At 38.6% G+C, this 60,948-nt stretch overlaps 3 protein-coding genes across 3 annotated transcripts; 1 reads left to right on the forward strand and 2 right to left on the reverse strand.

Moving 5' to 3' along the window:
* Positions 1–18,809: 18,809 nt before the first annotated feature.
* LOC134823666 (uncharacterized) lies at positions 18,810–22,866 on the reverse strand. Its single transcript, XM_063835200.1, has 2 exons — positions 19,032–22,866; positions 18,810–18,904 (listed from the first exon to the last, which is right to left on the reverse strand). Exons 1-2 carry the CDS (start codon positions 22,864–22,866, stop codon positions 18,810–18,812), a joined length of 3,930 nt encoding a protein of 1,309 aa, XP_063691270.1.
* A 2,110-nt stretch (positions 22,867–24,976) lies between these two features.
* Positions 24,977–55,503, forward strand: LOC134823667 (uncharacterized). Its single transcript, XM_063835201.1, has 14 exons — positions 24,977–25,328; positions 25,503–25,792; positions 25,946–26,023; positions 26,179–26,273; positions 26,489–26,670; positions 26,825–27,849; positions 29,273–29,421; positions 29,613–29,697; positions 29,929–30,032; positions 30,250–30,385; positions 53,915–54,027; positions 54,175–54,384; positions 54,767–54,917; positions 55,390–55,503. Exons 1-14 carry the CDS (start codon positions 24,977–24,979, stop codon positions 55,501–55,503), a joined length of 3,084 nt encoding a protein of 1,027 aa, XP_063691271.1.
* Positions 55,504–56,654: 1,151 nt separating this feature from the next.
* Positions 56,655–59,946, reverse strand: LOC134823055 (double-strand-break repair protein rad21 homolog A-like). The gene is made up of 4 exons (XM_063834404.1): positions 59,726–59,946; positions 59,360–59,564; positions 58,777–59,053; positions 56,655–58,636 (listed from the first exon to the last, which is right to left on the reverse strand). Exons 1-4 carry the CDS (start codon positions 59,892–59,894, stop codon positions 57,455–57,457), a joined length of 1,833 nt encoding a protein of 610 aa, XP_063690474.1. The 5' UTR covers positions 59,895–59,946; the 3' UTR covers positions 56,655–57,454.
* Between the last annotated feature and the right edge of the window lie 1,002 nt (positions 59,947–60,948).

The following is a 60,948-nucleotide window of genomic DNA, read 5'->3' on the forward strand; positions in this document are numbered from 1 at the left end:
CATGACCTCCCCTGGAAGTCCCTGTCTCTCTGTCGTTAACCTGGCGGGGTTGCACCAGGGGCGGTGGTAACAGAACTTCAAGACTCTCGGAGTCTGTTGTCGATATCTATGTTTAATATATATATATGGTATATAATTTGGGAGTCTCTCTCTCTCCAGCAGCAGGAGTTGAAGAGTGGGGACGCGTTGTGAAAGCCACCGTAAGAAGGGCTTACTGTCGACGTCGACCAATCAAAAGATTCACCAGATCATGACTGTAAATCACAAGCCTTCGACAAGGCTAGTAAATAAAAGGTAAATAAAAGGTAATGCTTTTGACGATGATAGAAAGTCAAAATTTTGAAACAGTTGCTAGGAGACCCGTTGCGGTTGCTATGGAGTATGGTGGGCAATGCAAATGGTTACGTAAAAACTTGAAAGAACACCTTTAAACCTTAGAAGTTAGAACTACCAATAACTTTTTACAGAGTGAAGTTTAGACAAATGGATAAAAAGTTATCCAAAAAGAACATCGGCCTCGCCATAATTCATATTTTTGTCGACAAAATATGTAAATGTAACGTACGCGCAGAGATTGAGATAGTGCTCACGAAATGTGCACTTTGTACAAATTTACTTCGAATCTAATTACGCGGGAATCCGCCCACGTGTGAGCCCCGCAACGGCCAACTGTACCTAAGGAATGTGTGTAGAATAAGATAGTGTATATAGATTGACATCCTATCGTAGTAATTAAGTAGTGACCTAATTGCGACCATCATGTGTACATCTTGTGATAACATAGTTTTTAGTTTTACTAAGAGATCAGATCGCAAATAACTTATCAATAAAATTCACTTACATGGTAGATTGCAGAGTGCAGACCAAGAACTAGAACATGAACTGCATGTACGAAGTCTTTTTTTTCCCATTATGGTCAGATATCATACCGATGAGTCAATTGAGGGGATACTTCGACAATATCTTCCTCTCAGTCTCCATTATGGATACCGAACTTTACCCCTTATTCTCGGCTCATTATTAAGTTATTACCGGGCCAAGAGTCAACACGTTACCTGAGTATTGAATTAAATAAGTGCATGATTGTACTGATTGTAATTCAAGTGATAACTTGTGATAACATATGCAAAAATTCAACCGTCTGCGACCTTGAAAATGCCATATATAAGTTAAATTAAATCGACACTTAAAGTCAAATAACTTGCCTGCATATACAGAGAATACTGATGTTGTCTTGTTACATCTTACACTTGATTAGTCCTTGCTATGGAAAATTATAATTAAAAGCAGCATTACTAATTGGGTTTAAAAATACCTAATTCAAAAACTGAACAAAAAACACTATAAATATAATGAGCGCTATAATCTGAGTAAAATAAACAGTCAACATTACGTGATGTCGGGAAAGGCACTGAAATATGTATGAGACACATTAGAAACACTTAATAACTGGTTTTCTAGCAGCGATGTGATGTATTATTGTTAACTGTCCTCTATTTTAGGGTTCTTTTATAACAGCTTTGATATTGGACACTTACGACACTGTTTAATAAAAGGTACAGATAGTAGAAGTGAAGGTTACATCAATGTGTCTTTAACAAAACTTCATAACTGGAGAAGGGAGCTGAACAGGGAATCTGGACACAGAACCAGTATGTCGATTAAGCTCTAGGTCATTGTGAGAGCTCGGAGCCACAGCTAACTAAAACTCTTGTAAAACTCTCATTTGCTAAAAGCAGCACGCCTATTTATATGCACTGGTCCAAATCCCGTGAGGGACTGTGTTATTACTTAAGTGGCTAGTTAGAGGTAGTTTGGGCAAGTTGCGGTTAACTCTGGTAAGAAGTGGTAGGATCTGGTAAGTTAGGGCAGGTTAAGACTATCCCCCCTAAAGCTTTTAGAAATAGCTGCTCACTGCTATTGTTACTACTGATCATGTGGTGCAATGTGTTATGATATTGTGTTAGCCCATATCAAGTTCTAGATTATTCTATAGAAGGTAAATCTATCAATAGTAAAATGCCAAAGCTAGCAACCCAACATAATAACCCCTCACATTCTGTCGGGCCTTTTACTGTGGCAATTCGTCCGGGTCCCGGGAGTTGTTAAACAATTTAAAAAATAGCTGGAATAGTGAATACTATATTTGGAATAGTCGTGGAGTGTACGGGGTAGATTTAAGCACCAACCAGAGTGTATGAAACTTAAAACTGGACATAATTTCAGATAACCGGATCGGAAAGGTCTGACCTTCTGTGAGTGTTGAACAGGCCACAGTGCAGGAAGTAGCCTCTAAAAAAATCACGTATTCAACGTCCCACTTGATGTTAAAAACTATAATCAAAATGATAATACAAACTGAGCTCTTTGTTTTAATATCAATGTTCGAGGGATATTAGAAGCTTAAATAGTAAAGGACAAAGGTACGATCAAATGTTATTTCTACACAAATGGTTTACTGTTATAATTAAGCAAATCATCGAGTAAACACAGAGTGTAAACAAATATATGAGACATAGTAGAAACACTTGATAACTGGTTTTCTAGCAGCGATGTGATGTATAATAACCCCTCACATTCTGTCGGGCCTATTATTATGGCAATTCGTCCGGGAGTGGTTAAACAATTTAAAGGGCAGGCAGGAGCCTCCACAAAAGTCACGTATTCAACTTCCCACTTGATGTTTAAATCTATAATACAAACAGAGCTCTTTGTTTTAATATCAATGTTCGAGGGATATTAGAAGCTTAAATAGTAAAGGTACGATCAAATGTTATTTCTACACATATTGGGGGGGGGGGGGCCAACCATATTAAAGTATATTAAAATGTAGGATTTTTCCCGATTTTGACCCGGGGATATACTTTAATATACTTTAATATACTTTAATATACTTTAATATATCCCTATCTCCTTGGAGGCCTACATCAAAAATTTTTGCCCAAAATAAGCTTGAAATGCAATCCTTAATCGATTCCAAAAAGTTCTTGAAAAAATATTGAAAACTGATGGAGTTATTTCAATTTTAATGAAGTTATTTTGGCTAGTATTCTGAACCGAGATATTATGTGCAATTTTCCCAATTTTGTTCATGGAGGTCTTTTTACTTAGTATCCACTATATCCAACAAACACTGAGTTACATCTTTCACATAGAGTTAGTCTCATTAAAATCCCTTACAAACAAGAGAGTAAACAGATCTGCGGCAGTGCGGGATAAGAATGGGACACTTATATCAGATCCCGAAGCTCAGTCACATCGCTGGGCCGAATATTTTGAAGAACTCTTGACGCCAGCAGCAGATGCGGTGGATTTCTCTCTATTGGATGAGGACGAAAAGGTACTTTCTTTTGAATATCTTAGTAATGATGATGAGCCACCGTCCTTGTTTGAAATTGAGGAAGCTATCAAGAAGTTGAAGAACTACAAAAGTGCTGGAATTGATGAAATTTCAAATGAGCAGTTAAAGTACGGTTCTCCTGGACTTCTGCCTTGGTTAAAAGATTTGTTTGAAACTGTATGGAAAAGTGAGGATATTCCTAGTGATTGGAGGAAAGGAATCATCACCATCATCCCAAAGAAAGGGGACCTCACATATTGCAACAACAACAGAGGGATAACTCTACGCTCCACCGTATCGAAGTTATTTCAAATCGTGTTGTTAAAAAGACTAAGTAATGGGCTTGAAAAGTTACTTAGAGAAAATCAGTGTGGTTTCAGGAGAAACCGTTCTTGTATAGATCAGCTATACTCCCTTCATTGTATAATACACAATTGTATAGAATTCAACGTCCCTTTGTATATAAACTTTATTGATTTTAAAGCTGCTTTTGATTCAATCAATCGTGACTTTATTTGGAAAGCTTTTGAACATTATGGTCTTCCAACAAAATACATCAATGTTTTCAAAGCGTTCTTTAGAGCAACTGAAAGTGCAGTTCGTGTCAATGGGGAATTGACAAGATGGTTTGATGTCGATTCGGGGACTGGACAAGGTGATGTGCAAGGGCCTCCCATTTTCAACCTTGTACTTAACTGGGGATTAGAACTTGCCGAGAAGTTTAAAAATATATCGCGTGGTTTTACTCTTCAGTACAGACAAAGTTCCAGACAACCGGAAAAATGTGTCATTGATTTGGACTATGCTGATGACATAGCAGGCATGGATGACACTGTCGAGGGACTGCAAGAAACAACGGACAATATTGCGAAATACTGTGGGCTTGGGGGTTTAAAGATGAACGCAAAGAAAACAGAGATCATGGTAATTGGGAAAGATACGTCGCAGCACCCACTCCCAGAGAATAGGACCATAGATATTACTGTCGATGGAAACTCTGCAAAGCAGGTCACTCAATTCACTTATTTGGGTGCCAAAATTACATCGGATGGCAAGATCGATAAAGAAATAAGTGTCAGGATTGGAAAAGCAACCGGAGCTTTTAACCAACTCAATAACATTTGGAAGAATAAGAACATAAGCATTAACAACAAAGTGCGAATCTACATCGCAGCTGTTCTTACCATTCTGACCTATGGAAGTGAGATATGGAACACGACTCAAGTGCAGACAAGAAGATTAGAGTCTTTCCATCAGTACTGCTTACGCAGAATCCTGAGAGTGAGGTGGTTCCATCGAGTAAGAAATGAAGATGTTTTAAGAAGGGCTTCAATAACTGCTCTTACTGACATAATAGCAACAAAACGGCTACGTTGGTTTGGACATGTCAGTAGAATGCCTGAAGATCGGTTACCTAACTATCTACTTGAATGGAAACCCAAGCATGGGAAACGATCAAGAGGCAGGCCTAGGAAGAGCTTAAATGATGTATTTATTGAAGATGCTGAGCAGAGATTGGATCGTAATGGACTCACGATTGATTGTATGAGAAGATTGGCTGCAGATCGAAAAGGATGGAGAAATATTACCCGCCGAAGTTGTATAATACAAAGTAATGACGCAGATGACGCAGACTAATCCTTTTGGATGGAGATCTCGCCATGTAACATGTATGTAACATTAAAAAATATTGAAATTTTATCGAATTTGGGCAAAAGCGAATTTGGACAAAAGCGTATGCCCAAATATGGGCATATTTTTTAAAGCTCATAGCTCAGCCAATTTTTGACCAATCTGGATGGAAATTCATGTACTAGTCCTAAAACAGGCTTATCTTGCGAATCTGAGTGAAAAATATAGTTCATCATGTAAATCTTAACGAAGAATATAAATCTTCGAATTGTAGGTATATTAAAGTATATTAAAATGTAGGATTTTTTCCGATTTTGACCCGGGGATATACTTTAATATACTTTAATATGGTTGGCCCCCCCCCCCCCCCCCCCCCCCCCCCCCCCCCATATTATGGCAATTCGTCCGGGAGTGGTTAAACAATTTAAAGGGCAGGCAGGAGCCTCCACAAAAGTCACGTATTCAACTTCCCACTTGATGTTTAAATCTACAATACAAACGTTCGAGGGATATTAGAAGCTTAAATAGTAAAGGTACGATCAAATGTTATTTCTACACATATGGTTTACTGTTATAATTAAGCAAATCGTCGAGTAAACACAGAGTGTAAACAAATATATGAGACATAGTAGAAACACTTAATAACTGGTTTCCAAGCAGCGATGTGATGTATAATAACCCCTCACATTCTGTGATCTGTCGGGCCTATTATTATGGCAATTCGTCCGGGAGTGGTTAAACAATTTAAAGGGCAGGCAGGAGCCTCCACAAAAGTCACGTATTCAACTTCCCACTTGATGTTTAAATCTATAATACAAACAGAGCTCTTTGTTTTAATATCAATGTTCGAGGGATATTAGAAGCTTAAATAGTAAAGGTACGATCAAATGTTATTTCTACACATATGGTTTACTGTTATAATTAAGCAAATCGTCGAGTAAACACAGAGTGTAAACAAATATATGAGACATAGTAGAAACACTTAATAACTGGTTTCCTAGCAGCGATGTGATGTATAATAACCCCTCACATTCTGTCGGGCCTATTATTATGGCAATTCGTCCGGGAGTGGTTAAACAATTTAAAGGGCAGGCAGGAGCCTCCACAAAAGTCACGTATTCAACTTCCCACTTGATGTTTAAATCTATATAATACAAACTGAGCTCTTTGTTTTAATATCAATGTTCGAGGGATATTAGAAGCTTAAATAGTAAAGGTACGATCAAATGTTATTTCTACACATATGGTTTACTGTTATAATTAAGCAAATCGTCGAGTAAACACAGAGTGTAAAAAATAAAAAGCATATGAGACATATTAGAAACACCTGTGATGTGATCGACAGCTTGTTAGTGTACGGCTAGCACGATCCTGTCCGCACCTAGTCAATCAGGGTATCGATAGATCAGATCTCAACGGATCACATCAGCATTAGAACAATAGGAGCAACGTCACGAGATTACCCGTAAGCTTGTGAAATACGAATGTGAACCGAAGTTACAATATGTAATCCGAAATTCGGACAGATGTCGCCAAAAACTACTCCTGTCCGACAGCGAAATCTGTCCGAAATCCCTAATTCGGCTGTCGGACAGATGTCGCTGCCGGACAAATTGTTGTTTTCTTGAGTCACAATTGTCGATTTTAGATTACTAAAACGTCTGACCTGTTGAACATATTGATATGATAAAACTGATAATAATTCTGGGATCAGGATAGGCATGAGCAGGTTGCAGTAAAGTTACGTCTACAGAAACCGAACACTGTGTTTTAATATTAAAGTTCAAAATATTATGTGCCTTTAAACTTATACACAAACAGGTCCGACCGGTATACCTTTCAATTAACTGATATGAAATGCTTAAACAAGACCAAATCCCCTAAAATATACATTCATTCAACGTGCATTAAATTTTACGGACGAAATGATCCCAGGGGGGACTCCCAACCCCTCGGCGGGTAGTTGATACACCCTTCACAAGCAAGAGCCACTTTGGTCTACTTGCTGTGAGGTGTCTCAGCTACATGGGTTGGGGGTCCCCCTTTTTTTTTAACGTGCATTAACTATACTAGTATACAGTGCAGATGGCTCTAAAAGCGAAAGCTATCCTATAATCCTACCTAAACAGCAGCAATCAAGGATCTAAATGACTAACGGTAGATCGAGTAGATAAACTAGAATAATTCAAGCTTAAAACCATTTCGAATAAAATAGTAATAGAGGTCGATCGAATTTAGAAATAAAGCTGGATCCAAATTAAAGCCACAAACATGTTCGACTCCGCAAGCATTTCGTATTGGCGACACACAAATATTTAGTACAAATACGGATGGCGCGCCGCTTTATTATGGAGGGAACTGAGTCAGCTCCCTTTTGGTTTGTTATTGTTTGCAAAACGGCTATGACCCCCTGTATCGTCTTCGACGATACAGGGGGAGCCGCGCACTTCGTGCGCGGCGGGTCATACAACGTATGACAAACAAGCAGCTTAATTAAATTATTACTATAACTAACATTTAACTTGTTGAATAATTTATGCTTCCAAACAGCATTTGATAAAAAGTTTAAAATTGATCAAAATTGAATTTTTAAAATGCTTTGCCATTCATTAACCACCGCTTTTCGTGCGAAAATGCAATATCACGTATAAGTAAAACAAAATTTTTTTAAGTAAAACAAAATTTAAATTTTATTGCCATTACAATGAATAATGATATCATAATAAATATAAGTAGACATCCGATAATAAACTTGTTACATCCAGTACAACCCAAGATGTCAGCCGACGCGACCTTCAAAAATTAAAGAATGCTAGCATGTTATGTTCATTGTTCATAGTTTTTCTAACGAGCATGCTTAGCACTTAGGCTGTACTACGGAAATAGCTTTAATTCTACGTCATATTAAAAACTTTACATCATTTTTGAGATACAAAAATAAATTTTAAAATAAATAACTCTTTTGCTGTTTAGGCGCGGCACCGCGCTTGACCCACATGCTATACAGTGTGTAGCAACACAGCGCTGAAAACAGAAGCTGAATGAGCTATAACATATAAGCGGTGCGTGCGCCGCGCCTAAACCTAAAACCATAAACTTTAAATATTGTCAAGATATTAAATTATAAAATTAAACATTTTCAATACATTTCGTATTAAAATTAATTCAATTTCAAATTTTTTAATAAATGCATATTGCAATTTTTATGTTTTTTTTGCTTCTTGACGGATGTTATTCGTCTAAATTTCTTCGAAGTAGCGCGCGCCGCTTTCTTCTCGAAAATTTGGCCCGAGTCAAGTGCTACGAAATAACGCGCGCCGGGCTGGTCCATTATCAATGGATAACTATGACTATCATAAAGGAACTGACACAAAATTGTCAATGAAAAGAAACCAATTTTTCAAATTCAAAATCACAATTCTGTTATTTATCACCAATTAATTTAACAAAAAGAGTTAAAAATTTTTTCAAGACACTAGATAAGACTACATTTTGAGATGTGAACATTAAATTGATGATAAAGATAAATACAATAAATTTGTGTTGACATACCACGGGCAATTGATTCACAATGTCAATTCTTCGCAGCTAGCTCGGTGAGGCTTGTCATACGTTGTATGACCCGCCGCGCACTCGTGCGCGGCACCCTGTATCGTAGAAACTCTACCACTATAGTGAAACGACTGTGGGGGTCACGAAGTGATACAAAGTGAGGCCCAGTGGTACCATGTACGGTGCATTTCGCCGATCTACTGAATTTTGTGTTTGCAAGAAGAATTATTTGTTGGAGGACTTCGCCGCTTCGACGCGCCGCGCAAACTAGCATTCTTGCTTCGTCGACGATCGTTGCTCTGCTTCGCAGAGCAACGATCTCGACGGATTGACATCGTCAATCAAAATTATTTGATGCGCGGATATATAGTGCATCGCGCTTATCATGTAACACGGGCACGAGCTATGATTGATTTATTTTTCAAAACTTATAAATATCTATATTCTATATTTAGGAAAAATTTAAGACAAAGTACAATGTAGATTTTAATTTTGAGTTATACTTGATTGACGATGTCACCCCTTCCAGATGCAACGATTATGTTGCAACGATCTCGATGCTGGATGCGGAGCAAAATGATAATCCCAAATTTGCACTGCACGTCGAAAACCTCCTAGAGTTAGCCCAAAAATTGTATTTTTGGCCAAATATGTAATAAAAGTTTGCAACTTTAACTTTGTAGATTTTTGTCCTCTGATCGGCTGAGATGTTATTTGTCCCTTGGAGCTTGGAATGTGTCAAGCGTGCGAGCATGAACTCACTGCGAAGACGTGATCACCTTTATTGTTTATGCTTTAGTAACAAACCCAGCCAATATGCAATAAGGTTTGCTGCATGGCTATATCCAGATTGATAAAATGGACGAACAGTAAACAGGTAGATGAATGCAAATTTGTTTGAATGGAGTCTAGAGAGTAAAAATTGAAGATCGAAGGTTTGAAGGTCGGAAGTCAAGAACCGAGAAACTAATAGTCGGAAGTCGGAAGTCGAGAACCGATAGCTGAGAACCGAAAGCACTAAGCAGAGGTGTATTTTTATAGGTTTATTTTGATGGAAAAAGTCATAAGAATGACATTTTAAAAGTCGATTTTGGAGGTGAAAATCAATTTTTAACGACCATATTAATAAAGTATATATAAAGTATCCTCTTCAAAAATTCTCTTCAAAAATTCTCTTCAAAAATCTCTTTTTATATTCTGATGATTTTCCGTTTATTAAAGCTTTCTTTGTATGTTATAGAAAGAATAGAACTTTGAGTACCTCCAACCTCAATCGTGTCTTGTGCCTGTTGTAGCGTGAGCGTAGAAATAAAACAAGCTGTTAACACGTAATCATAGAGGCTAGGGCATAGGGAAGAACAAATCGTTAATAACAAATTATGATAGCAATCAATGTTCAATATACAGGGTGAGTTGAAAATAGTGTGTGGAAAGTAAAAATCGATAATTTTTTTTATGAAGGAGCAAATTTTGAAAGGTGAATTGCTATCAGTTCATAAACTTTACTTATTTCATTCTTGCCTCTCATATGATTCTAACTCATAATTTGGTTGATTTTTGGCAGTTTTCCAAAAAATCTTAAATTCGTCCTAATGGGGTTTTCAAATTGTGTGCCCAGAAAATCGAGTCTAAAAATATATTTTCTCCTACATTTTTAAAGCAATCACCCTGAAACTTTCAGGATATGTTCTAGGGATCATTTAAAAGAGATGAGCCAGACATAATTTTGAGATAGGCCTTTTAAAAAATTTTATTCGATTTTGAAAATCGTGGACCTCAAAAAATCATCAAAAAACGAGGTCCAAGATTTTCAAAATCGAATAAAAATTTTTTAAAGGCCTATCTCAAAGTTCTGTATGGCTCATCTCTTCTAAATGATCTTTAGAACATATACTGAAAGTTTCAGGGTGATTGCTCAAAAAATGTAGGAGAAAATAGATTTTTAGACTCGATTTTCAGGGCACGCGATCAAAAATCGCTCGCGCAATACAATTACCACACACGCGCTGACCTTTGACCGGCAATAATTTCGGCTAGGAACGATATTTTTCCACGGCATCAAAAGCATCTGATAGATATTACTCCCCTCTATCAGAAACAACTAACTAAAAAGTCGATTTTGAGAAAATTTCCATGAAGACCCCCCTGCCCCATAATACAGTCAAGTCGGCTATAGACAATTGTCTTACACGTTATCAATATGTCCTAGCTAATAAAGGACGATGGGTTGAGCAAATTATTAATTATTAAGTATTTTAATTGTATTATTATAAAAAGTATATATTTTCATTACCAAAATATGCAAAAATTAAGTGGAAATTTCATTTGTCAAAAAAATTAGAGCCATTTACTTTCCACACACTATTTTCAACTCACCCTGTATATAACAATCTCCCTTCGGCAAGTTATAGCTAGTCGGCCGATACAACTAGCTGCGCTCGCGTTTAACACGAGGAGCTAGGCGCGCGCGCAAAATTGAGGTCAGGAGGACTGTCACTTTTTAGCGCTGACTAGCTTAACGTCGCCGCGCGTTCCATACCTGTGGAACAACTTTTGTGACCAAACTGGTCTTTAACTTTAACTGTCAGAAAACAGACATAAAAAATACTTTCTTCCCACAGGTCGGGACAAAATTAGCACCATTTTGCTTCTTAAACGTTAAAAACTTGTAACTTATATTTCCATAAAATTGGATTAGCCACGTTCTCTGTCGAATTATTAAAATACATAAGTTAAATCAGGAAATCTGTAAAATTTAAAATAATGAGTGACTCTAAAAATGTGATAAAAACAGCGGTTTGACAAATATTACAACATACGGGTTTACAATGATTTCAGTTCGTGATTACTCATTCTAACTCATGGTTTTCATTTTAGTGATAGCATCACTCTTAGCACTTCTGGTTGGTCTCAAACGCGGTTCAGGTAAGGGTGCACCACCTGTAGCTGTAGGTTTGGACAACTCAGACACCCGGACTTGCTTGTCGTTGGTTTTCAGGGGGGAAGCAACTTTCGGTTGAGGACGCTCAGTCACTTTAGACGGTGAGGTATCCCTGACTGGGGACGCTGGTTTCGCCACAGCCTCAAGTCTGTTGCCGTTCGGAACTCCTAGGTTTAGTGCATTTATTCTCCGTCTTTCCCTTGTTTCATGCAGCTTCTGGAACTTAATGTCAGAGCGAGCTATCTCTCTGGTTAACAGCGTTTTTTGCGGACTAGTGATTGCTTTTCGTTCCATCCTTATAACGGGGGTGTGTCGTGGTTTTATTGCGTCAGCGTGTTTCTTTACAATCCTGTCTCCGTGTTGGACCACGTAATTGTTCGAATTATCACCGAGTCTTTTGATTACTCTAGCTTGCTCCCAGTGGCTTTTGTCGTCCATTTTGGCGAAAATGAGCTGATTTTCCCGGAACTCTCGAGTTCTGGGGTGTTCGTTAATTGCAACTTGCAGTTTCTCAGATTGCAATTCCTGCTCCCTCATCCGATCGGTTGGTTTGATTTGGTGTAGTTTAGATCGCAGAGTTCTGTTGAACGCTAACACAGCTGGTGTTTGACCAGTAGACGAATGGGGTGTGTTGCGGTAAGTTAGCAGAAAATCGTTCAGATTCTTGCACACGTCCTTACTGTTGGAACCCTGTTCTTGGGTTAATTAAATAACAAATAATACTCAATTATTATAAATACAAATTAGATGAATAAAGAGGTTATACAAATCTTGTGTCAAAAGTAACCTTGTTACTCTACAATGTACTCTCTTAAATAGTGAATGATTGATATGGTGTGACTCAGTAACTCACACTACTCTGCTCTGACTAATAGTTAAAACACATTTCAATACTAAACTAAACAATGTCTTTTTTACTATTAGATTAAACTACTATTAAATTAAAACTACTACTCCTGATGATGATGTTCTTCTTACTATATGAGGGACTTCTGAATGATGAGGACTTCAAGTAAAACTGGAACTGATAACTATAAAACAAAAACCCTGGGGGAAAACTACCGTGAGTAAAGTGAAAGGTAATCCACGTGAAACTATAAAGCAAAGTGAAAGAGGAAGCGGGAACTCCTAGACTAAACTACTAAACTATAACTATAAACTACTTACCACTCTTTCCACGTCACAGAACACAGATAGTATCTGTCGACTGGAATCTGTGGGATCACTAAAACAACGTCACTCCTCTCCCTTCTGCTACGCTAGAGTCTGGAGTCGACAACGTCACTCCTCTCCCTTCTGCTACGCTAGAGTCTGGAGTCAACTAAACACTGGACACTCCTCTCTCTTCTGTTACTTCAACTAGAGTCTGGAGTCGAGCCTTGTCTGCCTTCTGGAGTCCCTTTACCCCAACACTGTATATACAATCACTGGAACTAAACCTTTGCTAAAGTGAGATACAGGGTTAGTAATATGTAAGTACAAAAACAAGCTACAAATAGAATTAAGATTCTAACACTTACTGGTTACAGACATCTTTTTCAGGGCGGATTTAAACGACTGAACAAGTCGTTCGCAGATTCCGTTTGATTTGGGAGAATACGTCGGAACAGTCACGTGCTTTATACCACAGGATTTCAGATATCCCTCAGTTTCATCCGACACGAACTGTGGTCCGTTATCCGTTACCAGACAGATTGGGATACCTGTACGAGAGAATATGGATCTAAAAGCACGTATTGTAGCACTAGGAAAACAAATTTTTAGGAAAACAAATTTAAATTTTGGTATTTATTAATAACAATCAAAACATATCATATCATAAAAATAAAGCCACGCGTTGGTTGACTGCCTCAGTAAGGTGAATAATTTAAGCTTGAAGGTGCCCTTCGCATTTACAGAACCTTATGCGGCAATCACATATTCATGAGGACCTGTGAGCGCCAAAATTAATTTAAAGTTTCTAAAAATCATACATCACTACGAGTTACTCATGCTTTTGGATTATAAGAGTGCGGATTGTCAGGTATTTCGTTCATTCATACTTAATCGGTTTAAAGCTGTATATTTAGAACTCACTATTGTTTAAACTACGAAAGCAGAACGTAGATAATGGACAATATACCAACGACAATACCAAGGACCCGAGTGCCGCATTGACTTTTCCGGATCCGTTTTTACCGAAGGCTTATCCACCAGTTACTCATGCTGCATGTATAGTCTGATAATATTTTGTCTTACCTCTAGCAAGCATTCTGTAAATTGAAGTGTCGTATTTATTATAGAAGAGCCAGCCAACCTCCGCATTATAATCTTTTGTGTGCCAAGTTCGTTTATAAAATCTAATCATATAATAAGATTGATCCAATAGTCTAAGATGAACGGTATATCATAGCTCATCATTATTAAAATCCGAATGGATGAATTAATCAAGTAATGTTCCCTTTCAACACAACTAAACAACAAACAAATGCTTGCTCACCAGTGGTGACGCAATCGTAGGGGCATGTAGTTGGTTCAGATAACTCTCACCCCGACGACAGCGTCGAGAAATTATCAAATTATGCATTTGCGCCATACTGGACACATTTTATATTTAATATTTTGTGGTTTGTAGAAATTAGTGTCATCTAAAGTATAGCTTAACTGGCGAGCAAGCATCGTCCCACTCGGCGGGGACGAAATTACCGAGTCCAATCACAGAAAGTTAACCAAAAGATAAAAACAAGAGCTCGGATATCAACAAAAATCACATGCTCCAGACGACGGGGGAAGAGAGGAAAAGAAGTAAGCTGCTGGGCTCAACAAATTTTGATAATTGTAAACAAATTTGTTCTTGTGCCCTATAATAATTTGGTATTGAGGTATGACCCTGTACTGTGCGTGATAGTGAAAATGAAAGTGAATGTGAATCTATAATGCGAACGAAATGAGTTGTGGCCAGACGATTCTTCAATTTCAAAATAATAAAGTCAAAGGACTCTGTTTTAAAATACAAGCTCATTCTTATCAAAGTTTAATTCTGTCCATTCTAATTCTTCGTACCTTGACTGTATCTTGAGTAGCTCACTCTTCAGTGTTACTTTAACTAAGTTCGTTGACTTAGTAAAGCTTATCAAACTGTCAATTTTTCGACAGTCGTTCCACATTTTTGTTGATTGATAAATGAAAGAGGAGGATGGGTTTGGGGTGATGAACTGGTCTGAACGTCTTTGTGATGGTGATCTGTGGAGTAAAGATAGGAGTGAGATTGGAGATTCTAATCTGACAATTTTGAACAGTTCTAATAGACATGTGTATTTGTACAGGTTGTGGACGGTAAGAAGGCCGTTCTTGTTAAACAACGGCTTTGTATGCTCTTTTTCAAAGAATTCCCTTCCTAGGATTTGTTCATCTATACAACGTGTTCTGGCACATGTTCTAAATTTATCTAGATATGCTTCAAGGTCACCAAATAGTATTCTGATACATTTTTTCTGAGTGATGAAGATAGGTTGAAGCATATTATTACTCGACCCACCCCATACCGATATTCCAAATCTTAGGTGTGACTCAAATAACGTGTGGTACAATTCTTTATGGTGTTTTTTCGGGATAACGTGTCGTATTCTACTGAGTCTTCCGATCTCACACCTAAGTTTCGAGTTGAGGGCTCTTATTTGAACATCCCATTTTAGCTTTTCGTCAATAATAACACCTAAAAACTTGGTCTCTTTAACTTGCTTTATTACCGTATTATTCAGAGTTAGTATATATTCTGATTCGTTATCTGCCTCATTATCAGTAGCTGTACGTGACGGATTGAAGTGAATGTAGCAGCATTTCTTTATATTTATATGTAATAGATTGCATTTCATGTACTGGTGTAACAAACGGAGAATTTCGTTTGCTCTTTCATACAGTTTTTTTCTACATTCATCTACTACGAATATGTTTGTGTCATCTGCAAATAGTATGAACTTGCCCAGATCAGTTGTTCTAAATAAGTCGTTAACATATATTATAAATAGCAAGGGTCCGAGACAAGAGCCTTGGGGAACTCCAAAGAGAACAGGCAGCTTGTCAGACTCTTCGCCCAGTACAGAGACATATTGATATCTATTAGAGAGATAACTAGCGATGAGTCTATTGGCGTTTCCACGTATTCCATAGTTGTCTAGTTTATTAAGTAGTTTTTCATGTGAGATCGTGTCAAACGCTTTAGATAGATCAATAAATATTCCAAGTACATGCAGTTTTTTGCTAAGACAGGATTCTATGTAATTCACTGAGGAGTTGAGGGCATGGCTTGCGGAGTGATTTTTTCTAAATCCGTACTGGTTCTCGTAAATCATTTTCTGGGACTGAAAGAAGCTATACAGTCTGTTGTAAATAATTTTTTCAAATATCTTACCAAAAACAGCTAAGGTTGATACTGGCCTATAGTTTTCCAGCAATTCCTCATTATCTTTCTTATAGATCGGACTGATTCTCCCAGTCTTTAAATCATCTGGAATACTCCATTCCTCATGCATTCACTGTATAATAAAGATAGTATAGGACAGATCACTTTAGACGATTCTTTAACTACATGTATTGGGATGTCGGATGACTTCCCATTCTTCAGTTCAGATATAATCATTCTAACCTCGTCAGCTGTACAGTCATTAATGAAAATACTGGACGTGTTTGCTCTAGGCAGGTAGTCATAAAAACTAGGAAGATTGTTAATAGTTAGTTCTCCAATTTCATTATATGCCCCGTTTAAATTAGACGCTAGAGAGACAAAATACTTATTAAATTCATTGGCTATTACTCTACGATTGGTTATCTTCTCATTGTTTATAGTAAACAGTGGTTTTATTTGCCGTTTCTGTTTGCCCCGTATTTGATTAATCAGTTCCCATGTCTTCTTACTATTACCGTTTGTGTCTGCAAATTTTCCCACGAAATACTTAGTTTGAACATCTTTGCGATCTTTTTTAACCATCCTTCTATAATCCTTATAAGTTTTGTAACTAGAACGTTTTTCACAACATTTCAAGCATTGACATGTTCCACCTTTATAATCGGTTTCACCGAGTTTACATTTTTTCTTTCTAACTTTAGCCCAATTGTCATAGAGTTGGTGCTGATGCTTGATTTTGGCTATAAGCCCAGGTGTGATCCATGGGTTATTTTGTGTAGTTCTTTTGGAAGACTTAGGGGTTGCCAACTTACACGTTTTATCGATACTACTTTTGAAAACATCATGAAATACCGTGAAGTTGTCAATTACTTTATTCTCTAATTCATGTTCCAAGTCCTTTACAAAAGAGGTAACATTAGACTTACAGTAGTCGTAATATTGTTTATATTTTAGGTTACTCTTAGTGGATCCCATACTCTTTTCAAATATTTGAAAGACTGGTGAGTGGTGGGATATACGATCAGTAAGTGTGCCTGAGGCTATTATACTCTCTACATCGTTAGTTATAATATTGTCAATACACGATGCTTTACAACCTGGCTTCTCATGAGTTGGCAGAGATATTAGGGGAAAAAATTCTCTACTGAACAGGACTTCCTCATAACGTTTTACAATCGCATTATCCTTATTATGTAGATCAATGTTGAAATCACCTGCCAGGTAACTGCATTTCGGCAAATTATCGAGAATTGCTGAGAGTTCTAATAATGCAACATTTACATCACCACTTGGAGGGCGATACACTACACCAACAGTGACCGGAGTATTCTTGCTGCTTATCGTAACAAATAGAGTTTCTAGGTTTTCAGATATATGGGACAAATTGCCATTTACTGTAGCACTGAGGGTATCACATACATAAAGAGCGACTCCAGTGCCTTTTCTTTTATCTTGCAAAGTGTTTTGGTAGAAACTATTGTATCCAGTCAGTTGGTAAAGGTCACTTAATTCGGGGCCTTCATTTGTTTCTGCTAAAGCAATGATCGAAAATTTCATATATCTCTGTAGTTCTATTGCCAGAGTATCAAAGTTAGATTTATTACCATCGATATTTTGAAATAATAATGATGAGTACTCGTTCATTTGGTTGCAAAATGTTTTATTAAATTCTTTAACACTATATGGGTTACAGTTATTGAGTAATCGGTTGATGTTTACAAGTGTTTCATCAATGTCAGTACTATTATTTTCAGAGTCAGTATCTTCATATATAAACGGATTGTAACGAGTACTTGCTAAGTGTACACAGTTAGGGCAGTAAAAATCTTCATATATTTTGTTTGTACTGGATTTAGTATAGCATTTATGGTGCATAGCACAGTCACACCTACAACATTCAGCAATGAATTATTCCCTTTTTTACCACCTTACCATTCTGATTGATTTTGCACATGACTGACATGTTTTAACTGGAGAAGGGGTTCCCACAGTGGTAGTTTTATAAACCACTTTTAATTTATTGACCTATTATACTTAGTGGTAGTTTTATAGACCACATTTAATTTATTAACTTATCATACTTAGTATTTTTTTTTTGGTGACTGTATCACCCAGTTTTAACATTTGATAATTGTACAGTTTATTGACGACACATTGACTGAATGTTATTTTATATTCTAATTTATATTCTAGATATTTTATTTATTTTACAACAGACGACAACTTCCTGTTTTTTCTTCTATATTAGTTACTCATATCTCTTGTACAGACTTTTTTACAAGGACATTGACAAATGATACTCACATTAGGCATTCATTATTGCATCTAAATTATTTCACTTGCATTAGGCTTAGAAATTTATTCTCTGGTCAACAGATTTCAAATGTTTAATTAATTTGTAGTATGACAGTAAGGTATATAAGAAGTTATTTAATTTTGCTTGGGCTATTATATTGACTAGGTATTGAGGTTTAATGATGATATGGAATTTGAATTCTATATAAATTTACACTATGTGGTTGGGGCATTTTGCATAGTAAATATGGTTACTACTCATATATATCATATTATTTGATTGGTATTCGATTTCTGATTATTTCTCTAGGAATATGATTATTATATCTCAATTTGGCTTTAGGTAGGGTGCCCCGCTAAAAGAACTGGATTCTTCCAGGAAGCATCCCGTGCACAGAGCTTGGTCTACATATATATTAAATTATTAACCATTCATTCTGTATGTGCACGAAAATTTATTTCAATCAATGAATTGGCCAATGGAAATGAATTTTGTACAGACAGGGCATACCTCTTTGGTCAATTTATTCATGGGTACGGTACGTAACCTTCCCCATGTTGAGTCGCAGCAGCAGCAGGAGAGGAACCACCCATCGTCTGGGAGTATAAGCGATTGTCAACTTTATCCGATCTCTTCTTCCTTCTATCAGTCCCTCCATTCATCCTTAAAAGTATTGTATTACGTATAAGAACCCCCAGTTTGGCTGTACCACTCCAATTGAGGTGTAAATAGTCCGGTCTCTGGTTTCGTCCAATGTTCCTAGAGAATTGCTGGCTTAGGAGCCCAGCCTCATCACAGAACATGTCAAAACCAGGTACCAAAGTCACACCAAAGTTGGAATGGAGCAGCTCCTTAAAAATTAATTCATTATAATGTGCAACTTTACGATTTAGCTCAACGAGTTTGGTTGGCAGCAGCGGACACACAAATATATTCGCTTTGGGGTTAAGCGCTTGGATCATTTCTACTTTCTGAACAAATGGTTTAAAAACATTGTTCTTTATATCAGCGGTATTTTTGATCTCAGGTTTCCTGATATCATTTATACCACACATCAAGAGAACATTCCTGTATCCACATGAAACTGTAGGATTTATATCCCCCACTACCGGAGCAAAATACTGTTTTCCGGGGAGCCACTGCCCAAATGATTTTTTGGGGTCCAGCCCGAATTTGAGACCACCAGTATGCGAGTCTCCGATGATGCATGTAGAGTTCCTGTTTCTAAAGCTAACTGAACGAAAAGTTGTATTTGTGTTCATTTGAACAACTTCAGGCCACTTGCTGTAAGAGTCTACTAATAATAGCCACATGCTGCCCAGGAATGGGCACGCAAAGTCAGCGTGTACTCTTTGGAAAGGTGCACTGGTTTTAGCCCAGGGGTGGTCAACGACTTTAGTCATGTTCTTACCATACTTGGCGCATGTCTCACACGTCCGAGCAGTATCCTCGATTTGTGTGTCAAGACGTGGCCAGTAAACGTAAGATCTGGCCAAGGATTTCATACCTGTTACTCCAATGTGAGTGGCGTGCAGAATATCCATTACAGTGCTTCTCAGTTTAGCGGGAATCACGACACGGGCTCCCCAAGTTAAACACCCAAGTTCATGGCTCAACTCGTCTCTTCTAGTCCAGAAAGCTTTGAGATCACCGTCACATTTCAGATTCTTCGGCCAACCATTCAGAGTGTATTCCAAAACTCTGCTCAGAATCGGGTCCTTACGAGTGTCGTTCGCCACTAACTCAGCATTGAGTAAAGTCTCGCTCATAGTCAGTGCGAACATATCACCAAACTCGTCTCTCTCCCTCACAGGGTGTGTTACCGATTTTGGCAGCCTGGATAACATATCAGCGTTAGCATGATCCTTGGTATTACGATATTGAATGTCATACTGGTAATTCATAAGGAATAAAGCCCACCTAGTTAACCTACCGGCAGTCATCTCTGGAATTGGCTTATCGCCAAATATACGAACCAGCGCACGATGATCTGTCACCAAGGTAAACTGTCTCATATACAAGTAAATATGTAGGCGCTTTATGGCCCACACTATGGCCAGGGCCTCTTTGTCCACTTGAGCGTAATTCCTCTCGGCCGGTGACAGGGTCCGGGAGATGAACTCAATGGGACGCTCATCCCCATTCAGCATAATGTGAGACAACACTGCGCCAATGCCACCGATTGAAGCATCAGTGTCCAGTTTAAGAGGAAGCTTGGGATTGTAAAAGGTCAATACACGGTTAGAAGCCAGCAGATTTTTCAATATTTTAAACGCTGTCTTTTCGGTATTTGTCCACACCCACTTTACATTCTTAGCTCTCAGCCTTTCAATTGGAGCAATCACAGACGACAAGTTGGGCAAATAGCGCCTGTAATAATTCACAGCCCCCAAAAAACTAATTAGTTCGTCCACATTCCTAGGTTCTGGAGCCATCAGCATACTCTCGACCTTGCTTTTCACGGGTTTGATCCCTTCAGCAGACACCACATGACCCAGATAGACAACTTCTTTTTGCATGAAAGAAGTTTTTTCGGTTTTACATTTAAAACCTCGCTGCTCCAACCTACTTATGACATTATTGAGGTTGATCAGATGGTCACTCTCATTTCGACCAGAAACTAATATATCGTCAATTCTGCAGCACGTCATAGGCACACCCCACAGAGTGTCATCCATACATGACTGGAATATAGCCGATGCACTGCTGATGCCATACGGCAAGCGATTCCATTGATACAACCCTTTGTGCGTATTCAGGGTGGTCAAGACACGGTCCTCATTTCTTATCAACAGGTTATTATAAGCCTTTTTGATGTCAATCTTAGAGAACGTTTGTCCCCCCTGCACAGCATTCAGACATTCCTCCACGGTAGGTAGAGGGTATTGTCGGGTGCTGATACATTTGTTCAGGGTCGATTTATAATCCCCACAAATGCGCACTGACTGCCCTCCATCCTTCTTCACAGGCACTATGGGTGTCCCCCATGGACTGTCTTCGACTTTGGTTAGAATCTTCGCTTCAACCATATCATTTAACTCACTTTCAACCTTGTTTCTCAAGGCATAGGGTAGACTACGGGCTTTCATCATAATAGGTTTGGAGTTGTCCTTCAGGACCAAACTTGCCTGTACACCCTTAACTAGTCCTAAACCCGATTTAAACACCTCGCTCTGTTTTAACTGAGCGATACTACGACATTGATCAACCCGAGTACAGGTGTTTTCACATTTCCACCTGTTTTTCACGGTCGCACCATCGGTTAGCATGTCACCCTTATCGACACCACTCCCAGAGCAGCTTTCACAGCTCACTGACAACTGCTGGGATTTGTCTGGGGCTAAATTATGTACTAACTTTGTGCTGAGCAGCTTCTCTAGCCAATTCTGTCCACAGAACTTTACAATCCACGGTCTTCCAAACAAACTGGGGAAGTCCTCTGCTACATAGAGCTGCATTCCATGAGCTTTTTCACCGTTCAACTCTACATTAACTACAGCACAGCCGTCAACTGTTTTGATTTGTCCGTTTGCAACCCGTAATGTTTGCCTGCTGGGTGTAAGTGTTAAATTGGCCAAGCCACAAGATAATAATGTACGTTTGCTCACAACAGACACAGCAGACCCTGAATCGAACTCCATAGACAGAAGTTTACCGTTGATTTCTACTTCAACATACGGTTTGCTTAACTCAATCATATTGACATTCGGTAACACATTATCAGAAACTAAACTTGAATCAGACTTATCAGTGGTAATAGTGGAATCGGGGTCACAAACAAGATAACTAAAATCAAAGGCATTAAACACCTTATCCCTCACATACATATTTGAAGATTTCGAATCAGTTAAATGAGTAAGTTTAGAGAAATCAGCACACAGATAAGAACATGTATTAGCATTACCTTTTTCAATCTCAACTGAATTACACTCATTGTCATGATCATACTCGGGGTAAAGCTCATTGTCCAAGACATTTTCACAATTCTCATCCATACCGAACTCATAACTCTCCGAACTCGACTCTCCTTGTTCAATGTTGTGAACAATGCTGTTTTGCTTGCAATTCTTGGAGATGTGTCCAATACGTTTGCAGATATGACACCGGACTTGACAATTTTCACCAATATGTCCACGAAGTCCGCACCGTCTACATTTAAGTCCCTTTTGCATTCCACTTTTCTGCTTTCCACCCGAACCACCTGAACTTTCCCCCTTCTTCCCATAGAGGTTTTTCATTGTTCTTTTGAATGTTGGTTTCACAAAGTTCACTGATCTCGATGACTCTCCCGGTGATAACGTGCTATTCATGAACTGAGCCTCCCTGTTTGCTTGCTCACGGCTTAACGCTTCCTTCACCGCGGTTGCCAGTGTTAAGTCATCCTTCGTTAACAACTCGGAAACAACCTTTTGATTCCTCAGCCCTGCGAGCAGCTGATCCAATATAGCCTCGTTGTAGTTGGCAAACTCACATTCATTTGCGATTGTTCTTAATCTGGAAACATAGGTCGCTGTGGTTTCTTCATCCTCTTCTACACAGCTTCTTAGCTTGTATCTTTGAGCAAACTTTGTTGGTGCAGGGGCCAAGTGATCTAAAATGAGTTTCTTACACTCCTCGTAACTGCAGTCTTCCATCTTTTTTACGGTCAGTGACTTCAACAGCTTGTAAATGTTCTCATCTGTCCTTGCAATAAAGCCTGCTAAATTCTTCTTTATAGCCATGTTTCTAGCCTCACGGTTAGAACCGTCATTAGCTAACTCTGGGACCTCTGCTGCCAGTCCTCCCGCCAATAACTCAAACTCATATCTTTCAAACCAGCTTTTTTGACAGCATGTGACGGTTAGTGGCTCTTTTGTCCTCGTCGCCATTTGTTGTAGCGTGAGCGTAGAAATAAAACAAGCTGTTAACACGTAATCATAGAGGCTAGGGAAGAACAAATCGTTAATAACAAATTATGATAGCAATCAATGTTCAATATATATAACAGTGCCGACCTAAAATTCGAATTTGTACTTTTAACTGTAGGACATATTCAAAATCTTCATTGCATCAAAGTTTTCTCCGGATATACTGCCTCCAGTACCGTGACGGCGACTTGTGTCACTCTCACCGACCTTACTGATTGGTCACTGGTCAAAATTTTAGTAAAAACCGCCAAATTTCGGTCGAGGGGATGGCAGAAAAACTCCTCTTCAAAAATCTTCCAAAATCTCTTTTTATATTCACACTCTATGTACACTCTACAGAACTACTATTTTGGCAGCATGTGCAAGCTGTATGATTAACAGTGGCGTAACGAGCGCCCCCGCTACCCCTGCTAGCAGGGGGGCGGCACCTTAAGGGGGCAGCATTTTCCTGGATTGTAGGTCTGATTTCACGGAAAAAGCGCCTTATTGGTGTACTGCCCTGTCGAATTTAGCGTTTGGTCAATGTGAAAAATATATTTGGGGTACCATTTTTACTTCAGGGGGTGGCAAAAAGCTGTAGGGGGCTCCGGATAGGGGCGGCAAATTTCAATCAGCAGGGGGGCGGCACAAAGGAACGTTACACCACTGATGATTAATGGAAGATTCTTTTTCCTATGATTATTAATTTTAGTTCATAAGTTTTGACAAACTTCTTGACCTACGAGCATACATAAGAGCCAAAAGCTTGTTCATGTTGCCTGACCCCTTTTTTCATTCATTTACTTACTCCAAGAAGCATGTTCCAGAAAGAAGCTGTAAAGAAACTTCCTGGCAACCGCATTAAGTTTGAAACTGTTGAGGATGCAAAGCTAGAGCTTCTTGTGTATCGAAGAAATAGTGATGATGATCCATGGTTTTCTGTCTGCCAAGATGTCCTCAAGATCCTGGAAAATATTTTCGAGAGTCCTCCAGATCTTACCTGTTACGCTGATATGTTCATCAGCTACTCATTTGCAACTGTAAACAAATTATGTGTCTTGGATCTTTTATTAGATGAGTAAGTCCACTGTTGCACTCAATCATTTAACTATTTTTAATTAGAAATATTATATACAACTGTGAAATAGAAGGGTATAGTAGAAGGGTATAGTAGCCCAAAAGTAAGTGTACACTCCCCTTCTGCCTCAGCGTAACTGGGGATTAGTTAATTTTAGACCAGTTATCTATACTTATATCTCAATAAATGAGTGTGTGTGTGTGTGTGCGTGTGTGCGTATGTAATTTATGAACGGCTTCATCAATAAAATGGTAAAAGTTACGGGGCTGGTTTTTTCGGTATATTTCCTTCACAACTCTGATAAAGCCCAACAGCTTCAGTATTTTTAAATCGGCTGGTGGTAAGTTTAATTGATCATTTTGTGACCCAAATGTGATACTTATGTGTCTCACGTACTCTCCCTCTCTCCCACTTTTGCTCTCTCTCCCCCCCCCCCCCCCCCCATAACAGATTTGTGATATAATTAAAGGTAAGTTGGCAGTGGACCTCAAGATTGGCTATCAAGTATTACTATAAGATATATGAGGGGCACTCAGAATTAAATTGCAGTCTGTTCATTCTTTTGCACCGTTTTAACTACGAAAATTTAATGCGTGTTTTCGATTATAATAGACTTTTATGCTTTTGCATTTCAACTGCGATAGTTAAGTCCCGGCCGTAGGAACGGGTCACACTAGTATCATTAATATTGGTAATTTAATTATCATCTTTTCGTGTGTCATTTTATTTCACCTAATTTTGTATTTTATTTTATTTTCGTGTGTTATTTTATGAAACAATATACAATTCAGATCATACATTTTCAGGAATCCGACTCCTGCAATAATTACTGTACAATCTGACGATCAGGATGGTGGTCACATGATGATGGATATTTTTTATAGGGAGGAAAACTTTGATTCCTTTGTTAGGAAATTACTCCCACACATAGACCCGTCCAACTCTTTTCAACTCAAATCAAATGAAAATGGAACAGATGGTGAAGCCGTTGTTTCCAGAGAAGTTTTTGAAAATGAGGTCACTGAAAGGGAGTCTCTTGATGATGAAACCAATCCGGTTGAGCTTGTTGAAGATGAAAATAGCGAGGAGTTATATTCTGATCTTGATGTTGACCGTTATCATGATGCTGAAAGTGGAGAGCCTTTGGATACTTCAGTAAACAGTGATAGAGAATCACATTTTCTTGAAGAAAATGGTTTACATATAAGTTCTATTAGAGGTTTGTATTACTTAAAATTTGTAGGCATATCTTTGAGTTTTCTTCAGTTAATAATCGAACCACCAATTACCAATAGTAATATGAATAAGTGGAACTAATTATTTATTTTGATAGCAATAATTTGGTTTCTTCTATATCATTTGCATACGAATAATGCGTTCAATTTATTTTCAGAAAGTAGTACTAGTCATGATATATCAACAGCTGACACGAACGTTAATGAAAACGAATCTAGTACTGATCAACTGTTCGACTCGATAACAAGCGAGGATCTAAACGAAGCTTTAGAAAAGGAAGACGAATTAGGTCCACTGGAGAAGAGTTCCTCCAATGGTTTTGGTGAGCTGACCACGGAGGAGTTGCTCTCCCTCGAAAACTTCAACCCTATGTCAGAGGCGTGGAATGACAGAGGGAATAAGATCAATAAACAAAGGACCGATCTGACCATGCCTGCTGATAATATAGTATGTTAAGTTTTCTGATAATATAGTATGTTAAAAAACTCTTGTACTTATAAGCCTTTAAATTTAAAATTCTAACAACTTGCATATTCACAAGTATTGAGAACCTAAATACAATAAAGCCTGGATAACTTATATAATTCAAATTATTTTCAGTTGGTGGCAGGAGAAAATGACCCTGGTAAGCAGATTGTCAAACTTGTGGTGTACAATGTACCTGAAAAAGCACAGAGAGTAAGTCTACTTACAATAGTTTGATAGTCGGATGTAAATTGCATCTTTTTTTGTCCATAAAGTTCCCCCTTAGAAAACGTAGCTAATTTGTTATAAGAAACGTTTTATTAAAACGTAAGATATGATAATACTTATCACATCCTATGTATTTACAGATACCGCTGAAGAACTTTTTGAAAAACCAGTGTCTGAGAAGTGAGCCCCCTGTTAAAATTGAGCGAGTTAATATCGACGAGAAAACCCACAAAGCGTACGTTTATTAAACAATAACTGAAAATATACCTTTTCCAAAAACACATGATATTATGTTGTCTGTTGATAGCAAAACAAAAATGAACTTCTTGATATTTCCAAACTGTTGACTCATTGACTAATGACTGTTAAATAATTGTATATTGAAAAGCAGCATATGATTATGTACGTCCACTTTCACCCATTTAGGTTCAAAATAACCGTTCTGTTCAGGTATGTGGAGGTTTCAGGAACGGGTGGAGCTCAAGTATTTATTAAGAATGTGCACAAAAAGAAGTTCTGTATGTGTGAGCTAGATGTTAGAATACAATATGAGAGAGAAGATCCCAATATTATGAAGATGCAGTCTCTCTTGCTGAATAGAGAGAGGGAGAGTGAGAGGGAAAGGCTGAGAGGTTTGGGGTTTAGTGATGTTACGGGTGTTTATTTGATATTTTATTGTGATCGGATAACTCGTATCTATTTCTTGGTAAAATAGACAATATTGTACGTCATTCTGACTGCGAATTGCCAAAATGTATATCACAGTTGATATTTTCTACATTTCAGATTCTCAACGTAAAGGTAAAGGTACGGTTCGAACGACAGCAGAAGTAACGACACATGCATTAACATCTAGTCGACGTGACCAATGTCTTAGAGCAGCAGAGAACAGAAACACAGGGGATGTTGATGTAGGTGGTAACACCTCAGCAAATAGTAGTTCTACTGGTAACATATCACATGTTGCAAGTTCTAATGAAGTTACTGTCAACATTGCAGACAATCCCCCAGAGACAAATACCTCATTAACAAACAACACGGAGGTGTTGTTAACTTCACAGTTTAGTAAAAGAGAGGAGGCTGATGATGGGTTATCTCTCGCTCACACAGAACATTCTAGATCAGACGATATTGCAGACCAGTCTCCACCTGATCTATTCACAGAGGAACATTTAGCAGTTGCTGGCTCACAGCTGACTAATTGTGGTACTGATGCTAGGAACGCTGTTACAACGACTCACAGATCAACTGTAAACTTGACAACACCACAACAGGGAGGAGGGAGGAGGGAGTTCCTCTCAACCAGACCACCTAAAACTCACTCCACAGTCCCTGATGAAGATATAAGAGATGATTCACCCCCCAGCTTTGAAGGATATGTCAGTTCAGCGAGAGATTCAGACTTAACAACAACCCAGTTCAACTCGGTAACACCCATTAAAGGTCCTGTTAAAAGCGCTGTACCACAATCAGCGAGCTCTTCTAACTCCACACAAAGTGAGTCTCAAGAAACCAGCTCTCCTTCAGAACACCGTACCGCTCCCTCAACTACACTGCCTTCTACCACCACTACTGATCCTGAAACTACCTCAGCTGATAATTTCACAACTCATGATTACGTTATTCCTAATCCTAACACTCTTACTGATGACATCACTACGTCTGATGACGTCACTACGTCTGATGACGTCACGAATCTCGCTGTTCACTTAGCAGGACTCGTTATAGAGGAGGAGGAAGAGGAGGAGTGTGCCGAGCAGAGGTCTGTTTGTCAGAAAGAAGTGCGACTAGAGCCTTTACCCAACAGAAATGTAAGTTCTGTTGATTATAATTATAAAACATAAATAAATCAACTCTTAAAGAAAATTTATAATATATTTTTCTATTTAATTTACTTTTATAATTATTTATAATTTATTATGTATGATAATTACCGCACGAATGAGATAAAGGGGAAAATGAACGATTGCCAAAGTCACGCGTGATAGATCACGCGTGATAGATTAGAGTTAGGATCACCATAAAGTTGTTTACCTCATTGGTCAATGGTCGGGTCGGGCGTCTTGGATACTGCCTCTTATTGCTGCCATATCTAACTATCTGTGGTGGAGTCGGCATAATACAATGGCCAATGACAAAATGAACTGTACTCTGTGCATGTTCATTATTTATGAATAATGTTCAATGCTCTTAAATATATGTATAGTGAAGGATCTTGCCAAGCAGGGCACCACATTCGCAAAATGGAGGGTTCCCTTTGTTTACAAGACCTCACTTGATCGTCTCCATACAACCTAGCTCATGTTTTAAATGTAGTTCACAAAATCTAGCCGAATCTCGCGGACTATCTCAGAGTCCTGCGTTAATATATATCTATATATATATATATAATATATATATAATTCGTCTATTCGCTATTACAGTTGATATTATTCCTATATGTCTGATTGTCTGTGCAGTAAAACTAACGTTAAAACCGTTAGTTCATTATATTATCTAATTTTGATTTAAACCGACATAAATCATAAATGTGGCCTTTGCAGCTATTTCAAGCTCTCTGAGTCTCTACGATGCTCAGAGACCGAGATACAAATTTACCGAGAAGTATTTAGATATTTTGCCCCAGGTATTATAGGCTTAGGATTAGCGACACGAATTGCGTGCACAGATGATTTATGTTCAGAATGACTCTGCGTGGTCCATAATTCCAATGCTGTTAAATACGTAGCGTTTCAAGCAAACGTATGCATACGCAAACGTATTTGTCGCCGAAAATTCGCGTATTTTGATTTCCACTGTGGAGTAAGAACGATTTTTTAGAATAAATTTTGATCTGCACGCGTATTTCGGACAAATTTTAGACGTATTCCGGACAAAATTTACCAGGGTCTAAATTCAATTTTTTTCGGGCTTATTGATTGGAAACTTCACGTATTCTTACGTATTTCTCTCGAACATTGAATACGCCGTATTTTGAGCCGATTTTTTGACGTATTTAACAACGATGCATAATTCTGCACATCGAAGTAAATAACTACACTCTGCCATAGTTAGTTCGTACGTAAATTTTTCGTAAACAAGTGGTGCATGCATTTTCCTCTTTAAATCAACATAACATACTGCCTTACAAAACTAATACTGAGGTTTAATTATATTAAACCAGTGTATCAGCATTTGTTCTCTCCATCTCTCCAACTAGTATTACACACGCTCCTAAACAACCTAATATTACAGCACTGGAGACACTGTCCTCCCACACCTCTAACTGAGCGACTCCTCTCGTTCCACATCCCTGCTCCAGCTACTGTGTCACGTGTTATTGTCACGTGGTGTGACGGTGAGGGTATCTGGACCATTGCCAAGGCGGACTATCATCGTCTCAAGTAAGTCTGGATATTAACTGTACTATTCTTACTCGATTCACATTTTGTGATATTTTGTGATATTTTGAATCAGTAATTTAAATGTAGTATAATTTTTGGGCCCACCCATAACTCTTGAGATCGGATAGATTTTTGTGAGAATACTAGATCTCTCACGTGACCGGACAAGTAATAGAAGTGCTTTATTTCAGGCGGTATTCTAAAATGTTAAAACTATCTCCCCTTCCTCTGAGTACGCCTGTTAAAAACGAGATGGTAGCTGTAAAGATCAACCAGGTACACAAATACAGCCACATTTGTTTGTATGTAGAGTTTGTGTAATGTTACATCTTAAATTTCACTGTCATTTGGTAAATGAATCCACACTCGGGAAAGCTCCAAGATTTCAGAATGTTTTCACTGTCAACATTCAGTGATCTTTGCACCACGAGAATGTAGTAATAGTTTGTGATTGGTTCTTCTTAATCACGTGATGCTTGTTCTTACGTCTGATTGGACCAAACTCAGGTGTTTTGTCGAGGAATTGTCCAAGAAACTGGGACAGGTGCGGGCGGTATGGTTCAAATAAGGCTACTGGATTTAGGGGAAGTCAGATCTGTTGCACAAAACTGGTAAATTACTCTGATTGTAGAAAAGTAAACTGGTAAATTACTCTGATTGTAGAAAAGTAAACTTGCGTTGAAACTTAACTTGTGACTTTAAATACAGATTATCAATTCATATTCTTTAAAACATTCCGTCTGAACATCCTTGACGTAATTTCCGCCCAAGATAGACGTTACGTCCGTCCAAGTCAGGTCTGGCAGAGTAATATTAATTCTTTTGCAGCTTGTACGGTATAAAATCAACGAGCAAGATTCTGTCTCAAGAATCTTTGGCTAAAAAGAGATCTCTGCATCAGAGTAAAGTCAAAGACAAGGAATTGTTCGCTTCACTAGCCAATCTAGTACTGGGAAATAGACAGGTTGGTTAAACTTGAATTTTAAATTGTTTCTTTTGAAATTTGTAATTTATCAAATACATAAGTTTGAAAATCGAATACAGGTCTTAAAATCAAATAATTGATGTGCTCAGGTAACCAGACTTACAAATAAATAATGATTAAAATTCATATTAAGAATTTGTTAATAATATTATTAATATCTACCTTGCAAATAAAGAAGCAACAACATTTCAAACGAACAAATAAAAATCTTCCATAATGATAATACTATGTATATGGACACGTTCATTGAAGTTTGAGGATATTGGTAAATATTAGTGACCCTACTGAATGGCACGATGATGTAAAATGTGTCACACTATGAAACTATATAAACCCTCTAACCCTAAGATAATCGTTTCATCCTCTAGATAAACTTTGTCGCATAACGATATCTTTATCAGACGATAAGATATCGCTTAAATGCGGCCGGCAGTGAGTTGTAAACTTTGTCACACTATAAAAACGTGACGGAGTTTATATGGACCCCTTGTTGCCGTGTTTGACCAAATTTTCGAATTTCCAATTCATAGAATAGCTGTATATGACTATTATCTACATATTTAGCGACTTTTTTCCTTAAATGGTAGCACCATGTAAACTCCGTCACACATTTAAGAAATTTATATGAGGGATGTTTATGACATCCTGACAAGAAATGCCGAATAGTCTAGCATTATTTTGTGAGCTGAATGTGTTTGGAATTGTTCACATATTTCATTGTTATAGGCAAATACAAATACAGAAGGCAGAAATAGGTAAATTTAGTCACATAAATTTGTATGATATCTCAACATGTGTGAAATTGAGTAAATATTAGTATACCAACTTAAACACCCTATATTACGTACTATGAATCAATTAACAATATTTCAACCATACGCCGGTCATATAAATTATTATATGGCAGTGATATGTTAACATTGGATAAATTTCAACACCTGAACAGGGTAAAAATTTGTAAATTTCGTCACAAAAAAAATATTACAACTTTATTTGCTCCGTGTTGGCAAAATAACTAATTTATCGACATAGTGATGGTGATAAAGTGACATTATATACTAATTGAGGTATGATTCTTCAAAATAGGGGCAAGAAATGTAAATTTCGTCACATCAGCCATTGCATTAGTTAGATAGATTTTCTTTCATATCAACTGCCCTTATTATAGTTGGAATGGATTTATACAGGAAATATAGAAACCCATGCCCATTTTTCATCACATTGAAATTATACTGTTGGGGCAGGAAAAGTAAATTTCGTCACATTTCGGTAAATTAGTGATATTAAACTCAGCATTGTTCAACTCGAGTTCTGATTTGCTGAAAAATAACCTACCAATAATTCCTGGAAGAATATTGAATTCTAATCGGGGTATGGTTCTTCAAAATAGGGTCAAGAAATGTAAATTTCGTCACATACGTCATTGTAAAATTTAGATACATTTTCTTTCACATCAACAGTCCTAATTATAGTTTGAAATGAATAATTCAGAGATGAAGGAAATATAGAAATCCATGCCCATTTTTCATCACATTGAAATTATACTTTTGGGGCAGAAAAAGTGAATTTCGTCACATTTCGGTAACTTAGTATAATTAAACTCAGAATTGTCAAACTTGAGTTCTGATGATCTGCTGAATAATAACCTACTAATAATTCATGGAAGAATATTGAATTCTAATCAGGGTATGGTTCTTCAAAATAGGGTCAAGAAATGTAAATTTTGTCACATACGTCAAATTGTAAAATTTAGATACACTTTCTTTCACATCAACAGTCCTAATTATTATTGTGACAATTTTTACATCAACTGCCCTTAACTTGAATCAGCTCTATCCGTGCATCGTGAATCGTCCTTATATACAGTTTTCCCGCCTTCCAAACCAAAATCAGATATAAATGATTTCGGCAATTCACCCAGAATTTTAAATTCCATATAATGTGACAGAATTTACATCATTTCCCAATAAGTGCATGTATTTGCTAACTTTTCAAAACAACATATTTTAGGGCTATGATTGGTAGAAGAACCATCAAATAATGAGTTGAAAGGGTTTTGAGGACACCTCACAGTAGAAAAGAGGTATCGTATTCTGAGTGTGACAAAGTTTACGAAATATTGCCTTAAAACCGTTCGATCCCTGCCCTTTAGCCAAATGTTGTATCATAATTGTAAATTGTTAGAATGACCTAATCTACTATATTTTAAACCAAAAAATGCTAATTGGGCAGCTATGGTTAACACAGTCACAAAAATGTGATATTTTTTACATTATAGTGCCTAAAAACAATAAATTGTATTTCTGAGCCGTGTATATGGAAGTATGGGTCACGTGGCTAATGTCCAGAACTTCTGAACACGCTATATTTTTTGGTTTACCAATATCCTTAAACTTCAACATGAACGTGTCCATTTACGATTTCGTATCATTTTGTGACGATGTTTACATCAACTGCCCTACACTTCAATCAACTGTATCCGTGTATCGTCCTCATATATAGAGTTTTCCCGCCTTCCAAACCAAAATCAGATATAAATGATTTCGGAAATTCACCCAGAATTTCAAATTCCATATAATGTGACAGAATTTACATCATTTCCCAATAGCCAAGTGCATGTATTTGTTAACTTTTCAAAACAACATATTTTATGGCTATGATTGGCAGAAGAACTATCAAATAATGAGTTGAAAGGGTTTTGAGGACACCTCACAGTAGAAAAGAGGTCTCGTATTCTGAGTGTGACAAAGTTTACGAAATGTTGTCTTAAAGCCGTTCGATCACTGCCCTTTAGGCCTACATTGTATCATAATTGTTAGATTGACCTAATCTACTATATTTTAGACTAAAAAATGCTAATTGGGCAGCTATGGTAAACAATGTCACAAAAATGTGACATTCTTTACATAATAGTGCCTAAAAGCAATACATTTTATTTTTGAGCAGTGCATATGGGAGTATGGGTCACGTGGCTAATGTTCAGAACTTATGAACACGCTAGATTAATATATGTTAAAATTAAACCACTATCGTCAAAAACGCTGTTTTAGAAATTTACCAATTTCCTCAAACTTCAATGAACGTGTCCATATATATATTATATAATATATTGAATTGTCAGGAAACTCAGTGTTAGACATTATTCATTTATCATCCCTCATTATTAGATTTCAGTCCTAAAAGTAAATTTCCCTAAAATTTTCCGAGGACCCACAATCTACATTCCCTTTTTCGAATCACATGTTGTATCCACACAAACCTTTTCTCAGACCATGGTTGTCTGTACTTTGCAAAATACATATCATAATTTGTGATAACTACGATAAATGGTGCAGGGACGTAGCCAGGATTTTTCTTTGAGGGGGGCTGTCGGCGACGCGTCCAATCAAGCTGTGGCAGGGGTCTGGGGGCGCAGCCCCCAGCGTGGTCCAGGGGTGGAGCCCCTTGGCGGGGGCTAGGGGGGCGCAGCCCCCCGGAAATTTTTTGCGAAACAGGGTGTTTTAGACGACATTTGGCATTAAAGAAATTTGTAGGACAGCAATAAACTGGGATTGAAAAGAATCAAGTACTCACGTAAATTTGGTAACTTCACAACAGCAATCTGCATTCTCCAATCAGAATTTACGACTTACTCAGGCCTCATCGTCTTAAGATTTTTACATTTCCTACGGTCTAGGGGACACTATTGACTATAATTATAGAAGTCTTCTAGAATGTTTGCTTGGATTTAATGACATATATTTACTAATCCACACTTCAAATCTTTGACTGACTGCAGTCATAAATACAGCCCAGTTACCAGGCGACCATGGGGACTAGGGGGCTTATCTTTTTTCTGGGGTTCGATTTTTTCCGGGGGGGCTGCCGCCCCCCTAGCCCCCCCCCCCCCCCCCCCCCTGGCTACGTGCCTGAAATGGTGTCATCTGGCTGTGTTTTACTTGTGGGTTGTCGGAGAAAGCCACTTTTAAATAGTCATTTCTCAATTATAAAACACTATTTTGAAGGGCTTTAGATATAATGTTATTGTAGATTTTAATGTGGCCCAGCAAAAATCGCAAATTTTTTTCCGTGGCCCAGCTACAAACGCCCAACATTCGGTTGGGAGGTAGTAAAATTAAAATATGCAAAATCTAAAAATAAAGTTCGGACGAATACTATATTACAGTCCGCCTTGAAGAATGCATATGTTCGCTATTTCATCGCATATTATTATTATCCTCGATAACTCAATTTTGCTAGGGTAAAGATAATAACGAACGATCTCGTCCTATCTGTACCATTCTTCGTAGCTTTGCGTCTATCGTTATGATCGTACGATTTTTGATTGAATAAAGATTACTTTTATTATAATTGGGGGATTTCATTATCGATTGGGCGCAACTGTCGTATCTGATCAAGCAGTTTTTAAATTGGTTTTGATTCGTCATCTTCCCATGATAGCTAGATCTAGATTGGGCGCAACTGTCTGACAGCCAAAGTCTTCTGCCAAGTAATCTTACTCTGAGGTTCTAGAATTACAGTTCTAGTGTTCTAGTATTAGTGCCCCAGATAAGATCTCGAGGCAGCTGTAATAACAAAAGAGCTAGCCAGTGCAGTAACCACTTGATTAAAGAACGAGACACCCATTATCATACGATGGGAACATCTATGCGACTGAAAAACAAAACACGGGGTGTTACATAATATGTGAACGACCCCTATGTGTGTTGTAATTCGATCTCGAAAGGTAGGCCTCACTGGCTTTTTATCTTAATAATTTGATTAGATGTCATGAGGCTTTCCTTCGTGTTTTTGGTACGCAGATGGTTACAATTCATTCGCTCATCTTCGTTTCACGCTCGATTTGACTTGCAATCAACAAAATTTAAAGTTTTGACAACTTTAAGTTCAACAATCGACATCCGTTGATTAAACACAATTACATTTACTGTTAAAAAAACTTATTTACGGGGATCTTTGGGTTCATATCGTAGTATATCGCATATTGTGCAGTAACGCGAAATATTGAAAACTATTCGATCTATTTTGATTTATTTTCAGTTAACCTATTCATTTTTTCTTAAATAAACATCATGTTTAGGTTAAAATGACGAGAGTCGTTTCTAAAAACCTCTTTAACTTCGCCCCTGCGGGTGAATTGGATGAAGAAGTTAAAGCTATGGAGGCTGAAATGGAACAAATGATGGAAGCCTCCCCTGAAGCTAAGCAAGTCATGGATAGGATGAAAGAACTCGAGGCTAAAGACGACCAAGAATCTAATATGGAGTGGCTTGCTCTTTCCAGATCGTCAATGATGTCATTGGTAAAATCTCTGGATAACATGCCAGTTCTAAATTACGGAGGAGAGCAGACAACGACCACTTATTTGAAAGTTCCAACTTCTCATGACGGGGAATTTGATGTCCCAGTCGAGGTTTACACTCCGAAAGAGCTTGAAAATGATACAAAGAAGGCTGCTTACATATATGCCCACGGGGGAGGTGCAATAGCTTTCTCGGCTGCTGATATGAGGAAAGGAGTGCAATGCATTGCTGTTGATATGAACGTTGTGGCATTCAATGCTGACTACCGCCTTGCTCCCGAAACAAAATGCCCCAACAACATCAAGGATTTTTATGAGGTTATCAAGTATGTAAGTAAGAATGCTGAGAGCTTGGGAATCGATCCCACTAAGATTGTTATTGCTGGGGACAGTGGTGGAGGTTACATATGTCTTGGTGCCATGGTATTGTTAGCTCAGAATGGAGAGGGTCATCTGGTAAAATTAGCTATTCCTGGTGTTCCCATGGTTGATGATTACTGCTTTTCTGACCCTTTGGTTATGACTGTAGAGGAAAGGAAGGTTCATTTGTTTATGCGGAAAATTTGGAAGCATCTTATTGCTTCAGATTTTGAGCAGCAAAAGACTGATCCCCACCTCTTCCCTGGCAAAGCAAGTGAAGACCTTCTGGAGAAATTCCCGCCAACCATCATCTTGGAAGCAGAATTTGATTTATATATCACAGAGGCAACAAGGCTTGCTAACAGGCTGCGAAGAGCGGGAAGATTGCTGGAATTTGTTGTTTTTCCGGGGGCCAATCATATGTCATTATTCATGCCTGGGAGTAAAGGAATGGAAGTCTATAAGGATACCATGAAAAAGATCGCTAAAGAATACGTTCACGTGTGAGAACTGTCGAGATGAGCTGACTAGTGACTTTATTGTTATAGACTCTGCAGGCTGTAGTTTTTTTAGCTGTATAAATGATAACACGTCTGTTTGTGTAATAAACTCATATCCATATTAATATCACTGTACTTGATTAATGATTATATCACAAAATCAATTCAATTAATTATTTGTAGTTCAATTAATTGTTTATAATTCAATAAATAGTTCCCACTGTCATGCAACAAATGAGTGAAAAATGAATAAATCTTAATAAAATCGTAGGTGGAAAATTGTCTGTCATCATCAACACCTTGAAGATACGATTAGTACTCAACAATAAAATAAGCCAGGAATAAATGTGTATACAAATGAGGTAGTTCGAGCGGTAAAACGCCAGTCGAGTGCCGGTCGGGGCATCAAAGTGTAGAAACACATCTCCAATTCACAAAAGGGGAGTAATCACCAAGGTGCGGGGGCCGGATGAGGGGGGGGGGTTTGGGGCTGGGCTGATAAAGTCGCTTTCTTTAAGGAATCTCCCAATTAAATGTTCCATCATCAGCAAAGTATCAGATATTAGCAACAAGATAAAATCCATTGTCGGATGTGAGGAGGTTGAGGACTCCTCAAACTACATTAAATACATTCCTTATGTAACGTCCTCAATAGATGTAACAGATTTGTGTACTTCACAGCTCTTAGAAATAGTACACCCTCTCGCTCTGAACAGCATCCCATCTAGCGGCCAACATTTAAACTTTAACAAACAGCAGGACGGAGCCGCCAAGTGAACAGCACAGTTAACTTGTTTGTTATCGTTGCTTTACTCTTCATTGCTCGTGTTTGCACTTCATCGTATCATTTACACAGATTTTACAAGTTGTATTATTCGACAGGTAAAAATGGTTTACTTTTCGGACCTTATTTTTACGTGAACGGGAATTGTTTTGGGCGGGCACAATTATGAGTGTTATAATTTCTTTGAACATTCAATTACGTTTGTAGTATCCTCCAAAATAAAATACTTTAACGGAGTTTTTAAGGAGAACATCACGTGGGCCCTCCAGCGGACATACTTCATGGCATAACGTTGCATCACATTATTTTTGTGTTGAATTTAAACAGAACAATTTAGAACAAAAAGGTATAACATCGAATTTCTTGAACATTCTATATGTATTTTAGACAGCCCCACGAAAAACCTCACCGAACCTCCACGATGTGTGGGGTGGGTGGCTCGAACGGGAGGTGCATGGGTGTTTCTAACCTATGCAAAGGAAGGGACTAGCCATTTTTACAACAAGGAAAGGCTCTAATAGCCTCTACTAACCTTAGAACCGCAGCATAACCGCTTTTCCCACAGGCAAATAACACCTTCCGCAGGAAACTAACACGCTCACAGGCCCCCACATGACGTGTAACCCCAGGATTTGGTTTTGGATCGGACACTGAAAACAACGATAGAGGAGCGGTTTACACGCTCACAGGCTACCATGTCTCGTGTAACCCCAGGATTTGACACGTTCACAGGCTACCATGTCTCGTGTAACCCCAGGATTTAGCACGCTCACAGACTACCACGTCTCGTGTAACCCTAGGACTCACTTAATAGATTCTAACACGCTCACAGGCTTCCACGTCTCGTGTACCCTAGGATTTGGTTTTGGATCGGACACTCAAAACAACGATAGAGGAGCGGTCTACACGCTCACAGGCTACCATGTCTCGTGTAACCCCAGGATTTAGCACGCTCACAGGCTACCACGTCTCGTGTAACCCTAGGACTCACTTAATAGACTCTAACACGCCCACAGGTTTCCACGTCTCGTGTACCCTAGGATTTGGTTTTGGATCGGACACTCAAAACAACGATAGAGGAGCGGTCTACACGCTCACAGACTACCACGATTCGTGTAACCAAAGGATTTAACACGCTCACAGGCTACCAAGTCTCGTCTAACCTTAGGATTTAACAAGCTCACAGGCTTCCACGTCTCGTGTACCCTAGGATTTGGTTTTGGATCGGACACTCAAAACAACGATAGAGGAGCGGTCTACACGCTCACAGGCTACCATGTCTCGTGTAACCCCAGGATTTAGCACGCTCACAGGCTACCACGTCTCGTGTAACCCTAGGACTCACTTAATAGACTCTAACACGCCCACAGGTTTCCACGTCTCGTGTACCCTAGGATTTGGTTTTGGATCGGACACTCAAAACAACGATAGAGGAGCGGACTACACGCTCACAGGCTACCATGTCTCGTGTAACCCCAGGATTTTACACGTTCACAGGCTACCACGTCTCGTGTAACCCTAGGATTTGGTTTTGGATCAGACACTGAAAACAACGATAGAGGAGCGGTCTACACGCTCACAGGCTACCATGTCTCGTGTAACCCCAGGATTGTACACGTTCACAGGCTACCACGCCTCGTGTACCCTAGGATTTGGTTTTGGATCGGACACTCAAAACAACGATAGAGGAGCGGTCTACACGCTCACAGACTACCACGATTCGTGTAACCCAAGGATTTAACACGCTCACAGGCTACCAAGTCTCGTGTAACCTTAGGATTTAACAAGCTCACAGGCTACCACGTCTTGTGTACCCTAGGATTTGGTTTTGGATCGGACACTCAAAACAACGATAGAGGAGCGGACTACACGCTCACAGGCTACCATGTCTCGTGTAACCCCAGGATTTTACACGTTCAAAGTCTACCAAGTCTCGTGTAACCCTAGGATTTGGTTTTGGATCGGACACTCAAAACAACGATAGAGGAGCGGTCTACACGCTCACAGGCTACCATGTCTCGTGTAACCCTAGGATTTAACACGCTCACAGGCTACGACGTCTCGTGTAGCCCTAGGACCCTTACACTTAACAGACTCTAACACGCTCACAGGCTTCCACGTCTCGTGTAACCCTAGGATTTAACACGCTCACAGGATACGACGTCTCGTGTAACCCTAGGACCCTAACACTTAACAAACTCTAACACGCTCACAGGCTTCCACGTCTCGTGTACCCTAGGATTTGGTTTTATATCGGACACAAAAAACAACGATAGAGGAGCGGACTACACGCTCACAGGCTACCATGTCTCGTGTAACCCCAGGAGTTTACACGTTCAAAGGCTACCACGTCTCGTGTACCCTAGGATTTGGTTTTGGATCGGACACTCAAAACAACGATAGAGGAGCGGTCTACACGCTCACAGGCTACCATGTCTCGTGTAACCCTAGGATTTAATACACTCACAGGCTACGACGTCTCGTGTAGCCCTAGGACTCTTACACTTAACAGACTCTAACACGCTCACAGGCTTCCACGTCTCGTGTACCCTAGGATTTGGTTTTTGGATCGGACACTCAAAACAACGACAGAGGAGTGGTCTACAGTGACGTTACAGGAACATTGCATACTCCTACGAGTTGCATGTAGCAGGCCATGACCGTCCCTGGAAGTCCCTGTCTCCTCACCGTAAGGGGTTGCACCAGGGGCGGTGGTAACAGAACTTCAAGACTCTCGGAGTCTGTTGTCGATATCTATGTATAATATTATTATGGTATATAACTTGGGAGTCTCTCTCTCTAGCAGCAGGAGTTGGAGAATGGGGACGCGTTGTGAAAGCCACCGCAAGGAAGGCTTACAGTCGACGCCGACCAATCAAAAGAAGAAGATGTATTTTAGACATGTACACGCATGGAAGTCTTTACATTAAAATGTATTTTATAGTTGAACTGCCCCCCCCCCCCTCCTGGGGCCGCCGTATTGAGCCCAATTGACGCTCAACAATGTTTTGTTAAAATATTACATTCCAACACAGCTGACATTCCTGAACCCTTGATGGTAGAACTAGATAGATAGATCGTAGGTGGTACTTTTCGATAACCTTTTCATTTCATCTATCTACCTATGATATCTCCTTTTTAGTTCTGTACAAAAAACTTTAATCTTGTTTTAACTTTTTATTTAAAATGTGTGTAGTCAGTGTAGCTTACGTTGCAATTATCGAGCTCTCTTATCTTTTGTAAATTGCGATAAGTTCAGTTTGCTGCTACCGTGTAGTTAGCCTTTGCGTGTGTACTTGTACATTCCTATAAAAGTACATTATGGAGGATGATCGTAAGGTGACCCAATCTCTGGACCAAATTCAAGGATTCGAGTATGATGAACAGACAAAATTGAAGGACAGTGTTACTAAGTGGTTCAATACGCTGGGAAAAGAACTGAAAATCGACGACAGAGATATTTGTGGAGATATGGACAGAGAAATATTTATGGCTCCAACTGTCTATAAAAAGCATCTGGCACTTCGGCTTGTGGAAGCAATAGACCTCGTTCAACGGCATGAATGCCAGATGGCTAAAATGGAGGAGATCATATATTTCTTGAAGACGGAAGCGTTAGAAGACAAGGATAAGTTGATCAGGCTGCAGGGCCAGCTGCTTGTGCAGAAGGACAAAGAACTAGAGTTGTTTAAGACGTTGGTTAAGAAGACAGTGCAAACAACGGTGGAGTCAGGGATTAAGAGCTATAGTGCAGCTGTACAACAGAACAGTGCAAGTGGTACGGTCTGCAACAGTAACATCCTGAAGAAGGTGATGAAGAGTGTGGCTGCAGAGGAGGACAGGAGCAAGAACCTGATTGTGTTTGAACAGCTTCCAGCGCTAGTAACCGCAGTTCTGGAGGAGATGGGGGAGAAACCTCACTTCGAAGCGACTAGAGTCGGCAGGAAGAGGCCAGGTAGTACGACTATCCGACCAGTAAAGATCACTGTCCCAAGCTCTACAGCGGTTCAACAGATTCTGACGAAAACAGGAAGACTGAGGCTAGTTGAGACCCACAAAAATGTATGGATCTGTCCAGATAGATCTAGCGAAGATCGAGCAACGAGGAAACATCTGGTTACCGACCTGAAGAAGAAGAGGGTTGAACAAACTCACCTCGACCACTATATCCGGTACGGGAAAGTCTGTAGCCGTGACAAGAAACCACCGTGAAGCAATTCATGTCTCTCGGACACTGATCAGTATTTGAATGAGTATTGCGTATCTTAATAGTTTTCGGACGTTATCTGTATTTGAGAGACAATTTTATAATTTATATACGAGCTATTTCTTGATTGTTTCACACTTCATATTTCATAATTTGTTTCACACTTCATATTTCATAATTTTATTACTAGGTGGAGGTGACGTTATTGAGACTTTGGGCGGCCATAAACCTCGTGTTTTAAAAGTTGTCCTCTGTACTTGTTTCACTGACCCACGCTTTATAGCATTTATACATTTCGGCCCATTTTATATGTTTGTTCGATTTGCTGTACATTTGTATATTTGCTATTTTGTAAAAGTTTCAAATCAAATCATTGGATGCTCTAAGATTTCTGCCTAGTATTGTGCTCTATTCGGCCTCGTTTGCTGCATCTCCACTGAAGGACAGTTTATAACTTTTGGACGGTTTTGCTAAGAATAACGATGAGAAAGTCAAGAACAAGGAAACATTTCAAACAATCATTGAGCTACTAATTGAGCTAATCGAGGAGAAAGATAAGGAACTAACTATAACTGTAAAATCTATTTTTCCCAGCCAAAATCGTGGACAGACTACTCTTTAAAACGGTTGAATAATTGGAATGTAAGAGCACAAAAATGCAGATCGATTAAGTTTACTTCGACAAGACGTTCTGATCACGTCAACCAAGTTTTGCTGAAGCATAATAAATCTATATCTTTTAATAACTCATCTGTATCAGTGTTTGCATGATTGTTTCCTGCCTGTTATGCGTGTATGCACGTTTTATTTTCCGATTGAACACAGTATTGTATTTATATATAATGTTTGACTGTTGCCGTTTGGCAACTTGAACTTTGTTATATTTATTAACGTTTGAGAATTCGTGTTTATTAAGGGTTGTTGCATATATAAAAGGCCCCGTCAATTATAGTGACAGTACACAACGAACACTTGCCGGAGCTGCTAGACACTATGCACAATCAGCATTTCAGATAACAGGTGCTGAACAGAGACCCTAGTCAAATACCACCAATGGAAAGATCTCAACCTTCAGCATCATTGCTGACTAGCTCACCAAGAGATGAACCTATGGCACAACCAGCCAGCACCCAAGCACTTGCACCAGTTGCACCTGCAACTAGTATACAAACACGATATGGTAGAACAGTAAAACCTGTGAATAGACTAATAGACAATTTATAATGTATGTATGACAAATTATATATATATTTAGACATTTTTTAAATTATGACATCACAGATGATAACATTCATATTTTGATGCGTTATTTATTGGGGATGTTTTATATTTGCTTTAATTTATTACTGATGAGGAATGATTTTTAACAATTTAGCAATTGTAACGTGTTTCACAGATTTATAAAATTTTAGTACTTGAGATGTAACAGAGTTAAATTTTAACATTTTTATGCAAATCTGATTTATAAACTTTTTACTAATTTTTTCTTATTTGTTCGCGGGGGAGTGATATCAGGGGCCTTTTATATATTATATTTTAGTATTATACATTTACCTTATAATTAACCATCACTCCCATCTAGGAAGTAAGTTATGTATTTGTGTATGTAATTGTGATCGTATCAGCGCCTTTCATTCTATTAACTCCCTGCCCTTTGAAGTTTTGACTTGGCGAGTTATAGAGTACTTGTTTGTCATCTGTATCGCCAAATACCTGTTGTTTAACATAATTCAGTTGTGGGGTGTCTGTGTTCCATCAATTAATGATTCCAACCCATTTAGAGCCGCTACGATAGGAGTCTTTGCTGTACAGGTTTCTGCAATCAGGATTCCTCCAGCGTCTCTTGCTCCATACGCTGTGAGAAGGTTTATCATAAGCATACATATTCAATGAGTTATTAATTTCATATTTAGCTTCGGATTGTTGACTAAACAATGTTGAGCTATTCGTTTTTAAAATACCTTCTGGATTCAGTGTTATGGTACAATAGGGACTTTCTCTCTGCTTTTTTAATCAGCAACACGTTCAGGTTAAAATGTCGAGAGTTGTTTCCAAAAACCTCTTTAACTTCCCGCTAACGGGAGAAATGAAAGAAGAAGTGAAAGATATGGAGGCTCAAATGGAACAAATGATGGAAGCCTCCCCTGAAGCTAAGCAAGTCATGGATAGGATGAAAGAACTCGAGACTAAAGACGACCAAGAATCTAATACGGAGTGGCTTGCTCTTTTAAGATCATCAATGATGTCTATGGTAAAAGATCTGGATAACATGCCAGTTCTAAATTACGGAGGTGAACAAACAACGACCACTTTTTTGAAAGTTCCAACTTCTCACGACGGAGAATTTGATGTCCCAGTCGAGGTCTACACTCCAAAAGAGCTTGAAAATGATACAAAGAAGGCTGCTTACATATATGCCCACGGGGGAGGTGCAATAGCTTTCTCGGCTGCTGATAATAGGAAAGGAGTGCAATGCATTGCTGTCGATATGAACGTTGTGGCATTCAATGTTGATTACCGCCTTGCTCCTGAAACAAAATGCCCCAACAACATCAAGGATTTTTATGAGGTTATCAAGTATGTTAGTAAGAATGCTGAAAACTTGGGAATCGATCCCACTAAGATTTTTATCGCTGGGGAAAGTGGCGGAGGGTACATATGTCTTGGTGCCATGGTACTGTTAGCTCAGAATGGAAAGGGTCATCTGGTAAAATTGGCTATTCCTTGTGTTCCCATGGTTGACGACTACTGCTTTTCTGACCCTCTAGCAATGACTGTAGAGGAAAGGGAGGTTCATTTGTCAATGCGGAAGATTTGGAAGCATCTTATTGCTTCAGATTTTGAGCAGCAAAAGACTGATCCCCACCTCTTCCCTGGCAAGGCAAGCGAGGAGCTTCTAGAGAAATTCCCGCCAACCATCATCTTGGAAGCAGAATTTGATCATTATATCACAGAGGCAACAAGGCTTGCTAGTAGACTGCGACGAGCAGGAAGATTGCTGGAATTTGTTGTTTTTCCGGGGGCCAATCATATGTCATCCTACATGCCTGGTACTCAAGGAAATACAGTATTTGTGGACACCATGAAGACAATTGTTAAGGAATATGTTCACTAGAGTCTAGTTAGAACTGTTTGGTAGACTTGAGCATTTGTAACTATGCAGGCTGTATCCTTTAGAAATTTGTAGCTTTGTAAATTGTAAACATGTTATAATATTGCATCAGTATTATTTGATTATATTATATAAGTATATAATATGTATAAACGTTGCATCACATTATTTTTGCGTTGAATTTAAACAAATCAATTTAGAACAAAAAGGTATAACATCGAGTTTCTTGACAATTCTAGATGTATTTTAGTCATGTACACGCATGGAGGTCTTTACATTAAAATTTATTTCATAGTTGAACTGCCCCCCCCCCCCTCCTGGGGCCGCCGTATTGAGCGCAATTGACGCAGGACGCTCAACAATGTGTTGTTAAAATATTAAGATATTACATTCCAACACAGCTGACATTCCTGAACCCTTGATGGTAGAACTAGATAGATAGATCGTAGGTGGTAGGTACTTTTCAATAACCTTTTCGTTTCATCTATCTACCTATGATATCTCCTTTTTAGTTCTGTACAAAAAACTTTAATCTTGTTTAAACTTTTTATTGGATGCTCTAAGATTTCTGTATTGTGCTCTATTCGGCCTCGTTTTCTGCATCTCCACTGAAGGACGGTTTATATCTTTTGGACGGTTTTGCTAAGAATAACACGTTCAGGTTAAAATGTCAAGAGTCGTTTCCAAAAACCTCTTCAACTTCCCCGTTACGGGAGAAATGAATGAAGAAGTGAAAGATATGGATGCTCAAATGCAGCAAATGATGGAAGCCTCTCCTGAAGCTAAGAAAGTTATGAATAGGATAAAAGAACTCGAAATTAAAGACGACATGGAATCCACGATGGAATTTCTTAGTCTGGTAAGAGCATCTTCGGAGCACTTTATTGGTGCAATAACTCAAGATCCAGCTCTTAATTACGGAGGAGAACAAACAACAACCACTTTTTTGAAAGTTCCAACTTCTCATGACGGGGAATTTGATGTCCCAGTCGAGCTTTACACTCCAAAAGAGCTTGAAAATGATACAAAGAAGGCTGCCTTCATATATGCCCACGGGGGAGGTGCAATAGCTTTCTCGGCTGCTGATAATAGGAAAGGATTGCAATGCATTGCTGTCGATATGAACGTTGTGGCATTCAATGTTGATTACCGCCTTGCTCCTGAAACAAAATGCCCCAACAACATCAAAGATTTTTATGAGGTTATCAAGTATGTAAGTAAGAATGCTGAGAGCTTTGGAGTAGATCCTTCTAAGATTTTTATCGCTGGGGAAAGTGGTGGAGGTTACATCTGTCTTGGTGCCATGGTACTGTTAGCTCAGAATGGAGAGGGTCATCTGGTAAAATTAGCTATTCCTTGTGTTCCCATGGTTGATGACTACTGCTTTTCTGACCCTCTAGCAATGACTGTAGAGGAAAGGAAGGCTCATTTGTCAATGCGGAAAATTTGGAAGGATCTTATTGCTTCAGATTTTGAGCAGCAAAAAAATGATCCCCACCTCTTCCCTGGCAAGGCAAGCGAGAAGCTTCTAGAGAAATTCCCGCCAACCATCATCTTGGAAGCAGAATTTGATCAGTTTATTACGGAGGCAACAAGGCTTGCTAGTAGATTGCGACGAGCGGGAAGATTGCTGGAATTTGTTGTTTTTCCGGGGGCCAATCATATGTCATCCTACATGCCTGGTACTCAAGGAAATACAGAATTTGTGGACACCATGAAGACAATTGTTAAGGAATATGTTCACTAGAGTCTAGTTAGAACTGTTTGCTAGACTAGCATTTGTAACTATGCAGGCTGTATCCTTTAGAATTTTGTAGCTTTGTAAATTGTAAACATGTTATAATATTGCATCAGTATTATTTGATTATATTATATAATAGATATATAAATATATGAGTATTATACCCAACATTGACCGGCGAACTGATAGCTACTTCAGAAGCAATGAAACTACGATCTTCTAGATAAAATGAGTCATAGTACTTTCAGCCGAAGCCATCATAAGTGACATAAATCTAAAAAATAGTAAGGTATAATAGATATATAATCATATCTTGCTTCTTTAAGATGTTCATTGTTCATATTATTAACGAGCATGAAAATCATATTCGTCTTTGGACAAGGGGTGGTGTCCTATAATTTCCACACTTTCTTCAACAGTTCTGTCTGGTGCCTCAGGAGCTTAATCGGGTGTTAAAGGTGTTTTCAGTTAGCCCGATGTATTTCTACTTCGTGTCTCCCACTCCAGCACTCCTACTGTTCTTTGGTAGATCACTACAGCTTTAAAGCATGTTAATTTAAGAAATGATCCCTGATGGAGATAAAATACGGCTCCGGTCCTAATGTCCCATCCTCAGCAAAGTTTCATATAACTCGCAACTCCTGTCATTGTGAAAACTTGACTTCAGCAAGACTTTACGTGATGCGTTCGGTAATCGATTTCGAAGTCAAGTTTCTGTCCTAACTTTTACTTGATAGTACACAATAAAATCCCTGTTCCAACTGAACGGAAGGTTACCTGATCACGTGACGTGTACGTGATGAAGTAATCAGTGTCTACCTAGGATCTGCCAATAAGCAGATAGCTACATCACGTGTGCAGCATACTAGCCACGTGTGCAGCATACTAGCCACGTGTGCAGCATACTAGCCACGTGTGCAGCATACTAGCCACATGTGCAGCATACCAGCCACGTGTGCAGCATACTAACCACGTGTGCAGCATACTAGCCACGTGTGCAGCATACCAGCCACGTGTGCAGGATACTAGCCATGTGTGCAGCATACTAGCCACGTGTGCAGCATACTAGCAAGTAGGAACTACATTTATCCTGCTAATTCTCTGCGCAGTGCTCTGATGAAACTGAACGTTTATTTTAATTTGGAACTTCATATGCTCAGAGTCTAGCTGCGAAACCCGAACTTGTTACGCGATACTAACGTTGTTCGTGCAGGTTCCTGGTGAGAGCAAACAACAGGTGCCGTGTGCTCGTGTACAAATAGAAAAACTTTGAAGTTGAAATCGAAACCTAATACCGCTGGTGTTTACTTTCTAACTCAATAATTTGATTACATACCGTGGGTTGTGTTATTGGTTAGTAGAATGTAGAGGATTGTGATTCGTTTGCTTAATTTCAATTTCACTCTTGAGTGCAATGACCGTTGTGTTATTGGTTAGTTGACTTGTTTCGACCCTTACGACAACCTTAATCAGACAGTATGTTTAACTAATGACTAACGATTTTTTCAAAATAATATAAGGGGTCGTTCACATATTACGTAATCAGCCGAGGGGAGGGGGTTTCCAAATGATCAATGATGACGCTAGTGTAATTTTGACAAAATAGCTATGTATGATTACGTAATATGTGAACGACCCCTTAAGAAAAGTTTAACCTGAAGATTGGGTGTTTAGACCCCTAAACTTGTCGTACTAAGTAGTACATAATCTTATTACAAAGAATTCACCGAAAGATCTGTACGTGTCTTGACGAATTACCGAGTGTAAACAAAATTAGTATTATATATTATATTATATATCAAATAGAAAATATTTTCATGTTTTAAACGCTCGAAAATGTACGTTTAGTTTAGTGTCGTGTTTGTGCCTAATTAGTCGCAACAACAGGTATTAGGTTACTATATAGTAAGCAAGTTCCTAGTTAGCGGTTATATAATATATTCATTCTCTTCATTAAACAGCCAGCCTCGATAGTGTGTATGTAGCCATTTACATTTTGATGCTGTTTTATGTGCTCTGTTTATCTGTGGTGTGTAGTGTATCTTTACGCCTGTTATACAAGTACAGTATACGTTATAGTATACCTGTATACAAGTATATAAAACTAGTATTTTATACTTATACACCATGTATAAATACATTGTACATGTATAAATATTGTATAAATGCATTGTACATGGTGTTTGTTATACGATGTTCCCCTCTAAAAACATACTGAAGCTCTTATCATTATCAAGCACCGTTGTAATTTCAGAATTTTGCATAAGAATGCATTATTATCGGATCACGTGACAAAGTTTTTGATGAAATCGTGCTAGGATTCCCACACCATATAATGACAACACTATATAATGACAAGCACTTTATAATGACTTGTCACTATATAGTCCTGTCATTACAAAGTGCGTTTTGCACACTATATAAAGGCGTTACTAATAACGATTGTCGTGGGAACTGTCCATATTAAATATTGATGGGAAATTAACAATTAGAAAAGCAGATTAGCGGGCCTAAGAATGTTTGCCTGAAACTTCAGTCTTCACTCGTTTGTTGCACCTCAGCTAGAAGACAGTAAAGAAGTGTTTGTACGTTTACACAGCACAGTATTATAAGCATAGTTTCAGCGCGCTATTTATTTCATATATAATAGCCTCAGATATATTGTTTCTATCTGCTTGCTTTCAATTAACAATACATTCAGGTTAAAATGTCGAGAGTTGTTTCAAAAAACCTCTTTAACTTCCCCCTAACGGGAGAAATGGCTGAGGAAGTTAAAGCTATGGATGCTCAAATGGAACAAATGATGGAAGCCTCCCCTGAGGCTAAGCAAGTCATGGATAGGATGAAAGAACTCGAGTTTAAAGACGACATGGAGTCCTCGATGGAGTTTCTTACTCTGATAAGACAAACTTCCGAGCAATTTATTTGTGCAATTACTCAAAATCCAGCTCTTAATTACGGAGGAGAACAAACGACGACCACTTATTTGAAAGTTCCAACTTCTCATGACGGGGAATTTGATGTCCCAGTCGAGGTTTACACTCCTAAAGAGCTTGACAATGATACAAAGAAGGCTGCTTACATATATGCCCACGGGGGAGGTGTAATAGCTTTCTCGGCTGCTGATATGAGGAAAGGAGTGCAATGCATTGCTGTTGAGATGAATGTTGTGGCATTCAATGCTGACTACCGCCTTGCTCCTGAAACAAAATGCCCCAACAACATCAAAGATTTTTATGAGGTTATCAAGTATGTAAGTAAGAATGCTGAGAGCTTTGGAGTAGATCCTTCTAAGATTTTTATCGCTGGGGAAAGTGGTGGAGGTTACATCTGTCTTGGTGCCATGGTACTGTTAGCTCAGAATGGAGAGGGTCATCTGGTAAAATTAGCTATACCTGGTGTTCCTATGGTTGATGACTACTGCTTTTCTGACCCTCTAGCAATGACTGTAGAGGAAAGGAAGGCTCATTTGTTTATGCAAAAAGTCTGGAAGGACCTTATTGCTTCAGATTTTGAGCAGCAAAAGACCGATCCCCACCTCTTCCCTGGAAAAGCAAGTGAAGACCTTCTGGAGAAATTTCCGCCAACCATCATTTTGGAAGGAGAGTTTGATCAGTTTATTACAGAGGCAACAAGGCTTGCTAATAGACTGCGACGAGCAGGAAGATTGCTGGAATTTGTTGTTTTTCCGGGGGCCAATCATATGTCATCCTACATGCCTGGTACTCAAGGAAATACAGTATTAGTGGACACCATGAAGACAATTGTTAAGGAATATGTTCACTAGTGTCTAGTTAGAACTGTTTACCAAGCTTTCGAATTTTCTAATATGCAGGCTGTATCCTTTAAAATTTTGTAGCTTTATAGATGAAAATGCATGTTCTGTTTGCATTTTATGTTATTGTATCCATATGATTCGTATATACATATATAGTATATAATACGTATATTGTATATTGTATATTGTACACATTCTCTCCCCTTTTTGTTCGCAATTTTAAGCTTAATTCGGAAAGTCATTTCAATTTAGACATATAACAACATATTAATAGATAATATTTACGTTAATCCATTAAACATCATTGCAATTATATCTAAATACGACTCAGCATAGTTATTTAATAAAACTATACCCGAAACTCAAAATAGAGCATCAAAAATATGCTAAAAAGTAACATCTTCTTTATGAGTATACTTTTCAATAAGGACTCGGTGTTGCGGAAATAACTTAACCAATTTATCAGTTCTCCCCATCTCAAAATCGCACAACTCCCACCCTGGGTGCACAACCTCAGTTATCAGCGAATATTTGTCTTCCTCCAACAACCTGCTCGTTTTCCAAGCACCGGGCGGACACAACACCTGGGGATGCTGTCCCTGGTCCACACCCGGACCCAGCACGTGTTCCGTCACTGTTCCGTCAGGGCGGATAAAAGTGTGAACCTGTGCACCGCCTCCGCACCACACGTGCATTATCTCGGACATGTTCTTGCAAAACTTAGCGTTAGGAGCTTGAGGAGTGAGCAGGAAGAGTATGGTGGTTCCAGCACTTCTGATGTTGGAGTCAGTGTGGTTACGGTCTGTGGTGACTGTGGTTTTACTGCGCGCTGTTTCGTTGAAAAACCCTCCTTCAGGGTGGGGTATGAGTTTTAACAAATCCACTAACTGTTCTGCTGTCAGGGCGTCCATTATCTGAGATAGCTAACGTAAACCAAGTAAAAAAGTAAAAACAGAACAATATACAACACACTCTACTCTGCAACTCCAGAGATTGCTTGCTAGATATTATTATAGACGATCCTGTCGAAGAATGATTTGACCATATATGGGTGTAATAACTAATGTGCTACTAAATACCAATTACTAATAATTCTATACACGTAAGAAAAGCGTGATTTCGGCTCTGGAATTCTTAAAAGCAATCCCGGGCACAGAAATATATTGCAAAATTTGAAATAGCATCAGACACAACTTTATGTACGTTCTTCATTGAAGTAGTCAGTAAAACAAGGACATTATACTATGTGTGGGGACTACGGACCCCATCATAACCCATTTCAAATTTGCCGCCTGGTTACATAGCACTGAAATACAATATAATTCAATATACAAATTCAAAGCAATGTAATCATAGTACACACCAGCCCAGACGCTCAACATTTTCTAATACAGATTCCAAAAAGGCACACAAAATAACAAAAGGTAATACTAATAATATAGAAATGTATACATACAAGAACTGGCGTTCAAATAATGCCAGTACATGCTAGAGCATGTTAAACAGAGAACAAAATACTAAAGTGAAAGTGATGCTGCCCCATCAACTACAGTGCACGATACATGGAAGGAAGTGTAAACAGAATAAAATAAACAGAGAACTTAGGTAGCAACCCTGAACTACAAATAGGTAGGGAAATGAACAGCTAGGTAAACAAATTAATAACGTGTTCGTAGATGTCTACACCAAACTTACACCATAAATCGAGTTTAGAGTGGTAAAATTTTAGAAACTTTTTGCGCAAGGCAGCAAGATTAAATCCTTGGCATATTAGTTTCATCACTAAATCAGCAATATTGTCATAAAACCCTTTAACAGTGGTATTAATTTTAGCAAATCTAACAAGCTGAGAATTAAATACACTATAGGAAAGAGGGAAAGGTTTTTAGGAATGTTGCCTTCTAGGAAAGGGTAAGAAATAACGTTAAAATCATAGTCTTTGCGTTTATCATAAAGTGATACTCTAAAATGCTAATGTTAAGAGACCGTAATATTACTCCATTATAGTCCATACACCGTAAGCAATATAAAGCCGAGAGGCCAGAGGGGCTGACCAAATTATGATATGATTAGCAATCTGGACTCTGGAGGCTATGTAATGGGGCCTTTAATCGAAGCATAAAAATAAAGGAATATTTGGTGATATCAAAAATAAAATTTTTGCAGGGATTATTAGGAAGTAAATTGAAATAAAAATAAATATTTCCGATAAATGAGATATAACAATAACTTTTAATTACTGTAGTTAAGTGATATTAAATGGAGACAATCAAACGTCAATGATTGCGCTTTTAAGCAAATTTTATAGGAATTGTTCCTCTTCTTGGTCAGCCAGAGTTAAAAGACGAGGCTGCCTCAGTGTTTGAAAAAATATGTAAAAAGGTGTAGGAGCGACATCAGTCCTTAGCGGTCGCTGAAGATACGTTATGAATCACGAAAGATTTTACAAAAAAGAGCTAGCGAGTGAAGTGTAAAACGACATTGGAATTCAAATAGTAGACTTGCTATTTGGTATGAAAGAGCATGAGCGCTCTATGATCACTCCTCAGAAAGAAGAATGATACAAAAATCTCCTATAACAGCTGATTACAGATTGGAATGCTGAGTAATCATAGAATGCTGAGTTTGGATAAAACAATTAAACAATAAAGCTCTCTCCCAAGTTGGTACAGACTGTTGCGGCACCTTAACAAGTATAATGGCAATATAATATGACTGCATAAAATGCAAATGTGTAAACTTTAGTCTAGGAATTTCCCGGGAAATCTATGCTCTAAATTCCCCGATTCAAACTATTGATGGTAAAATATTGATGATTTACACGTTTATGTTTAATAAAACATGGTTATTATTCTTTTTATCGCTAAAACTGATCTTCGGTACACAAAGTTGCAGACAAAAAAGAAACAGTAATTATGGAGGGATGGTTTTAGCATAATAGCAAATATGAGACGAATGACGAAGAAGACCTCTAGTACACATTACACAATGATCGCAACAATGAAATTAAATTGCAAGTCATCTCAGAACAACTCTGCAAACTCACAGGGCCAGGATCTTAATGCCATTATCTTGTGAAAACATCCTACTTGGTTACCTAAATTCCAAACTTCTAATCTAAATTCCTAAATTCCAACATTCAGTGTGAACATGTTCAATGTTCATCTGTACAGTGTACTTAGGTAATTTGATCAACGCATACTTTAATCTGGTTCGATTAAATCTTCGAGATCTGGGTCTTAATAACTTTATTAATTCATTTGTCTGTTTTATTAGAGGACCCATTTGAAGCCTCCGTTTAGTCGGTAAATCTAGCGAACTGTATTGTGTGCGGGGAGACTGTGGGAAATTAGAAATGTATTAGTATCCTGAAATAGTCACCTGATCTTACAATATTAAATTTTAACTGATTCATTTTATGAAATAAATTGAGAGAACAGCTGTTGAGCAAAATAATGAGATACATTATTATTTGCATCAATACAGGGTTAATAACTTATTTGTCACCTGATACTCGATACAAAGACAAAATATCTGCTATGATAACCTACCCCTGCGTACAAATGTAAATTACCGAAACTGTTTGGCCGTTTGAGCATCAGTATGGGCTTGCAGCGGAAATCTAGGTCACCAAATTGTAGAGCCATAATGACTGTAAACAAAAATAGGTCTTTAAAGTATAGAAACGGACTAAGAATTGTATTGTACTAGAAAATACCCCCAGGTTGACATGTTGGTGTACGATGACGAAAGAGTTGATTTTCTGGTGGTTAACGAAATGACTGAGTCCAGCTTTGTTAAGATTTGTGTTGCAAGTGGTGCTCTTAGATATACAACGTGAGTTGTGGCTCTTTTTTATTTTAAATTTTGATTTTAGAGAGTTTTCATCTGACTAAGGACCTGTGATAAGAATGAAAAAATCCTTTTTAAATCGCGTATATTTTTTGTCATGATAAAAATAGATGATTTTACACCATGTTTCAGTATCCGAGATTACCCTGTGTCCCTGAACAAAATCTGCGTTTACAAACTCCTAAAAAGACATGAAACTGAGAACGGTGCAACACTGATTTTAAAAGAAACACCAGGAGATCAAACAGATGCAGTCGACAACAGTTTTAGTGACTGGAACAAGAAAATGCAAACGGAAGAATGCCACAAGTACACTGGAGGCAAATATTGCACTGTCAAGCTGTGAGTAGCAGAAGTTAAGATGCGTGTATCTACATGTTGATGTGGCACTCTACATGTTATGTATATTGGTCAACATGAAACCTTAGGCAGAGATGCAGTCTTCAGATGTTCTAATTTACGAATAGTGCGACTTAATATTAGGTTGTCATCAGTTAATTTTAGTTCGGTCATTTCAGTGTATCTCCGTGCTATTAGTTATTAATTTGAATTTATCAGTCTGACAGCGGTACATTTTAGTAATTTCAGTGTCTTTGTATTTTTGTCACATTGTAACAATTCAACTAATCATCTCAATTAATCTACGTAATATTCAACTTAGCTGTGAATTGTAATACTTGTTATGTAGTTTTCTAAAGAAACGTATGACGTGATTCTCTTTCAGTGATGAGACGAGATATCGCGGACAAGTGCTCAACACAGATCTTATAGCAGAAAACCACAAAGTATTTCTTGTTGATACCGGTGAAGTGGTTACTATTACTACGGCTGGTGCTTGTGAACTACCTCCCATTTACTACGATATACCTGCACAGGTAATTTGATATGACTATTAGATATGTCTCGTGTATACTTTTTGACATACATATTTGACTTGTATATCTTCGATTCGGCTTTAAACCTGTTTGGCTGGCAAACGCGAATGATGTGTGGAATAAATGTAACACGCGTTGTTCTGTAGATTGATTCATGTGCGCATCACGTGGTATCGCGCGCGCGCACATTGATCAGGACGCCGCGCCTAATCTATGTACGCCGCGCATGGCAGTAGCAAGTATATTTCATGCATGCATCGTTTGGATGCAGTCTTGAGTTTGTAGTTGTCTCACGTCAGCACTTCAGCAGCAATGCATATTATGTTAATATATTATTGGAGGAATATGCACCTGCTCTCAACTCCCCTCACATGACGCATGATTCGTCTTATTATATTACAAATTTACGTTCACTAATATGTTTACCTTGATGAGTGTGTACTATGTATCATAATAGATTTTTCACTCCCAGGTCGTCCAATGTCGTGTAAAAGGGGAGTGGCCAGGCAATCTCATCGAGGGGTCCACTATCAGAGGATACATATTCAACGATAACAACGATTTGATATTCAACCAGGATATATGATGTGATCTTTGAAGATTTGAATCTTATCGATTCTCTGTATTATTGATTATATTTGAGCTTTAAAAATTCGTGAACGTGCTCACATCACACATATTATTTAAACTTTCTCACTCAAATGATATACACAGGGGGGCTGAAACCAGGTTTTCGATCAAACGTAGCCATTTCTCGCCAAAAGCAGTGTGATGATATATTTTTGATGTGTCATCAAAAATGTGCCAATCCTAGTCCTACTAATAGCGGAAAGGGAGTAATGGGCAACAAAGTTGCCAACTGTCTCATATCTCCACCTATTCTTGCTACCTGACCATCCAAAACTGCCACAATTATTGTCATAGGATTCCCCAAGAGGTTGATTTAGTCGACCTTTGCTTGAACTGCATCGTTTACCAGTGGAGCTGTCCCCTAGTGAAGCTGGTCATTTCCAGCAGGAAGATCATTCATTTCCAGCAGGAAGATCATTCATTTCATGCTCATCATTTAGTGCATAAGTATGTTATGTTGCTTTTTTATGTTACGCTATTTGCATGTATAATATGACTTTGATGAATTGGAAACACGAATTTCCTACGTGGAAAATAAAATTGCAGGACAAAATGTTGCTTCCGGACATTGGTTGTAATAAAATTCACAGTTACACTATTATTTTGTGTATCCTAATTAAAACTAGAGTGACTGCAATTTTGACACTGTATTATTTGCCCATGGAAGTTAAGAGGGTATGCTATTACTTATTAGATATTCTCAAGGAACGAAATCGAATTCTCCGCCACAAAATATGAGTTTATTAAATAAAGATTTGATGCTAATTCGGATGTTGTGTTAATACTATTGATCAGTGCAAGTGGCTTGGCTGTTATCCCACATTTCCGATGTTGACCCCTGTATTTTATTGTTATATTACTAATAATATCGATCCGTTCTCGTTCAAAAGTGGTTTGCTCAAAACATTAGTTCAATTTTTATTCTCACAAAATAACCACACTTGTGTTTGGATACAACGATAATTAATATGGCATAATTCACAATAATCAATATACTTGACAGTGTACTTGGTATCATCGTAAATAAAACCTTAAACTGATAAATATTTTCATCCATAAGATAAAACTGAAATAAACTTAAATTTGACTGTCCTATTTATGAAAGAAGGTTTCAGCTGGTGTGATATCAAATTTTATTTAAATGATAAGAATCACTCTGTTATGTCAATACGTGCAATAGTGAGCCAGGGACCGTTCATATGAAACGTCAGCAGCAAGGCCTAGGACTGGTTGAAAATGGGAAAAACTTATTGCAACAAAGCTTAAGAGGGCTCTTGAACCGGTAAAATATTGCTGACGTAAGATATTAACGGTCCCTTTTTAGCGAACCGCTGAATTCAGATTATCCTCAGCATAAAATTCAGCGGGTGATCAACGGTAATTGTGCTACAGCTTTAAACAATTTAAGCACTTAGACATTACTCTCAGCAGTACAAAGTGAAAAAGTTAATAATACGCTTTTCGTGCATAAATAGTAAGTAAATCCTTTCCTCGGCTGGAATGTTGGAGTGGAACTCTCTGGAATAGCAAACTTGAGGCCCATACAAAATTGTACAAATTCTATTTGGCATTTAAATCAAAAATCATTGCCAAATCAAGACTGTTCAGGGTGTATCAAGTATGAACTTTTAATGAGAGACCGTTCACATATTATTACGAAACCATCTTTCCGCTTCCTCTTTCTTATCACTTTTACATGTATAGAAATAACTAAGTTATGCAGAAACTATTCTGCAGAAACCCTCTCCCTCTCATTGATTACGTAATACGTGAACGACCCCTGAACTTAAATGGAGCAAATTACATTCTCAGGTGCGCATGACATTTAAAACTTCAAACCAGCGCGCATCCATCTAGCATTAAAATGTAAAAACTGAAATTAACAAATAAGTACATAAGAACTGTTTTTAAATCTCGTGATATTTCGGTCCCGCATGAACAATGATATCAGAGAAAGGCTCTGATTGGGTAACATTGATTGTCTCGCCTTTCTTCAGCAGCAATATACTGTAAAACTTGCTGGCGGCTTGTTTTCGGTTATTGTCCTCTGCAAAACTGAAGAAATTGACTTGTCCCTTGGCATCCAGATCACGACGCAACATATTGAGAACAGCGTGTGTTCTCTTATTCCATCTCCTGTTGTCGAAATCTTCGAACGTTTCTCCCTCTTTCTCCTCGACGTCTGACAGATCGTCGCTTGTCTTCTGTTTTTTGGGTGGCTGCTCGTCGTCAGATGAACTGTCGTCGTTGCCGAAGTTAAAGTCGAAGAGATCGTCACCGCCCGCGTCGTCGTCTGAGGACGATGCGTGGTGGGATCTAGTGGGTGATTCTGGTGCTTTTGCTTTGGTGGGGGATGATTCTTTAACGGGTGATTTGGACTGTTTGACTTCTGTAACCTCCTCTGGGTCATCATCGTGTACGGATACAATGTCGTCTTCTTCATCTTCTTCGTTGGGGAAGTTGAGAGTGAGGTTGTGGGTGAGGAGTTTGTTGAGTTGCATACCCAGACCAGGTCTGCCAGGTGTGGAGAAGAGCTTGTCAACTCCGGCAGTTGCTTTCCAGTGCATAGACTTCCGGGAGGGTGGGGCGAAAGATGGTGCTTGCACGATGTCGTTGGTGCTATCTAACTCTCGTCTGATAAAATCTGAACTCAGCTGTTTCTCCTGATCAATAACAAGCTTTCTCTTCTTCCTGGTTCTGGTGTAATCGCTGGTGTCCATGATTGGCTCCAACAAGAACTCATCGTCAGCCACAGCCATGGGCTCGTGAACCTCCTTTCCCCCCAGATGTCTGGTAATGTAGTGCCCAGTAGGAGTTTCACCCTTGGGTGTCATTCCCATATGTTGGGGGGTCATGCTGCCAGGATATCTGGACTGGTGGGGGGAGGCAGGTGTCATGCCCATGTGACGTGGTGTCATCATACTGTGGTGAGGAGTTAGACCAGAAGAGTACTGTTTAGGTTCTTCTGCAGTCTCCAGCTGCGAGTAGTCGCCGGAGTTGAAGTTTAGGGAGGGGTCCAGAAATTCGCCGCCAAGATCCGACATTTCAGGCATGTTGAGCATGTCACCTCCAGCTCTGATAGGTGTGTCCTGCAATAAAGAATTATATTTAGACTACCTTCAGATTTGAGATTTCATTCACAAAGTAAACTCAAATGACGGAAATAGAGAACTATGAACAACTAAATGAACAAATCTAATTTGGCGAAACTGTTGATAAAATCCCTTACCCTGATAGTAGTTTCGTCTCCGACAGTAGAGTCCTGAAGTGTGCTCTTCTCTGCTCTATCAGTTACCACACTCTCCTCTCGCATCTGGTCCAGCTGAGCTTCTTTTCTTGCCAGCTCAGGATCCTCTAAACCCATGCTGAACTCCATGTTTCCCAAATTACCAGGTTCTTCGAAATCACCCAGAGTAAAAACTCTGTTCTGTGAAAGGTCCTCACGCATGGTTATGTCCTCGAGTCTGCCTTGATTGTGTCCAAACTGTGCTGTCATATCCAAACCTCTGAAATAAAATGTTACCATGAGCAATTTGACACACCCTAGACTTTTAAAAGTACACTGTAAACAGTCAAGACAGTACATGTTACATTTATCTTCAGCGCGGTGTACTGAAGTTGATTAGCCCGAATCCCCCCAAAACTCAAACTCGCGCGCACACGAAACGCGCATACAAAATGCTGACATTAAAAACTTAATACATTTGGAGCAAGAATTTGAATGCCTAAATTTGGTGCTTTAATCTGTCGTACACTCACAGCGCGATACATTTTTCGCATGTAAACATTGTCGTCCAAGAATCACAACTTACCCAAAGTCCATGAGTGTGGAGTCGAAATCGTGAAAAACTTCCGGAAGGGTGACAGCATGCATTGGGGCCTCTCTATTCTCCTCTGGCATGTCAACAATACCCGGCCTGAATGCCATCTTAATTTTGACGAACGCTTCAGAACAATCGGTCAGCAGATATTTGGCTTTTCTGGAGTAGATCCTGACAACTCCCAGTAACAGGTGACCTGAAATGATCGATTTTTAGCGATGTTGAAAAAAACCCACGTTCATTTTAGATATTCTGTATTCGAGATCAATGAGCCGAACTGGCCAACTAAGTTATACACGGAGAATTGAGATATCTCGCAAGATAGGACTACATATTGCAAACAAAAGTTTTACAAACCAGTGGTTCTGAGTGCAAGTTTCTGTTTTGGAGAGATAATCTCTCCTATACTCTCTGCAATATTCGTCTCATAAACATGAGCTTTGGTTAGCTTCTTGTCCCAATGCGCTGCGAGCCATACACGCGTCAATGCGCTTTTCTTCGCGAGGAAGACATTTGCGTAAAACATCGTCCGATCCCAATCTTACTGTATCCGTGTCAAACTGTTACCATACACCTTTACTGAACATCGAGAATTAATAAATTGGAATATTATATAAATGATAGTTTTTAAAGAGTTCATTAAATAGTATGCAATCGCGAAAAACTCATGTCATATTCGGAATAATTGATGTTTATATTATGTCATGACAGTAGTTGTAAATGTAATGAAACTCTTAGCGCATACTTTTATCAAACTATATCTCTCAATCCATCAAATATCAACAATAGTATAATCCCCAATATACAAAACAACTTCTGAAATGTTAAGAAAGGTTTGAAAGCTTTGAAACTGTGTAAAAACATCTATTAAATAGTTCAAATAACGAACATTTTTATTTCAACTAATCTGTGGAATATTTAGGATTCCTGTATGGACTATAAGTGTAATATTTAGGGTTAGAATCTAGCCGAACATGTAAATAATATACCCCTGCACCACTAGTGCTGAGCCACACTGTGTCATCACTCTTATCTAACCAGCGCTTTACTTCTTGCGCCGCTGTGCGCAACAACTCGTGTATTTGGTCTTGCGGAGCACTGCGCAGGAAGGATGCAAGATGAGCGTTGTTTGCCTTGTCGGATATCAAACAAGGAGCAACAAGGGTCGCATCCCCTCCCAGATTGGGGAAAGTGGTGACGGTGCAGTCTGGCTTGAAGTATGATTGGAATGTTGTCTTGTCAACCGACACTCTGCTGAGACTTCTGGCATTGTTCACGATAAACTCGAAGCTGGGATCAGTTTTCTTAGACAGAGGGGGAAATTCCCAAAAGACCGCTGCATAGTTTTGTTTAGCAATCGTGTCCACTATCAGAGTTCTGAATTCTTTAGATTCTTTCAGAAGTTTTAAACCGTCTTTGTAGGACAATTTCTCGTCTTTTCTGAAGAATTTGAACATTTTCCCACCGGAGAGAGCATTTTGTTGGACTGATATTGAGCTGTTATTTTCCACCATTTCAGATGAAACTCTGGTACCCCGCGTGTTGCTTGCAAGTGCGAGTAAACCTAATACCAGGGCAAG

The sequence above is a fragment of the Bolinopsis microptera genome, chromosome 11 (genome assembly GCF_026151205.1).
Source record: "Bolinopsis microptera isolate Bmic1 chromosome 11, MBARI_Bmic_1.0, whole genome shotgun sequence".
In the NCBI taxonomy this organism is placed as follows: Eukaryota; Metazoa; Ctenophora; class Tentaculata; order Lobata; family Bolinopsidae; genus Bolinopsis; species Bolinopsis microptera.

Excerpts from the sequence above, each read along its gene's own strand:
- LOC134823666 (XM_063835200.1), bottom strand. The coding sequence starts at position 22,866 with ATGGCTATAAAGAAGAATTTAGCAGGCTTTATTGCAAGGACAGATGAG. Across the intron at positions 18,905-19,031 it reads CAAACTCGTTGAGCTAAATC|GAACATTGGACGAAACCAGA; the intron begins GTAAAGTTGCAC and ends GCAATTCTCTAG.
- LOC134823667 (XM_063835201.1), top strand. The coding sequence starts at position 24,977 with ATGGATATTTTTTATAGGGAGGAAAACTTTGATTCCTTTGTTAGGAAA. Across the intron at positions 26,671-26,824 it reads TGAGAGGGAAAGGCTGAGAG|ATTCTCAACGTAAAGGTAAA; the intron begins GTTTGGGGTTTA and ends TCTACATTTCAG. Across the intron at positions 29,698-29,928 it reads TAGCTGTAAAGATCAACCAG|GTGTTTTGTCGAGGAATTGT; the intron begins GTACACAAATAC and ends GACCAAACTCAG.
- LOC134823055 (XM_063834404.1), bottom strand. The coding sequence starts at position 59,894 with ATGTTTTACGCAAATGTCTTCCTCGCGAAGAAAAGCGCATTGACGCGT. Across the intron at positions 59,054-59,359 it reads TCCACACTCATGGACTTTGG|AGGTTTGGATATGACAGCAC; the intron begins GTAAGTTGTGAT and ends ATTTTATTTCAG. Across the intron at positions 58,637-58,776 it reads GAGACGAAACTACTATCAGG|GACACACCTATCAGAGCTGG; the intron begins GTAAGGGATTTT and ends TCTTTATTGCAG.